We start from the raw sequence: 72,089 nt of genomic DNA on the forward strand, positions 1-72,089 counted from the left end.
CCGCTTGCTTCGTTCCGCAGCTAAAATGTCAATGGGTTTTATGCTGGCGATCACAGTGACTGCCTCTCGCGAGACAGTTCTGTAGCCACCGACAACAGCTAACAATAGAAGACGCTGGAATCGCAAAAGAATGTCCCTATAACATTGAAATTGTAAACGATGAGGCCAATCGGGCGCAGCGTACAACATTTTGGTCTCACAAACACCTTTATAAAGAATACGCAATATGCTTTGTAAGAGTACGACAACTCAACCCCCAATCGGGATAAATGACTCTACGGAAGCCGAAGAAGGAATCGATGGCCTTCTTCGCTACAAACTGGAGGTGCTCTTTGAATTGAAGCTTCTCATCAAGGATAATACCCAGATACTTCTGAACGGTAACATACCTAATCGGAAGGCCGTCCATCACAATTCGCGGATGACGGGTTGCGGCTAGATGACCCATCAAGAACATCATAGTGATTTTCTTTGCACTGTAAACCATCTTATGCGGAAGACTCCACAACCTTAATACCTTACATGCCTGTGTCGCTCTGAGCTCTATCTCAGCACCCGAATTGCCCTCGACAGCAGCAGCTCATCGTCGGCATAAACCACGATGCGACAGCCACTGGGCATTCGCAATCGCATGAGAGAATTGAACTGAACAACCCAGATGAGTGGACCAGGAACACTGCCGTGCAGACAACCTTTAGACAGGGTCTTTCCTACTACCAAACTGCCGTCACGAAGGACGGCAGTTTTGTCGCTGAAATAACTCAAGAGTGTCCTAATCTCATTTAGCGTGCACCTACGCTGCTGCAGTTGAAACAAGGCAGAAGGCTACCACAAGTTATTGAACGCCCGGGTATGTCCAAGAAGACACCGAGTACATATTTGCACTCGCTGGACAAAGCCAAATCCATGACCCTAAGAAGCGCGTCCTCTGTGCCCTTGCCGGGGCGGAAACCATACTGGTCGTCCATCAGCAGATAGTTAGAAGTTAACCTACTGTTAATGAGGAGGTACAAGACCTTCTTGAAAACCTTACTTACTACAGATAAGAGCGTCAGAGGAGGTAAGAAGAACTTACAGTGGGATCCTTGTCGTCACCTTTGAAGAGCAATTTCAACATACTACGATTTCAACACGCTGGGAAGTGCCTAGTAAAAAGCAACCTATTGAAAACTCTAGTCAGAAGACCAAGAATCACAGGCAATGTGCGTAAAAGTAGCTCCACTGAGATACCATCATATCCGGGAGCTTTATTTTTAGCCAGGCTACAAATTACTTCAGAAATTACTTCCGCCTCAGTAATTTCTGAAGACAAATTCTCAGAGCGGAAACCTACAACTTCCCTGCGGACACGTCGATGATACGAGGTCTCACCAACCTTGGTATCATCTGGAAGCAGATCCTCCATTAAATGAATCACACGATCTTTATCTATAACAACACCATCCTGGGTCGAGAGAGCTGATAGAAGAATGTCTTTGCCGCTTGTGATCAAGAACTCTATAGTCAACACCCCAAGGGTCTTTATTTCCCTGCTCTTGCACAAAAGAGCGTCAGGAATCACGTTTAGAAGACCTAACCTTATGAAAATACTCGGTCCTCTTCCAGCGATAATCCGCAATCAAGACTGCACGCGGATCAGGATCACCTGCACGTTGTGCGGCTCTCCTGAGCCGGCCTACGACCGCTTCATCGCGGTCAATTCCCGAGTCCAGCTACTCTCTTCCGACCCGTGCTTCTGAGAATGGAATACTCTGCGGCTTCAACCACCGCAGAAGAAAGGTTTTCTGCCAGTTTGTCTAACAGAACCTCGTCCAGACTTCGAGCAAAACCTTCAAGCCTGGCCGTAAGATATTTGAAAACTTTTGCCAATCCGCATGCCTTTACAGGAAGCGCCTATGCTGAACAGCAACATCATCCCTAAAGATATCGCGCAGCCCACCTACCCAATCAAAAATTATTAGCCGGTGATCGCTCTCGCAATCATCGACTATTGACCAATTAAGAATCCTATCGGGGATATCCTTAGCAATGGTAACATCAATATTGGTACCATGAAAGGCCCTCCGCAAACCGACTCCACCGACGAAGGTAGTCAATTCGCCGGCTACATTGAAAACATCACATTGATGCTGCCCGATGAAACCTTCGATCAATTCGCCGTTATCAACCTTGATCCCACTGTGCCAAAGAAGCGATTCGGCATTCGCATCAACTCCTATAAAAATAGGATACGCCGCTATTAACCTAACAATTCTATCCCATCTTTCCAAGTACTGTTCAGTGGGATCCCTGTACTGAAAGTACGAACTAACTACAACCAGGTCCAAACCATCCACGGCAAGCTTAACAACGACGTGATGCGTGTCAGAAGTCTGCCGTAAGAAAACACTATCTATAGACTTCCTGCACATTACGGCGGATTTGCTGTCACCAACGAAAAACTTATTCCAACTTATAAAAACCTGGCAGATCACCCCCAACCTCATACGGGTGTTGCAGAAGAAGCACATCGAGGCTCCGTTTCTCAACAACCTCTTTTATTTCGACTTGGACTGCAGAGGCTCACTGGGCATTAAGTTGATCGAACCTAATTATCAAGAGCGTTGAAATACATCTCAACAGCTCTTAAGTAGCAACCACACTCCTTAACCGAGTGCCTATGACATTTGCGCAACCTTTCACAGTTAACGCAAGACGGAGGCTCCTTCTTAAGCGGACAGTTGCCACGCTTGTGACCTTCCTCGCCACAATGCTCGCAGATCGACGCATATCTTAAACTTAAAACTTAATCAAGTAGTCCAGGTCGCTTCTGCCCTACTCAAACCAGTGGGGCAGAACCATCAGGTCTGTCCTTCGCTTTCCTGAAAGCCTCGACTGTTGACTTAGGTTTAACCCGGATGGACGTCCCTGTGTCTATATCGGAAATCTCGTCTTCAGAAGTCAAAGGCACAGGCTCCGGCTTCCTCTTCCGCCCAGACCTTTTCACTACCGTAAGTTCTTCCATCGCCGGAGATTCCTTAACCTGACTAGCCATGAACTAACTAAATCTCACTTTCTTCCTCCTACCACTGAAATGGGCAAGTCTGACGACTGCCTGCAGCGAGCACGGGCAGCTGGAGACCTAAAATATTCTCTTGTCTCTCTTTATACCTTTTAGCCGCTTTTGGATCAGTTATAAAACAACTTCGGATTACGGCCCTCGTTTTGAAAAGAACCCGAGTAGGACTAGCAGGGAATATTCTCTTACTCGTTACAGGAGCTTACGACCAAAGACGTTGCCACCTTTTCGCCGCGGTGAGGCGGGTACACGTTCACAGAAATCTGTGCCTTCTACACCGCAAATGAGGAGATGATGAGTCTGTGTATGATGCTAAACAACAACCGCAGTATGCAATTAACACGCCTTGAAACTATCGGTTACACACGCTACCGACAGTCAAAAACACTAAGAGCAAACCAAAAGACCACAAAACTCTCTGGAAACGCATCCAAGGGATCAGAGAATCAGCTTCGAAACAACCTCAATTTTGACTACTGTCAGACCCGTGCGACCGACGAAATCTTCACCTTCAACAACCCCAGCGGTCGTTACTTACGTGAGCGCCATAAAAGTTGAGGGTAACGATAAAATCCACTACCTGCTGATCAACGGAAAACTCTACGAGGTATTCAAGAAACAGTCGTGGATTTTAAACATAGCAAAGGGCAGTAAATAGGACACCAAGGACTACTAGACCTACTACTACTACTACTAGACCGTTTTGGAGATCACTGATCGGTTGAAGTTTCTCTCCCTTAGCGCGTTCAAGAGAGTGGACTCGATGTATCAGAGACCAAACGGAGAGAGGTGATAATCGAAGATCAAAAGTTGTACATGTATAACCTTCACACGCAACAGCTGATCGGAGGCTATCCTAGAAACGTATCTTCACACTTCAACATCGCTCAACCTTGTAAGATCAACGGGATCGTAAATACGTATACTGGAAAAACGTATCTCATCTATAACGAAGACTTTGTGGCGGAAATAGATGAATATTCTTTCATCGTGGTCGGAACAGATCTTGTTTCTAATCTGTTTCCTGGATTACCCGCAGACATAGATGGAGTGGTCCGTTTCAACAACGGGCTGCTTTATCTTTTCAGGAATGGAAACTACTACGAGTATAATGAATTCTTCCGAAAAGTGATCAGATTCGGAAAGAAGGAACACGAGCTTTTCCGTTTACTGTGTTACAGCAACACCATCCTAAAACAGTTCATTGATTTCATCACCAAGTTTCACGTTTTTCCTAAGGAGGGGGTAAAGTGATTTTATTATAAATTGGATGGACTGCATCGTTTTTGTTTACTCGATTTTTACAATAATGATGATGGAACAAAACTCGGAATTTGCCAAGCTGTTGAAAAAGCTTAAACTCGCTGCAAGTAATTTCAGTGAAAATTCGTTAGTACTATTGATGAGAAGCGACGGTATCGATCATACCAAGCACTGTCGACCGATCGACCATCCCGATAGTTCAGATATCAAGGAGAAATACACTCGTGAAATAATATAAAATTAATTTTAAAGATGAGAATTGCATTATGCATGAATAGGTTATATACATTAATTGTAATTGATGGTGGTGTTGTTGCGGCACTTGCTAGCGATACACTATGAAAGCATCTCGATCACTTTCTTCTATTTAAAGTATCAGCGGTTTAACGTTAACAAATATTCATTTTATCAATAAATATTATTTTTATAAAACTGACTTTATTTTCTTTTTCCTTAAGAAGATGGATGTGAGAGATGAAAAACACTACTTGAAGCATTTTTACCATTTTTATTCATTTTATATTATATACATTTACAATAATTACACTTGTATTACAATATATGCACTTTATATTATTATCGTTCTAATAGAAAAAAACAATTAAAATTTATTAAACTTATTTTCATATAAAATATCTAATTCCTGTTTTAAACTAACAACTTTCCTCCTTGTATGAAAATGATTAGATTTCCGTTTAAATTGGAATCGATCTTGAATACGGCTAAAAAATTGTATGTTTGGATCTTTTAATTTTTCATACACGATTTCACAAGATATTTTAATTTTAATTTATTTATTGTATTAGATAAATTTAAATATTGAACACGGGTAGCATAATATTTGTAATCATCGTTCGGTTCACGTTTATCTAAAATTACAAGACTATTGGTTTTTCTTTCGACAACTGCACATGGTAGCGTCATAGTTTTAAATTTGTTTACTTAACGTTTAACTGTCCCTTTGTAATATATGATTTAAATTTTGATGTACAAGTCGATTGTTTTCTTTTTCAAATTTTAATTTTTCTTCTTCATCTTGTTTTTTTACTCGTCATTTTTCTGCAATATTTTCATGCTCTTGTATTTTTAATTGTGGCTGAGCATTATTATTTTGATATTTCATAAACTCTTTGATGAAATAATCTTTTATAATTTTATTGCATCTAATATAAAAACTTGGAAATATCCAAGAAGATGTTGCTAGTATTAAATCGTCACACAGGTTCCTCTTCAATTACCACCGATAAATTTAAACATTATTCCACCGGATCGGATCCGAGCGGGTGAGAAATACTGTAATAACTCTTGAGATTGCTGGTTTCGATATTAATTTTTTAATTCTTTCCCTCCATCTTGACATAATCTTGTGGCATTAAAAAAACACGTATTCGTATCGATAATTAGCTTAAAATCACCGAAAATACCATACGAATAGCTATCTTTAATTTGTCCATAACACACATCGATTATACTCATTGTTATTAATCTAAAATGTACAAAAACTTTTAGCATCAATAAAATGTTAATTTTATATATAGATAATTTTCTATATAAACGTGTCGAAAATCCATGAACTTTGTAATCGAGCAAACGGTATAAATAAATATAAAAACTAGAGAATTATAGCTTAATACGATGTATAAAACTAAAAGATAAATCTGGCTGGATATGTGTTAACTGCTTGATGCTACTCAACAGAATGATAAATTTAATGAATACGTAGTATCTGAAAATAATCCCTTCCACTTTCAATACTTACATAAAATATGCGTCTTTTGATTGAGCTATTTCTTGAAACAAACTTTCCAATTCACCAGCGTATATGACTCAAGAGTTTTTTTGGTCGTTCTAACAACAGTTCAATACCATTCTTTCGTTCACATAATCTTAGTATCTTGACTTAATCTCTGATAAATTCACAAACACAATTGTATACGCAAAGATTATTACTACACTCAAACGGATGATAATTAGTAATGTGAGAAATGAAGTCTTCATCCAGAAAGGCGATGAAAGATTTGTAGCTGAAATGCGAACCCGCACGTTTCACGTTGATTACAATATTAGTGAACGGAGTCTGTTCCATACTTACCGAGTTGCAGTTTTTTAAATTTCTTGTTAAAAATGCTAATTCTCTGTGTTGATGGAATGTTTCTTTAGCTTCTTATATTTTAATCTGGAGCTTTTTAATTTTTTGTTTAAAAGACTTTTGTAGATTGTACAAACAAACCAGAGCTTATACACTTCAAGTACTTGTTCAATATCTTGCGTGCTTGAGCGGAAGAGTAATATCAAAATAAATGTCCCTGGTATCTCATCAAACTTCAGGATTATTTCACTTGAAAAAGTAGTAGTTAAAACCGCTGAAAATTCTTCTTTTCTTAATGACCACTTTGTATGAAAGGAGAAGTAGTCATAAGCATTCTTTAGAACTGCAACTTGACTACTGGCTAATATAAGTAAAAAAAGAGGGTTGCGATGCTTTCAACTGCCCGGTTTCAACCATGCATTTATTTTTATACACAGAATACAAGTCTCTTTAACCCATCGGGTTGATTTGGTGATGAACTCATCATCGTAAATCAACTGATTTCAAAGTTTAGAGTTCTAAGGTTCAAATCCTAGTAAAGGCATTCACTTTTATACGGATTTGAATACTTGATCGTGGATACCAGTGATCTTTGGTGGTTGGGTTTCAATTAACCACACATCTCAGAAATGGTCGACCTGAGACTGAACAAGATTACTCTTCATTTACATTCATACATTTCATCCTCTTTTAATACCTTACTGTGGTCCCGGAGGTTAAACAGAAAAACAGTCATTCTTCATTTTTTGATCGGAGTAATTTTTATGGTACTGGCTTATATTAATTTTTATATTTAAAAAGCTTTTGTTTTAATTCGTATTAAACTACCTATCTGTTCATTTATTTTATACAAGAAAATATACAGTTTTATATTAAGATAAATATACAGAAAAATATCTATTTACTAATATGCATAATCACACGTTTATTTACTTCTAATATATAATTAAATATTTATATTATAGCTTCCTCAAGAACAATTTAATATCAATATACAAAATAATTGTTTATTAGTGTTAAACGTAATCTCTATTCGTTCTTTTTAATATTATTATTTTTGCATGTATTACCACGCTAGGGCGCAGGGTAGCCTGTAGGTTTTTTAGGGTCTTCCTGATGATAGAAAGGCGGGGTGGATTTGCAAAGGAATAGTACTGCGATAGTTAGTACTACAGCACACAAACTGGTAATGTACGAGCAAATCCGTCGAGAATTTCGCGGCACTTACACACAACAGTTATCGACGTCATCAGGCACCAGATAACTTTCAAACCGGAAAACAAGACCGATCGAAAATAATAATTGTTTGAACTTTTTGGATACAAAAGTAATAATTAATTAAATAGTAAAATAGATAACAAAATAAAATTAGAAATACATCGTAAAGAAACATTAAATAACGCAATAATGAGTTACCATTCATTTCATCCATGGTCCCAAAAGATGGCTGTTTTTAATTAATTTTTATATAGAGCCATAAAATACCTCAAACGTGATAAAACTTCCTTAAAGAAAGAAATAGAAATTAAAAATATTGCTGTTGCTAACGGTTATAATGTCAGTACTATAAACAAATTATACAATAAAATTAATATAAATAACAATACAAAATTATTACCTGATATAAAGGATAAAATATACGTAAAAAAATTAATGTACACCTTTTTCAAAAAATTGAAAACAAATGCCTTAACACCTGCATATGCTACTAATAACAAAATAATTAATACATTTATTAATAATAATTTTAATAAAATATCATATAATAATGATTCCAAATTTGATAAACAGGAAGTATACAGTTTCGTTTGTGATGATTGCGACTTGGTATATGTGGGTATATGACCAATCGCAAATTTTCCACACCTGCTAAAGAGCATATAAATAGCATTAAAAATAATAAACCAAAAATAATAATAATCTAACTTTGCCAAACATATAATAGAATATTGTCATACATACAGTCATAATAATTTCATGAAAATAATCTTAGATATTTCTTATAAATATTATAATACTTCTATTTTGAAAAAATATCATATATACTGCAATAATAAAAAATTACTTAATGAACAAACATTTTTTGAAGACGATATATTATTTAAAAACGTACTAAATATAAATATAAAGAAGTAATAATATAATATAATAATTATATCTTTGATAACATGGTTCCTTTTGATTTCATTTTAATCCACCAGAGTATATGTATATTCCTTCAGTATACTAGCAGGACCGAACAGTCATGATTGTTTTAAAATTTTAACTATGATTTTTAAACTTTTGACTTGAATCATTAACTTTAGCTCCTGATGATGGCTTCCAAGTAAGCCGAAAGATCTAGGAACGTGCTAAGGTGGATTACATTATTTGTTAATTTATATATTTAACATATCAGCGGTATCATGTTTGAGAAATTAGAGCATATATCTGTTATACACGTCTTAACGTTTATTCATGTGTAATATATATATATATATATATATATATATATATATATAGATGTTATACATGAATATATTCCTGTACGAATGTAACAGTAAAATTATCCTGTGTTAATAAAGAAAAGATTATATTTGGCTTAATCGATCGGTTTGGATTTAAACGATATTTAAGTTCATATCCGTTCAGATGTTGGTAGCGGAATAGTAGCGTCTAGGTCTTCTATCAAGAAGCCACGGCTTTAAATCCGGTCAAGTACGGTATTTACCATAAATAAAAATCTTCATTTCATATTCACATGCAGAAGATTTGAGCTTATGCGGTGAATTATTCATTAACCAAAACAAAAATAAAGAATTTGAAGTTTTAAACTCTGATTCAAATCTCGAACGGAAATGTTATGTTTATTGAAATAATTTACCAGTACTTTTACAATCAAATACATATTGCAGGTTTTATATCTTCAATAAATATTTTTTTCTTTATATGGTATGACATTTCTGCCGTTTTTATTCCTTGTTGCATCAATAATTCTTTCATTCTTTTAAATTTAAAATTTAGAACTAGATATTCACCTATCGTTCTAGCCACAGCCGCTTTATTTGACGGACTATTACTGAAAAATTTCTTTCGTGCAATTCATTTATTTAAACAATACTTGTGTTGATCACCCATTATGAAGTTTTTATAACTCAACTAAAACACATCTGATTGCTTATAAGATAAACTGACAAATAACATAAAACTTTAGTCCATTTCGATTCACGAACCACTTTTTTTGAAGCTGCTTTCACGGCATTTTTCCCAGTACATTTTCTAAACTGCCATAAATACAAAAATATAAGTAAACTATACAATTATTTTAATAAAAATTAATTGTATTTTAATTAAATTAACTAGGACTATGATACCGGTGCACTATGTCGAATAGTAGCTGCAGTATTCAACTTTGGTTAGAACTAATCAGTTTTATTTTACGTTGTTTTATTTAAATATCAATTTAGAACTACATAGTAGTTTCACTGAATATGTTAATTACAATACAACGATAAAAATGAGGTTGATTATTCGTAATTTCTCTTTATCACGTTTCCCCTTCCAACACTTTCTTTGCAGTCAGATAACCTTGCCATTCGTGTTGGGACAACCGAGTTGTATGTTATGTCAGATTCTTAAAAGTTGACCAGTCACAACTACTGTGTTATTCGTTGATTTAATTTCTTCTTTTTTTTTTTAAATACGATACTCATGAAAGGTAAAAAAATACTGTGTGTCGGTTTAGTATGTGTAGATGTGGTGCAAGTCTGTCCTGCTTTTCCTTTAGAGGATACTGATCAAAGGTAATTTCTTTAAATTATGTATCTATATAAGATTTAAAAAAATTAAATAGTCATACTATTTTAATTGTTATTTTCTTTAACGTCATCCAATATTGACAGAGTAGAAATGAGTTTTTTAACTTCCATACATTAAAATTATGTACATACTGAATAAATTCGATGTAAATATACCTTAAAGATAATTTAGTTGGTAAAAAAGCTTTATACTGAATTCAGATTAATAGGAAAACCTGGAAGTCCGTACCCTACCCCTCCAAAGAGCCTAATTTTTAATTTGTGTGCGAGTCGTGATTGAAGTAAATCAAATTTTTTGTAAAATAATAATAATACCCCACAGGGGAAAAGAAAGCAGTGCAGAATATTCGCCTACAAAAACTGAAAACAGCCTATGGGAAAACCCACATCTACAACAAAAAATGCTTGTCTGTTACACACAAGAATCAGGCACTACAACAGTATTCAAGCCTGAAGCTTTGTGCGCCAGCGAAACCCTCACACTCCACAGAAAGCGGACTTATAATACATCTTGAAAGAAGAACGCAAAAGCTACTCTTTCTCGACCCAGAAAAAGCAGAAGACGACTACAGATTGAAATCGCTGAAAACAACCGAAAAATTATCCAATCTTGCAGCCGACATCCGAAGTAGATTACAATTTTACGGACATATCCACAGACTCCCAGCAACAAGGTTCACCCAGAAAATTCTGATCTACATAGAACGAATGAAAACCGTCCCTTGGATCCAACAAGTCAAAAAAGATCTAGAAAAAGCTCAGAAAAATTGACAGAAAATTTTACAGACGTTTAGAAAGACATTTTACAGACATTTAGAAATAGGAAGCACAGTCAGATAATGAAGTCCCGAAGAGACCAGGTACCAAGTGGACAGAAGAAAGAATGACAATACATGGAGAAAAAATGAGAGCCGCATGGAAACGCAAAAAATTGAATCATAATAGCTTTGCGAGACCCAACAGGATCCAGTTGCATATAATAATAATAATAATTAAACTATAAAATAGAGAAGGAAATTATTTATTTACTAGTTTTTTCTACCTAATTTTTTTAAATTATCCAGCGGGAAGAAGAGTTACATTTTTTAACTACATTGTATTTTTTCCAGCAACAATTAAACAAAAAAAAAATTGTTAAATGAAAAATATAAAAATAGCTTTAAAACTCATAAACAGAGTCCATAAAAAAAGAATTGATTCCGTAAAAATAAATCTTTTAATTATATTTCAAATAAATTTGTTAGAAGATATTTAGATTTTTAGGTAATTTACTGAAAATAAAAACTAAACAAATAAAGTCCTTGCTTTTTTAGCCAAATGTTGTGTTAAAAATAGTTTTTTGTCAGTTTGATGGAAGTAAATATTATATTTGTTTAGAAATATAATTTTTTTTTTTTTAAACAGCACATTCGTAAAATTAAACAGAAAATTCTACATACTTCTTAGTAGCTAAAATTAACAAAGTCCACTTTTACAATGAGAAAAGTCGTTCTGACTTTTCAAATAGGTCCCATGATCTGACGTATATAACGGGAGAATATTAAATAAGCACAATAAACATTTAACAATGATGTCTAGCTTACAGACTAATAAAAATGCTTCGGAGCAAACGATTGTTTGGTCTCTTTTAAAAACAAATGCATTTTATCAACTCACGAAAATCTATCATGAAACAAGATGCCCAAAAATGTTACACTTTTTAATAAACAGATATACTATTTTTATTACTTATTCTCTTTCGGGTAAACACAATTTACAACCAATTTACAATTATGAACTCCTTTCTTTTGGATGAAAAGGAATTAGTTTTTAGTTTGTGAAAAATGTAAAGCCTGACCGGGGGATTAGAACACAGATTCTTCGGAATGAAAGGCAAAGACGGTACCACTCCATCACGGAGATAGGCAATACTATTAATGAAAATACTATTAAAATAATATTTTGCTACATTTTGCAAGACGATATTTCAAAAGTGTACCTCACCGTAAAGCTGTAGGGTTAAGGAGTACGTGGATGTACAAAGGTGCTTCAAGTTGCGCGCATTGCGCCGAGGAAGGTCACAAGCGCGACGATTGTCCGCAGAAAGCCGAGAATTGCGCAGAAAGGCTGCGTAAAGAGTGCAATCATTCGGTCAACAGTAAAGTCTATGGCTTTTACTTACGTGCGGTGGAATTTACTTCAATTCTTTGGATAGTTAGTATCCTTCTTTGAAGCTTGATGTTTGTACGTAGTGTTAGGTGAATTTGTGTTGTGAGTCTCGGGGTTGTTTTTCGCAACGCCCATCTCATAGCTGGATGATCTACCAGGTCATGCGGGTTTTGAGTTTTCTGTCTCATACTGTGGTCCATTTCGTTCTTCGGTGCGGAGGGCTTTTGGTTTTAGGTTTATGCGACGGCAAATCGCTTCTTTGGCAACAGTTAGGTGATGACTGTGGGCACTTCTTGCAAGTCGTTGACCCTGGTTGCAGGGTCGCCTTCGCATCGGACTAGAATGGATCTTTGTTAGTAGCTGCGGTAGTCTCAGCCTTTGACTGAGTGCGTTGGTTTAATAGTTATGAGACCTGGCAGAGTTTTTAATCTCCTTACGGTTTCTACCGCTGCGACTTCACTGCGAATTTTGATTAGTTTACTCGTTACATTTTACTTGTTACAGTCTACATTATGTGTCTATCGTTGCACTACTGGCAATTGTTGAGATTACTTATTTACTTGTATACATGTGTACATATGTGTTTATTTTTATTTATTTGATTGCTTACTTTTATTGATAATTTATTTGTTTATTATTCAATTTTGTGAACTGCAAAGTGGATACAGATACATTCTTGTACTTAAGAACTTTAACAACTTTTCTTATTAACTTTAGTTATTTTATTGTTTATCCTTAAGAATTGATTTAATTATTATGGAAGTTCATTAAGAAAACTGTACCATGTGATTATGATTACTTAAGTAAAATTTACTCATGATTACACTATGGGAACTGATTGTAAAAAACCAGCTGTGGAACAAAAACAATTTTCATATATTAACAGAGTATTAAAATTGTAATGGGAACTAAAATGGAAACTACCCCTGTTGTTTTTTTTAATTTTGTAATTTTGTTTTTTTTTTAAATTGTAATGGGAACTACCCCTGTTTTTTTTAAATTTTTATAAAATAAATTATCAAGTTCATTCTCATCACCAAAGATGTAGAACTATTATATTATTATTCTTTTAAAATATGAAGATATTTCATGTTTTTTATTTGAGTATTTTGTGTTTATTTCTTCTACATTATTATAAACTTAGTTTAGTATTTTAAACTTTATTTCTATTACATTTAATTACTTTCATTTTGTTCTTGTTTATTTTCATGTGGTAGTTCTTGTGTAGGACTTCATCCATGCCAGTCATTTTTTCTTCTAAATCTTTTTTACTCTCGCTTAGAATTACTGTATAATCAGCACATTGTAGCATCGTTATCTTTTCACCTTGCACTGTTACTCCGGATCTAAACTGTTCTTTAACATCATATGAGAATGATGGTCTTTATTTACTTCCTCATCACAAAGATTTTTGTTACAAGTGGTATTCATTTAATTCTTTATAGTTCATTTTTTTCCTTCCATGGTTTTTAATAATCTTGTTTATTAATAATTATTTTATGAGGTTCATTCAAGATAAAATTTCAGGCAGTAACTTGAGAGAAGAGATTTTTAAGAGTCAATTGTTTAATTTTGATTATGAGATTGCTAATCATTAATAACTGTATGTAAATGTAAAAATGGAAATTCAATCTTACCAACAATTCGTCCTCATTCTCTTCTCAAGCACTTTCAGTTATTAACCTTCATTTTTCAAGTTGAGATCATTAGAATTAAAATACTTTATACTTTATTTTTTATTTATTTATACATAAACAATATACCAAATGTCCCATGATTAAAAAACTTAACATTAATAACTGATTATGAAAGTCCTTTACAATGACCTTTAAAATTCAATTAATTTTCCTGTAATTTCTTTAGTTAAAATTTTAGATTAGAGAGCACATAGCTTTTTTCATGCAGACCTACACCTAGATATGTGAAATTTCTTTTTATTTTCAAACATTTGGTTGGTTTGATGCAGCTCTCTGAGATTCCCTATCTAGTGCTAGTATTTTCATTTCGGTATACTTCCTACAACCTACATCCCTAACAACTTGTTTTACATATTCCAAACATTGCCTGTCTGCACAATTTTTCCCCTCTACCTGTCCATCCAATATCAAATTGACTATTCCAGGATGCCTTAAGATGGGGTCACAAGTCTGTCTCGTCTTTTAACTACATTTTTCAAACTTTTTCTTTCTTCATTAATTTGCCACAATACCTCTTCACTTGTCACTTTATCCACCAATCTGATTTTTAACATTCTCCTATAGCACCACATATCAAAAACTTCTAATCTTTTCTAATCAGGTATTCCGATCATCCAAGTTTAACTTCCATATAAAGCTATGCTCCAAACATATACTTTCAAAAATATTTTCCAGATATTTAAATTAATTTTTGTTGTAAGCAAATTATATTTCAGACTGAAAGCTCGTTTCGCCTATGTTATTCATCATTTTATATCGCTCCTGCTTCATCTATCTTTATTAATTCTACTTCAAAAATAACAGAATTCTTTTACCTTCGTAATATTTTCTCATCCTTTATGTATATCCAGTGGTCAACTACTTTATTTCTCTCATTTTGATCTTGTTTATTTTCATGCGGCAGTTCTTGCGTAGGACTTCATCCATGTCATTCATTTTCTCTTCTAAATTTCTTTTACTCTCAGCTAGAATTACTGTATAATCAGCACATCGTAGCATGTTTATATTTCACCCTGCACTGTTACTCTGGATCTAAATGTTCTTTAACATCATTAACAGCTAGATTGTTCTAAGTAAAGATTAAAAAGTAATTGCGATATGGAACATCCTTATCTGACTCCCTTTTTTATTACTGCTTCTTTCTTACACTCTTCGATTATTACTGTTGCAGTTTAGTTCCTGTAAATGTTAGCAATTGTTCCTCCACCTCTATACTTTAAATGTTTTAAAATGCTGAACATTTTATTACAGTCTATGTTATCAAATGCCTTTTTTAGGTCTATAAATGCCTGTATGTTGGTTTGTTTTTCTTTAATCTTCCTTCCACTATTAATGTGAGTGCTGAAATTGCTTCCCTTGTCTCTATAATTTTCCTGAAGCCAAATCTGTCTTCTTCTAATACTTCTTCCACCCTCCTTTGAATTCTTTTGTACAGAAGAATTCAGTTAAAATTTTTGATGTATGAGTAAAGGTAATTGCTCTGTATTATTTTCATTTATCTGTTCCGGCTTTGTTTGGTATCATAACAATAACACACTTTTTGAAGTCCAACAGAACTTTCCCTTTTTGTAAATATTATAAACAAGTTTATATAATTTATCTATTACTTCCTCACCTGCATTACGCAGTAGTTCTGCAGGTATCCCGTCTATTCCAGGAGCCTTTGTGAGATTCAAATCAAATGCTCTATTAAATTCAGATCTCAGTACTGTATATGCCTTTTCATCCTCTTCTTCCTCTAAAACACTAGTTTCCAATTCATTTCCTCTGTACAACTCTTCAATATACTCCACTCACCTATTGACCGTTTTTTTTGTTTTATAAATCGATGTGCAATCTTTATTTAACACATTATTACATTTTAATTTATGCACCATATAAGTTTCCTTAACTTTCGTGTGTTCCACTTTTGAACACTTTTCTTTAATCAACTCTTTTTTTACCAATTTGTACTTTCTGTTTATAGTATTTCTTAACTGTCGATAGGTCCTTTTACCTTCTTCATCACTAGCATTCTTATACTTTCAATACTCATCCATCAGCTGCAATATATCCTCTGATATTCAAGGTTTTCTACCAGTTCTCTTTGTTTTACCTAAGTTCACTTCTGCTGATTTAAGAATTTCCTTTTCAACATACTCCCATTCTTCTTCTATGTTTTCTGCCTTATCTTTTTTACTTAGACTTCTTGATTCCACCACTTGATCAGATTCCACTAATTCATCTGACACCTTTTCTTCAGGTTTTTAAACCCAAATCTACATTTCATTATCAATAACTTATGGTCACTATCAATGTTTGCTACTGGATATACTTTGCAGTCAACGAGTTGATTTCTAAATCTTTGCTTAACCATGATATAATTTAACTGGTACCTTGCAGTATTGCCTGGCTTTTTTCATATGTATATTCTTCTACTATGATTTTTAAACTGGGTGTTGGCAATTACTAAATTTTACTTCATGCAAAACTCAATAAGTCGGTCCCCTCTTTCATTTCTTTTGCCCAGCTCAAATTCACCCACAATATTTCCTTCCTTGCCTTTTCCAATCTCCAGCTATTATTAGATTTTCATTCCCTTTTATGTGTTTAATTGCTTTGTCAATTTCTTTGAGACACTCTAGCTCATCATCATCATCATCATCATGGGCACTTGCAGGCATGAAGGTATATAGACATTAACAATCATTGTCAACATAGTGTTTTGATTTTAAGTTTTAATTTTATCCTGATTACAATGATTCTATCGCTAAGTTTTTTGAAATAGTCTACTCATCCCTATCTTCATTACAAAACCTACACCTGCCTGCCCTTTATTTGACACTGAATTAATTATTCTAAAATCACCTGACCAAAAGTCGTTTTCCTCTTCCCACTGAACCCTGCTAATTCCTATTACATCTATACTTAACCTACCCTTTTCCCTCTTTAAATTTTTTCTAACCTACCAACTCGTAACATTTGATGCTCCGACTCATAGAATGTTTTTTCTTTTAATTTTCTGGTGACCATTTCTTAGTGGTCCACACCCGGAGATCCAAATGGGGGCATAGTTTACCTTCGGAATTACTTACCAAGGAAGGCGCCTCCATCTTTATTACATAAAAATGAAGAGAACTACATTTTTTTAGAAAAAAAAACAAAAGTAGTTTTCCATTATTTTCAGCTGTGCAGCAGTCAGATGATCAAGTGATGTTGATATGGCCGTTTAAGTCCTCCTGACTTATGCCCTTAACAACTATTGTAAGAGCTGCTGCCCTCTTTCAGGAATCTTTCCTAAGTCTGGCTCTCAACAGATACCTCTCTAATATGGTTGCACCTTCGGTCCAGCTTCTCTGTGTCACTGAGCACTCAAGCCCTCACCATTGGTAAGGTCTCTTGATTCATAGAGAGGGTAACTTAATATTTGACTACTGAGTTACAGTTGCTGTTATATAAACACCTCAAAAATTAACCATAAATGAAATTAGATTGAACGTGTAACAATTTATAATTATGCTACACTATTTTTTAATTATCTAATGATAATGCGAAGAATTAAAATTAGTTAACTATTAAAATAATGAAGTAGTCATAGTAATTCACATATGACACACACTGCTTTTCAGAGTATGCTCAATTAACGAGTAGACGCTACACACAATCATCAAATTTTAACTCACCACTGTGACTCATTGGATAAGCTCATTTGAAAAATACACCAATGTAAAATCAATGTAACCATAGGTTATGTCTACCATAAATTGAGTATGACTGACGAACGACTCAACCAATCTTCATTAAATTTTCACATGCTCAACTTCAGTTACAATACTACTGCATATCTAAAGTTCAATAAAATTGATCTAGTGATTTTGGAAATTTCCATTTCTTAAAGGAAATTAGATTTTAATTGAATGGTATTTTCTTACTCCTCATACCTCAAAACATAAAGAAAATTCATTTTCACCCCTCACTTACTATTTGGGGTTGAAAATGGATACCATACTTTTCTTCAAAAAGTTGAAAAAACCCTTCAGAATAACATAAGCTTCTTTTCCATTATATCACTTGTATACATTTACATTGTATACAATTAATTATTAGTAGTAATTGTATTTTATTTTTGGAGTATTTGTAATATATTTTATAAATAGACCCCAAGTTCAAGACTTGAAAAAAATTCATAAAAATAATTACTTGATATATATTACTTTCTGTTTAAAAATAATTAACTTCATATAATTTTGAGACTATATTTTATAATCTTTACTGAGTAATAAATAACAGTAAATTAGTATCTTTATTATATCATATTATATATATTATTAGCATATTTTCTGTACAAAAAATCTGTTGTGGTCATCATGTGACTTCCTTGTATGCCTATTAAATTACATGTGCACATTTTTTGCTGCACTTCATTTAAACTTATTTCATTTGAAAGTGGGATACGATCCTCCAATTCTTTAATAAAGTAGACAGTTACACAATTGCTAAAATATTAGGATAGAGTAAAAGTTTCTTTATTACTCGTATTATTAAATCAGTATTATTCGTGTTTCGTGAGTTGCTGTTTAGCAAAAGTTTCAGATTTCTTGTGTGTCGTATAAATAAAAGTTAATAATAATTAAGCAATTCTGTTTAGTGAACTTCTGTATACTGGATATAAATATTAATTTCAACCTAACGTGTAAAATATTGAGTTTTTATTATTTGATAATTGGGTGAATAATAAAAAATGAAAACGAAACAAGTACAGTAAAAATAAAGATAACATGAAGAAATATATCTCAAAAAACAACAAGAAGATGAATATGAAGGGGAAGAAAGTATTAAGACCAAGGAAAGAATAAAAATATTAAGAGGATGATGAATATAAAGAGAGAGAAAATTTTAAAACTAGAAAACATGTACACAAATTGAGATCAAAAGAATTATATCAAACCGAAGAGCGATTAAATGATTGACAACAAAAAGCAAATAAATGAAATGATGATCAACTCCGACTTGTGGAGAATATTGTCTGACAATATCAGAGAAGTAATAAACTAAAACATAAGAATTTTTTGCAATTTATTAAACGCTGGGCATGTATGCCTCAGTGTATATGTTGTTTTTGTGAGGGTCTATTTATCAGTCACTCTATAGTTAACTTAAATATAGATAAAATTAAACAGAAATTCCAGAATAATTAAATAAAATTAAACTAGAAAATTAAAAAATAATACAATTCTAAATTATAATTTTCAATTAATATTAAATAATCACATGTTTTACCAACTCTATTACATGTACACATATGCAATAATGCCTATTAAATTACATACACCCATTTTAAAAAGTGCATAAAATTTTATTTCACTAATAACTTCTGATATTTGTCATTTTTATTTTATTGTTTTTATATTTTTATTGTTTTTTTTGTCTTCAGTCATTTGACTGGTTTGATGCAGCTCTCCAATATTCCCTATCTAGTGCTAGTCGTTTCATTTCAGTATACCCTCTACATCCTACATCCCTAACAATTTGTTTTACATATTGTTATTATTGAATTATTATTTATTGTATTATTTTTTAAATCACAAGTTAATAATTATTAATAAATCAATATATTTAAATTAAAAAAAAGAAAGGTTAAAAAAAGAGATGAAGTCTGATTCAAACCGATGTGCCTTCCCTTTAAGATCAAAATATTTCATTAATTAAAATTTTAATTTTAATTTTAATTTTGATTGCAATCAAAAAGGAAGGTGCACAACTAGATGTTATTACAGTGCTAAATCCAAAATTTCAGCATTCTATGGCTAATCGTTTTTGAATTATGCAAGATACATATGCACATATGTACTTCCACATACTTTTTTACTTCCTTTACTTCGTACAAGGCAGTAAAAAAAAGCTAAAAAAAAAAGAAAATAGGTGATGATGAAATCTGAAGACAGAAATATATATGATCACAATACTTCCTTTACTTCATGCAAGGAAGTAAAAATGACACACTCCACAAAAAGAATTCTTGAAATCATAATCATTTGTAGGTGAGAGAAATGTTTGTATCTGCTGTTATTTATTTTTTAATATTATGTAAAATATTTACTTTTTAGGTGCATTGAACAACACTGGCAAAGAGGTGGGAATGCTTCAAATAACTGCACTGTTTTGTCTCGCCTAGATGCAGAGTGTGAATTTTTTGGTACAATTAGTGGTGGCCTTTTTTGTGGGTAAGTAGATTCAAAAAGCCCTGTTTCATATTTCTGTTCTGGCCTTTTTTTCTATTGATTTCTGGTTAAAAATAGTGCTAGTGCAATAATATGCAAATTAATCTAAACACAGATGTTATTTAATGAAATACTGTATATAACACTGAATTTCTTTTTAGAATGTGACATATCAGTTGGACTTATCTGCTGTGACTTAAATGGAGAATTAGCTGCAAGTGGAGAATTTACACAGTGTCTAATAGTGTCAGCTGTTAGACACTAACTTCTTGTAGCTGGTCAGAAAGCTCGTCACCTAGCTAAAAAGCAACCTTTACACTAGCAATGTGCACAAAAACAGGCTCTTGTGGGCCATAACACATTCTAACCAGACCAAAGAAGACTGGAAAATGTTGTTTTACAATGAGGCAAAACCACTTTGAGGCAAAACCACCATGAGACAAAGACATAGGTTAGAAAAGCATCAGATGAAAATACATCATAGGCTTATATCCAACAATCAATTAAACATCCCCACAAAAAAATGTTTTAGGCTTGTTTCACATTTGAAAGCCCTCTTCATTACTTCCAGTAGATGGTATGTTGAAAAGTGATATATATATAATATATATATATATATATATATACATATATATATATATATCAAGATTCTGATGGAAAGGGATGTAACACAGTTTCAAAACAAATTCCCATAAGGCAAAGGAGTGTTCCAACAAAATTTAACACCACACCAACCAAAAAATTGCAAAACTTTTCTGAAGAAAAAAATATTAAAGTGCTCCCGTGATCAGGCAGCTGCCTAGACTTAAACCCAATTGAAAACCTTTGGGTAATAGTCAAAAATGAATTGTACCATAAAAACTGGCCCCATTACAGCAATAATATCTGTGTGGTTTCATGATGAAGAAATAAAAAAAATGTGTATTATAACTTGTTGAATTCGATGTCAAATCATGTATATGAAGTGATTAAAAATAAAGGAAGGCGCATTAATCACTAGATATTCACAAATTGTACAGATATGATTTCTTTTTTTCTAAATAAAGTTACTTTCCATTAAATAACATCTATGTTCAGATTAATTTTCATGTTATTGCACTAGCACTACTTTCAATTAAAAATTAATGGAAAATAAAAAAAAATATAAACTTACGAAGATGTAAAGTTTAAAACTCAATTAACTTTTATATATCCCCAAAAAATTACATTCCTGAGAGGTTGGGCAGTCATTATTAGTATTTTCAAATACTATATTGTTAGCTATAAGTTAATATAATGTACATTGTTCTAAAAGAAAGCAATGTTATGTTAACATATAGACTTATGTAGTGATACACAAAATGGAAAAAAATCCAATTTTAGGAAATTTAAAAAAATTTTAAATCAATTTTAAACAAAATAAAGCTAGTGTCCAACTGTTAGTGCCACAACTTCAACGTTTCTACACAACTTGAAACAGAACAAAAACGTAGCATAATACCTGAAGAACAATGTCCTACACCAATTTAGGAAGTAAGATGTAGAATTGCCTTCTTGTCTTCTCTCAGCTATATTACTGGACAGATAGTAGATCTCCATTGGGGAAGACTTACTTTGTGATGACCCCAGTCGCCACACACCCCCTCCATCGCAGCCCCTGATGGGCTTTACCAGACGTTGTCCTTTAGACCCTCTAAAAGACTTGATAACACAACACAGTCATCAGTCCTGCTTCTATCAGGATGCCACTGATCCAAATGCCTCAGCAGACATTTCCATCAATGTATTTATACAACCTACTACAGTATTGCCTTCGTATGGCCTCTTCCAACCACGACAATCTACCATAACTTCATTACAGCAATAATAGCTTGCAAATTTTATGCATAAAAAATGAATTTTACCCAGTTACAAAAGTAGAATCCAATTTTTTTTATAAAGCGGGTTGTAGGGACTTCAAAGAAATGCAGAAAGAATCCAAAATAATGTTAATCATACCATAGTACACACATATACAAAGTGTAACACGGAATTCTCCCGGAACTTTCATAACCTATTATACTCGTCAAAGTAATGGAAAAGGTTCATAGAAACATATGTCCGAATGTGCTTCATTTGGAAATTACAGCTAGTGAAAAATTTCGCTCGGATTTCAGCTACAAAAGTGAAATGAGTTCGTGCTGAAATTTTTAGGACGTTAATTAAGAGGCAGAATTGGTGATATCTTATAGTTAGTTATAGACCTGAAAAAAAAGTAGGTCCGAGAAAAGTATCTGCAGTAGTTTTTGAGAAATCTGGGGGTAAAAACTAATAAAGTAATGTAAAAACCCCTATTTTTTATGTTTGACGTACAATAATTTTGTTAAATGGGTAATAAACACGTAACATTTTTAAACAAAACTTGTAGAGAATTTAATTCTGACAGTACGTCGTAAGATAAGTTGAATAAAACATAGAAAAAGTTACAAAAATTTTTTTTGTTTTAATTTAGAAATAGTACATTACTACATTTGTCTTAAAAGTACTTATTTAATGTAAAAAAAACAAATTATTTTTGGTGATGTGAAAAATTTGTAAAAACAGGTTTCCTGTTAAAAATGTAAAAAGGAATGAAATTACACAATTGTAAAATAGAAAAAAAATTTTTTATTAATGAAAGAAATCCAATAAATTGTACGAAAAATTATTATTACAAAGTTGGCAATAAAACAGCTAATAATGATGATTATTAACAACAGCTAACAATAATGATTAATACTATATTACTAATACTTAATATATATATCTAATACATACACTATATATACTTAATGTAGAATACTGTATTATTAGTGTTTAAATCATTCTGTAAGGTGCATTAAGTAAATCGGGTACAGTGAACTTTGTTGTCATTAGTGAAGGTTTTCTGTGAATTTTCGTTTGAACGTCATCGGTTTGCCATTGAAGTAATGCGGTACTTACTTACAAGAGAGGAATACGCTGATATGGTGTTGATTTTGAGTGTATGTAATGGTAGTGCTACAGCTGCTGTAGTAGAATATGAGATACGTTTTCCAAACCCCAGGATTCCACATCTCAAGGCAATTAACGAGACATTTTGCAATTTTCGGAAACAGGTTCACCGATTAATATCGTAGCAGCGACGAACAAAATGTCCAACACGACGCTGCTGAAATTATTATCGCTGCAGTCCAGGCGTCAGTACACGATGTCTTTCTAAGCGAATCGAGAGTCACATTCAATGGTTTGGAGAATACGTAAGCAACATAAGTTCAACATTATTATAAACAGCCAGTTCAACATCTACACTCAGGGGATTGAACATAACTTTTATTTATCATTATTATTCTCACAAGCATGAGTTTAATGAACACAGAAAGTTCCAGGAAGCAGAGCCCCCTGACTAGACGGGAAGGGCGAGTGACCTGCTAAATAACCCCTGATCGCGATGGAAAACAAAAGTAAAACATATGACGCGGGTGAAGCCATGAGGGAAATGTTAGCTCTCATATATGACATAAATAAGTTTTCTATTAAAAAATAGAAAACCAAATTTTCACCAATGAAAATTTTACATTGGAATGTATGGTCACATATACGACCGTGGAATTTTTTTGAAGGTCATACGGCTAACCATCAGAGAATGTGTTATATAGGTGCATGATTCTTTTCGCAGATATTTACAGTCACTGGTTTCTAAGTTGTGAGAAGAGGATTGGTATCTGTACTATCTTGAATCAGAAAATTGTATTAATCGGATACCTTATGTGATTAACTCCTAAACCATGAACTTCAAGAAGCTGGAAAAAATGAAATATAATCATAAAATGTCATGACTAAATTCAAGTATGTCGACGTGACATTTTTCGCTCTTTCTATTGGTGCTATCGAGAAAGGTAATTTCATTTGAAAAACCTCAATGATCTTCACATCCAAATGGGACCTCAAGGTCCCTGACGGATATCCCCCATCTAACCAAGTAACTTTTGTAAATTCATTTATATACTCTTTCCCATAGTTTGCGAGATAAATGGCTTGGAGTATAAATATTCCAGGAATATTGTATGACCTTCAAAACGTGTAACTCGTATAACACTTTCTCCGTATAACATTATCTCTGATGGTTACCCGTATGACCATCAAAAAAGGTCCAAGGTCATATGTGATACATGACTTAAATGTGAAATTTAAGTTCAAAGTTAAGTGGAAATAGTTCATTCCATTTGAAAAACTCGTGTTAACCTTGAAATAAGATCATGTTCAAGGTCACCATGAGGTGTCTCCCTTCAATCTGAGTAACCTTTGTTCAGGTCATTTTTTTACTGTGCGTATTTTACGAGAAAATCGCCTAGAGAGATTAAAATGAAAACATATATATATATATATATATATATATATATATATATATATATATAAGTGCATAAGAAATTTAATTTCACGAGAAAAATAATTTATCAGCTAAATTTTTAATTGTGATTGTTATTATTATTTTTTTGGCATAAGGAACAAAATATGTGACACAATAGAACTTTTCAATCTGAATCTAAATGAGGAAATAAATTTCTTCAACACCCTTCATTTTTTTTGTCATTCATAGGTAAATTTTGAAAGAAATGTAAGAATGTACTTGCATGCAGGGTACTTTTCAGATTATTTAAAATGTGAAAATGTTATTACTTAAAATTTGAGGGTGATGGAAAAATTCTGATTCCATTTTTGAATTCAACATAAAAATAATTTTTGAATTCAACATTTTTAATTAAATAATAAAATTTTAATTTACTAAAAACTGTATTATTAGTAAAAGCAATAGTAATCCGAAAGCAACAACTGTCCCTAATAACAATTCATCTTCTTTTTTTTGTTTTACTATGATTTGATATTTTTTGTTTTATTCATAATATTTTTTTCAGTTATGTAACAAATGATTTTGAAACACATAACATCCTGGTTGATAATTGCGTTTATCATGATGGTTGTGATTTTCCATTATCGATTGTGATTATAAACTCAGAAAATGGTTCAAGAACTATAATTCACTCAAACAAGAATCTACCTGAATTAACTGTGGAAGATTTTAAAAAACTTGATCTATCATGTTACTCCTGGCTACATTTTGAGGTAAATAACAAACTAACAAGATGTTATATCATTTTTTTTTTACGTCAGAAGTGAGAAAATTTGTCTCAACCAAATACCCAGTAGCCCGTACATACTGGGTGTGTGGGGTTCACCGCATGCACAGTGGGACCCACTAAAAGCCCACTCCCTCCAAACAACATGGTGATGGAACCACCTAATGAGGTTTTCATCACCATCATGCATTTTAATGAGCACAGCTGTGTAGCCTTCGAGCCACAGCTTCAGCCGTCCCCCGAGGGCACCCAGCAGCAACGATCTGGTTGAACCCTGTTCAGCCTTCCTGACTAATCCCACATGGGCCAAGAAACCACTCCCAGAGCTCAGCCAAATACCAAGGTATTTGACTTTCCTTAATAAGGCCACCTCCGTGCCTTCAAGCTCAACCGAAAATTGAGGGATCTGTCTCCTTCCTGCTATTGGGATCATAATTGTCTTGCGAGCCGAGATTTCCAGTCCCTTGTCCTTCATCCACTGGACGACACATTGCAGTATTGCAACGTGTTGACCAACTTTCAGGTTCACACAGTTTTTTTATATCCGTCTTCTGCTGCCACATGGTATCAGATAGATTATATCATGGTTAAGCAAAGATTTAGAAATCAACTGCAAAGTATACCCAAGAGCAGACAATGATAGCAACCATAATTTAGTGATAATGAAATGTAGATTGGGGTTAGAAACCTGAAGAAAAGAGGTCAGATGAATTAGTGGATTTTGATCAAGTAGTGGAACCAAAGGTTCTGAGTAAAAAAGATAAGGTAAAAAATATAGAAGAGGATTGGAAGAATGTTGAAAAGGAAATTCTTAAATCACCAGAAGCGAACTTAGGCAAAACAAAGAGAACTGGTAGAAAACCTTGGATATCAGAGGATATATTGCAGCTGATGGATGAGTATTGAAAGTAAAAGAATGGTGAATGATGAAGAAGGTAAAAGAACCTATCGACAGTTAAGAAATACTATAAACAGGAAGTACAAATTAGTAAAAGAAGAGTAGATTAAAGAAAAGTGTTCAGAAGTGGAATACAGGAAAGTTAAGGAGAATTATGTGGTGCATAAATTAAAATGTAATGTGTTAAATAAAGATGGTACCTGATTTATAGTACAAATAAAAGGGTTGATAGATGGGTGGAATATATTGAAGCGTTATACAGAGGAAATGAATTAGAAACTGGTGTTTTAGAGGAAGAAAAAGTATTTGAAGAAGAGGGAGCTAAAAAAGGCATTTGATAATGTAGACTGGAATAAAATGTTCAGCACTTTAAAAGATTTCAAGTGGAGTAGAGGAACAATTGCTAACATTTACAGGAACTAAACTTCAACATTAATAATCGAAGAGTGTAAGAAAGAAGCAGTAGTAAAAAAGGGAGTCAGATAAGGATGTTCCCTACCCCCATTACTTATTAATCTTTATATAGAACTAGCTATTAATGATGTTAAAGAACAGTTTAGATCTGGAATAACAGTGCAAGGTGAAAAGATAAAGATGCTAAGATTTGCTGATGATATAGTAATTCTAGCTTAGAATAAAAAAATATTTAGAAGAAACAATGAATGGCATGGATGAAATCCTATGCAAGAGCTACTGCATGAAAATAGACAACAAAGCGTAAATAATGAAATGTAGTATAAAAAATTTAGATGAACCACTGAATATAAAAATAGGACCAGAAAAGACTTTGAGATAGAAGAATTTTGTTATTTGGCAAGTAGAATTGCTAGTGATGGACGAAGCAAGAGCGATATAAAATGCCAAATAATAAAGGAGAAACAAGCTTTTGGTCAGAAATATAATTTGCTTACATCAAAAATTAATTTAAATATCAGGAAAGCATTTTTAAAAGTATATGTTTGGAGCATAGTTTTATATGGAAGTGAAACTTGGACGATCAGAGTACCTGAGAAGAAATGATTAGAAGCTTTTGAAATGTGGTTCTATAGGAGAATGTTAAAAATCAGATAGGTGGACAAATTGTCAAATGAAGAGGTACTGTGGGAAAGGCCACATCTTAAGGCATCCTGGAATAGTCAGTTTGATGTAGTCCTGGAATAGTCAGTTTCTACCTTATCTTTTTTACTCAGAACTCATGGTTCCACTATTTGATCAAAACCCACTAATTCATCTGACACCTTTTCTTCAGGTTTCTAACCCCAGTCTACATTTCATTATCACTAAATTATGGTTGCTGTCATTGTCTGCTCTTGGATATGCTTTGATGTTGATGTTTGTTGTTTGATGTTGAAACCTAATAGCATATACCTATTAGCAAACCTAAAGTACATTTTACAGTATGTCATGAACATCATCCCTAATCTGCTTAATAGTTTACATTCATTTAACTTTCCTGAAAGTTAGTACAGCGTAATGGACATCCAAAAGCATAGTGCCCATTCCAGCAATTATTATAATTTTTGGCAACCAGTTATAAGTTACATTCGAGTTCACATTTATGTAGCTTAGAATATATCAGTGTACTTACCAATCTATGATTGGGTACAGGTTGTACATTTAGTGCAACATAAATATCCATATTTTAACAAAGAATACTTGTCAAATAGTGATTAACACAAGTCACAGTACGTAGTTACAAACAAATTAAAAACATTTAAAAATTGAAAAATCATCAAAGCTTATCATAGGGTTTTATAAAGAATCATAAAACTTCTAAACTATCATAAAAAATGTTTGCACAAAAGTATGAATACAACACCAAATAATTGAAAAGATAAAAGTATTTTCTGTGACAAAATTAAAACCAACTTTTCACATTAATGTATTAGTCATTTTATCTTTCATATATGAAGTTAGTTAGAATTTTTTCAAAAGTCAATTATAATTCTATGTAATTATAATAAATATGCTAGTTTAACTAAAGCGTGACAAACCACACCTCTAGTACTTATGTACTCACTAAAGATAGTCTCATGCTAGATATTTTTATATCTTTACTATATTTATAATACTAGTAGTGGCACTAGTAATAATAACAGTAAATGCATATAATAAATCAAATTTTTAAAAATAGTCATTTTGTGATGAGTACAGAGATTAAAATAAAAAAATAATTATTGTTCATTTTTTATACATTCATTTACACACAATATTAGCTTTTAAATCTAAAACAAGAGGATATTTAAGTTACATTTACATTATTTCCAAAAGGTTACAATATTGTACTTAACCCACATTTAGAGACTTACTTTTTAGACAATTTTGAAGTATATCAAAATAGAATAAAAATGTGGAATAAAAATTTCAAGTAAATCATTACAACTATTGATAATACATATTTATTGCATTTATCTCTTGGAATGTAATTTAATCATTTCATTTTGTTTCAGACCACTTCCTGCACTGAACCATGTAATTTCATTTTATATAATGCTAAAACAGTAAATATATTTAAGGAAATAAGTATGTAATTATGAAATCACTATAAATAATTGTCCTAACGGAGAAAACCCTTGTAAACAACAAACTTTAATTTTTTGCTAAAGTTAGATGAAATATTTCATAAAGCCTTCCAGTTTTGTCCAAAAATAAATAAGAATTTTAGCAAGATCACAACTGCAGGGATGAGAATAAGTTTAATACTGTGCTTCACCGAGCTGTAATGTATTGCACTTTAATAGTACAGAGTAATTCAAGGGAATGGGAAATCAAATATTCTTATGAAAAAATTGAATTAAATAAATTTATTTATAACATTTAAATAGAAAAAAACATGACATTTATGAATACATACACAAAACCTTTTATTGAAGATCACATTTTGCAGGTGAACTCCAAATTTCATGATTTTACAAAACATTTTAACAGTTGCTGTTATGATCTTGGTTTTTAGTTCTTCTGTCATAGTAGGTCAACTACTATACACTTTCTTATAAAGTGATCCCCCAAGAAGAAATCACACACTGATAAATAAGAATAAGGAGAACAGAAGGCCATGGAATGTAAACATCTCTCAAAATTATGTGCTTACCAAACGACTGGCGTACAACACCCAATATTTGTTATGTATGATGATCCATCTTGCTGAAACCAAGTGTTGTCAATAATTTGTGGAAATATCTGTAGTTTCTGTGCAAGAAAGTCTTTCAGCATGGGGATATTATATCAATCTGATGTAACTGTAGTTGTGAGGCCTTCTTTGTTTTCAAAAAAATAAGGACCTATTATGCCACACAATGACACAATATACTGCACGGTAACCTTGTTGCTCTGTAGTGGGCGTTGTAGCGGTTCAGGATTCTTTTGTAACCAATAATGAAATTTTGTTTATTAACAGAAATGTTATTTTGGGGGCATTGTCTGTCATCCACAGTTGGTTAACAAAAGCATTTTCCTCATTTATCATCAAAATCATTCATCACAGAATTGATGGCGCTTTATGTGATCATTTGGTTTTAGTTCCTGGACGCTCTGCAACTTGTAATGATGGTAAAATCCTGTAACAGTATTGTTTGAATACTTGAACTATGCAGCTGTAAAGTCACTGCATGATAATGAATTGAATGATGTGAGTTTTTTATAACAACAGCTCGAAAATTTTCCATATTGTTTGATACAAACAGTCCGTACACCACCTGAAGATTTGTTTTTCATTAGTGAACCTACTTCCTCAAAATTACGTGTCCATATGTTAATTGTATGTGTGTTCATTCTAGTACATAGTCATATCCTAAATTAAACTGGTGGTAAAATTCTCTTCACGCAGCCTCCACATTTTCATTATTTTTATAAAAGCTGCATTATTTTTAAAATCACTCCATGAATCCATGAACTAAATGGGAAGATGACGAATAGAATGGAACGCAAAGATAACAGGATATATATGTATCTCCCTATTAATTGCAAAGTTTGAAAAAGTCCCTTGCTGCTGTGTGATTTCTATTATTGGGCAGCATTTGTTTATTTGGAGGTTATACACTAAGTATGACGTGAGCTGGCTTCTATTAATCAGTGTTCACTCTGGGCTACCAATGCAAATCTAAAAATTTCCTGTTTGCTGAATTGTTAAGTACTAAAAACAGGAAAGTTGTTGCAAAAACTCAATTATAATTTCTTACTCACAATTGCTTACTAATTTCATCATAAAAGTATAAGATAGGACCTATATATCTCCTGTTGCTAAAATTCTCAACTAACAACTTGCTCAACTTTTCCAAAGATATATGGAGTAAAAGTCCTTGAATACTGATGTGGAGAACAATATTCACTGCTCTGTATTAGCATATTGGTTCTTGTTTCTTCATGATATGAGTATTATGTACAGTTGAAAAGAATACATGAGAGAAGATTTAGGTTATTTGTGGAGAACAATAATTGAAACATAAACTTTTGAGGAAATCAATTAAAAATATCTTTCACTGGTAGTGTTGCCACTGGAAATACTTCAATAGTAATGACAAAAAAAACAAATCAAAATCAAATCTTAACTTAATGTTACATTTATCATTTCTGACACAATGAAAGTTGCAGTTCAGTGGTAAATTTATTAACTGAGTTTCGTCTGTTGCAGATGATTCAACTACTTCTACCAAAACCTTTATTTGATTATCAAGACAATATATTTCATGACAACATAGTAGCTCTACATCAGTCATTAAAATTGGCAAATGAATGATTTGTAGTATGTGTGAAAATGCCATGCCTGACCGCGATTCAAACCCAGGACTTCCAGATGAAAGGCTGAGACGCTACCAGTTGCATATCCATTTGCTTATCTCCTGATTAAATCACCCTTTTTCTAGACACCTAGTCTTTTTTTTAAGAACAGTTTTATCAGCTAGTACATTTGATTGAACTTAACACAGTTTTATATAATGTTACCAATCAGTGCACCAACTCCTTCCAGCAAAATTCACTTTAATTATAGCCTTCTTCTCCTCCTCATTCTTCATATAAGGAACTAATTGAACTACCATCTGCTATATCCTACCCCTATCCCTAACCCTATTATGTACACCCTATCTTGGAATGTGTGCAGCTTGTAACAACAAAATTTGATCACAAAAAAGTTTTTTAAGACTTCATTTTATGCTATTTTCCAGACTAAATAGAAGCATTATACTGCACTGATGGTTAGTCAAAAAGGGCACTTTGTTCTTTTATCTGCCCCAGTTTTCTAATGGCTGTAATAAATGTAAGCATTTGACTTGAGACACTAATTAGGGTTGCCTGCTCTGAATGATATTCATCACATGGTCACTATGGTGAACTTAATGAAGGTACCACTTGTAAAATTGTAACACATTTCATTGGGCTTAGCATTTTTATGTGCATCTGTGTATTTAGCAGATGAAAACTATTTCACTCATCATTTTTCTATGTAAGCCTTGTTTGGTATCCAATTGTTCTTGAGAAGCCAATGCTGATATTAAGTAACTGGTAACTCATTTCGGTCTTGTAATAATAATAATACTGTTAAGGTGATGACAAATATTAATAAAGAAAATATAGTTTATATTTTTTTGTATAAAAACTGATAGTGGTAAAAAAGTATTTTTTGTACTGTGAGTAGCAATTGTAAATGCAGATCTACAAATATACCTGGATCAGTTATGGATATACAAATATATAACTGATCTATATATATGTATATCATCCACCTATGTATATCCACCTGACTATGTTAAACCACAGTACTCTGGAAACACAGGAATGCAAATCCAACTAAAAGAAAGTGTTCTGTGGACTGAATTTGAACACAGGTCTGGCAGCATCACAAAACAGTTAATAGGCTAAATTCTATCAGAGGAAATTGTAACAAGTTGCTGATATTGTTACAGGGTCGAAATATTCAACAAGTTAAGTTGATGATGGAGTATGCTATATCATGGAGAATACAGCATAAAGGTCAATTCAAGATTTCAGTTGAAATTGAGAAGGCACGGTCTGAACAACAGATATTAGCTACTGCTGCTGATGTTGTTTTTGTAGGAAAAGACTATGCTTGTTTTAAAGGATACACATCAATGAAAGACACCATTAAAAAAGTTAAACCTATAACAAAGCCTGGGTAGGTGCTTAAAATATTACACACAGTTAAAATATTATTACCTCAAGAAATTTATTTTAGTTATATTATAAATGGTTACACACAGAACTCAGAACTGTTACATTTTATTTTATTCAGCCCTATGAAATAGAAAAGTAATACTATTTTATAACCAGAAACAACTGAAAACCATTATTTTTTTTATTATTATTATTTTCACACTGAAATTATTGTAAAATAAAAAGATTCAGTACTAGTCATAAAATTTGCTTCTCTCTTTATCCTTATTTTATTTCTCAGCTTCTGAGAAAAGAAGCAATCCACTTCTGTTTAATAAAGCTGATTGCAAATATACAATAACTATTAAGAACTATTCAGTAATTATTATTTTAAAGAACTAGTTTTCTAAATACCTTATAACACACATAAAAACATACGTAGCATAATAAAAAGAACACACACACAAAATTATAATTATAATACTAAAATATAATTATTCATATTATAATTATATAAACAGAATGCATCACGAAGTTTTCCCATGTTTTTCATAATCTATCTACTCGTAAAAATAATGGAAAAAGTTCATATAAACATTTGTCTTAAAATGCTTCGTTTGCGAGTTACGGCTAATGAAAGATTTCGCACAGATTTTAGCTACCCCGTTGAAATGAGGTCAACATATTAAAAAGGTCCGAATTTTTCTAACTTTTCTTTTATTCAATTTATCTTACACCATTTTTTCAGAATAAAAATTCTCTATAAGTTTTATTTAAACGATTTATATGTTTATTACCCATTTAACAAACTCAAAATAAAAAGCAGGGTGTTTTCCAAATTTATTAATCTTCACCCCCAGATTTCTCAAAAACTACTAAAGATACGGTCTGGGAACTATTTTATTTTATTTTTCAGGTCTACCACTACAAGAATTCAGTAAAAATCTGCCCCTTAATTAATGTCTTCAAAATTTCAGTACGAACTCATTTCATTGGGGTAGCTGAAATCCGAGCAAAATCTTTCAGTAGTTGTAACTCTCACTATTCTACTTTTTACAAGTAGAATAGGTTATGAAAATACCGGGAGAACTTCATGATACATTCCATATATAAGAAATAAGCATTTTATTCAGTAATATAAACAATTACATTCAGCTTAATCATATTGAACACAACCTAACCACTTTTGCCAATAACATGGTTAGTCTAAACCATTGGTTCTCAAACTTTTTCGCCCACCACCCACATTGAGAATCAAAACTTTTCTAGCGATCTCCCAAAATTTTTAAACTTACTATCTGTTAAAAATAATAATAGCAATTGCAATTATTGTTTTTAAACGTCGCATTTACTATTTCTGAGTTGAAACTTATGTTTTAAGTGAGAGCAATTGAAATGCATATTTAATTATATTTGGAAGTATTTTATTAAAATTGCTTTCATAAAAATTACAGTTGTACTTATAGTTATATAACAACAATAGCAGTAGTAACATATTCAATATAGCAATACAATAATTAAAACAAAGGCTTCAACTGAAAAATTACACTTATATTAATGTAAGGGTAATGTATGAAAATTAAAGGGTTTTGATCTAGCTTTGCTGACAAATTGTGAGGTGTTTAATGTTGCGTTGCAGTTTTTGAATTTTGTTCATTTTGTGTCGAGATATTGAAATCTTTAATGATTGAGGCTGTAACATGATCTTGCGTTAAGCTGTGAGCGGATGAAACATGTTGCAGTCTCAATCTTTAAAGATTTCAATTCCTCAGCACGAAATGAACAAAAACTGAAAACTGCAAACTACATTAAAGACCTCACAATTTGTCATTAAAGCTAGATCAACTAGATCAAACCCCTTTATTTTTCATATTTATTTGTATCAATACGTTGCTTAGATCAGGAGATATGCAGCATTAAAGACCAAAGTGGCCTTTTCTTTTTAAAGAGAAATATTTCGGTTCAGAAATATTGTAAAATTTCTTTTTATCTACAAAAAAGAAAATAAAGCTAAAGTCTTATGTTTTAAAATGATTTTAGTGCAGTTTACTGAAGAAGTTTCGCTTCCCCCAATGCGCTCGATCAAATACGAAGAAAAGCTTTAAAATTTTTAAAACTTTTTTCTCACTGATCTTTTATCTCTGGTCTTTTCATTGTAATTACACTATATTGCAGGATTTGCACTGTTTGTTTACTATCTTTAATAAATATTTATAATTGTGGGAATTTGCAGCAACAAAATAAAGAGTATAATTAATTTGTTTTGTAATTATCCAATTTTATAATTGTAAGTTATCAATAAAATGTACATGTTTGGCAATGTATAAATGTTTAATTTTAGTAAAAGATATACTTTCATAATAAACATAACTGACTTCAAAACTGTATTAAATTAGAAAATAATAATTTTTCAATTCCTCTTAAAATTTTACATTTTAAGACTCGGTACCAAATAAAAATAAAATTACCAATAGCCTTTAATACTTCATTTGTCCCTTAAATATCAAGACTTAAAAAAGTACTATTTTAAAGATTTCAGTAGATTTTTGAAATTAGTTTTTAAATTTTAATTTACACTTTTTTTCAATTTGGCAACGATTGAAAAAAATGCTGCCCATATGAAAAATTAGCTGCTCACAAAAAACAAGAAACCAACATCTTATTAAAAATAATAAGAAATAGGTGATTACAAGACCAGTTTAAAGTGAATTACCAACTAAAAACTTAATCTCTGGAATGTGGAATACATATTATTCTTTTACCCAAGTCTTTCTCAGTAATTTTCTTGAATTTTTGCAAGAATAACGTTCAATGTTAGAATGACATTGACAGTGCTGGCGCGTAGCTAAAATTAAGGGGGGGGGGGATGGGTGCTGCTCTAGAAAATTTTTTTCTCGGCCTTTTAAAGGCCATGGTTCTGTAAAATAAAAGAAACGAAAAAAATGAATCAAATAGAATAGCTGGAAGCAGGATAATAATCTAATTTTACACTTTATCATATTCAAGAATATGGTACACGCAAGTTAAAAAGAAAAACTACCTTCCACCAGCACGCCATGGTCGGCACTGCGGAAGCGACAGTGCTCTCTCCACTTTGCATCCTCGTGTGCAGCTTCCTATGTGCGCACGCGCACAACAGCCAAACACCAAATTGAGAAGCGCACAGTTCCATAAAAAGATTATTGTATCTTTTTTATAAACTGGGGGATGGCTACAACATTCAGCTTAAGGATTACAAATTGTACAAGTATAAAGAAAGAATTAAAGAAAAAAGCACTCGTTATATGAAATGTTATCGATAATATTAAGTGGAAATAGAGGATACTGTAGTTTCACAGTCCCTATACGCGAGCCGCCTCTGGACATTAGACTACAAACCTACATACTATTACACTACAATAATGTAAAATGCTCTTAAACAATGATGAAACAGCAATAAAAATATCTCCACATCATTTATGAAGACTGTTAATTTTGGTTTTAAAAACTTTTCCTCTAACTTACGTAAAAAACTCTTAAAATGGGACCACAAAAAGAATTTCCTCTGCAGAATAAGAAAATGGCGCAATTGAAAACTTCCTCTTTTTGTTATTAATTTTAACGTCCGCATAGGATCACTTTAGTTAGTTCATTATCCCAGTCACTTCGATGGGACTTTTTGGGTCTTGCGGTTCCCCAAGCACTTTTTCATAGGTTCCAATCTTTGTGCCCTTTCTAGTGTTGAAAATGTTCATCTTGTGAGTTTTTTCTTGAGCGTGAAATGAGTGTTTTTGTTCTGGATTTTCTTTTTTAATTTTATTTTATCTGTGAGTCTTCTGGTGTAAGGCCAATTTCCTTCAGATCCTCTCTTATTTCTCTGACTCATCTGCATCCTGTCTTGATGTTTTTCGAGTAGAGATTGTACTATACTAGCTGTTTCAGGAGTCTTGAATCTTGCATCCTAATGATATGTTAAAAGAATCCCTTACGCACGTTATCAGTGATTGGTTCTAACTCTTTGTACACGACTTTGCTGGGCACAATCCACCACTGCCTTTCTGGTATTTTTTTATGCAGGTTCTTCCAATTCTTCTTTCGAGTTTTTGGAGTCTTTTTTTTTTTTTTATTGTTCGTTCAGTTGGAAGAGTGTTGCTGCTGCATAAGTGGCTTTCCAATTTTATGACTGTGTTGTAGTGTCTTATTTTTGCGTTTATTTATGCTCATTTTTTATCGTAAGTGTACCAGGTAATTTTTGAGCTTTAGTTAGTTTGTTTCTTCTTATCTGTATCGAAATTATTTCGTTTCGGTTGTTTTTTATTATTTCTCCGAGGTATTTAAATTGGGTTACTATTTTGATTTTATTACCGTTTATGTTAACTTCTGTTAATCGTGTTTGTTTTTGGATCATAATTTCTGTCTTTTTGAATAATACTTTGAGGCCAATTTTATTTGCAATGTTTTGAAGTCTTAATAACTATGATTTACTTTCGTTGATGTTATTTGCTAGCAGTGCCAAGTTGTGGGCGAAATCAACACAGTTCATTTTGATTTTTCGGTTTATTTTACTTTTCGGGGCATTTTTTGAGCCATTTCCTCATTACCATATAGAGAACGCAGTTGAATAATAGCGGTGAGAGCCCATCGCCTTCGCACAGTGCTGTTTTCATTTCAAATGATTCTGAGAGCTCGCCTCTGAATTTTACATTCGACTTATTATTTGTAAGGGCCAGATTTTTCGTGTTTATTATGTAAGTCCGAGGTGTCTTAACATTTTTAGTAGGGAGGGATTCTCTGTGGATGCTGTCAGAAACTTTCTTGAAATTTACAAATGTTATCACTATGTCTCTATTTCTTTTCTTGTTGTAATCCATTAATAGCTTGAGACTCATGATCTGATCTGGACAGCTCATCCAGGGTCTGAAACCTCCCTGGTATTCTCCTAGTTCTTTCTCAAGTTGTGAACCGATCCTGTTGACGATGATTCTTGAAAGAATTTTGTATATTGAATCTAGGAGTAAGATTCCCCTGTAATTGTTAGGGTCTGTTTTGACCCCTTTTTTGTGTAGCAGATAGACGAGAGCTGTCGTCCAGGGTACTGATAGTTCTTTGATCCAAATATTCACAAGCAGTTGAAGGACAATTTTTTCTGATTTCCCTGCATGTTTCCAGATCTCTACAAAAGTTTAATTTTCTTCTGCTGCTTTGTAATTTTTCATGTCAACCAGTTCTTGGTAGACTTCTTTTGTTGTGGAAGGGTTGATGTTTTCTGATGGTGTTGTTATTGGGATGTTGGTGTTGAAGTTTAGGAGTTCTGTCGGTTGAAATATTTACCTAGGACTTCTTTGTTGTCTTTATTGTTATGGGCTAGTTTACCATTTTCATTCTTTATTAGTAGGGTTGCGGGTTTGTATTTTTGAAGCTGAATTTTGAAGGTTTTATAGTAGTCTCCTGACTGTGTTTTATTGAATTCTTCTTCTATTGACTTCAGCTTGTCTTATGGTGTTGTCTTTTTATTCTCTTTAGGGTTTGAGTGGTTTCTTTTGTTTGTTTTACTAGATTTTGGAAGAATGTTTCTGATTTTTGGGATTGGTGAAATAGCCATGTTTGATGTCTTTTCTCTACTGTTTCGTCACAATTGCTATCCCACCATTGATGTTTTTTACAGATTTTATTGGGTTTAATTCTTCTGCGATTTGTTTATGGTTACTGTAGATCTCAAAACTTTTCTCTTTCTTTACGTTTTTTGAAGAGTTATTTTTATTATTAATGGGTGCACAGGCGTTTATTATATTGTAGATTTTAGTAGATGCTTTTAGGATGAGTGTTAAGATTCTTGGGGATTGAGACTTGAATTCTTGTATGGAGTTTATTATTTTGAAGCTGACTAAAAAGCCTGTTCCAAACTGTGGGAGATTTTTCATCACTCTCTTCCCAGTTATACCTTTGTAGACCCTATATCCTTGAGATATATAGCATCCTGGTCAATGTTTCTTATTTCCTGCAGACCCATGATGAAAATTTTGTTTTGGTCCATTTGGCCAGTTGTTATTTTTTGTTTACAGTCTGCATGAGCGAGTTCACATTGTACGTGCAAATGTAGGTGATTTGCTTTAGTTTGATTTTTGACTGTATTTTTCTTGTTCGTGTGTGTAGTGTTGGGACATTCCAATGCTTCCAATTGCATGTTATCTTCTACGTGGCAGCCCACCGTGCCTGAATGCTGCCTTCTCTGAATTTTAATGTTGCTTGGTTCAGTTTATGGAGTATTGCTTAAAAAACCTTTCATGATTGTCAAGGGGTGACTGTTGGTGGAACTAGGTCTCGAGTTACAATTCTATATGTTATCTTGTTAATTAATTTACAAGAGATATTTCTAAATAAAGACCGCTGGGAAATTTCTCTTCTTAAGTTGGCGAAGCTGTGTCGTTCATGATCACGCTAGCAATATACACACTGCATTGTTATCTGAAAGTTGTTGCGTTGTAGTATCCTTGATTACGTGTGAGTTATTACGTTATAAAATGAATACGAAAATCGATTTTGCCGCCAACTGTGAAATACGTGTAGTCATACGTTTTTTAAACCATCAAAACGTTAAGCCGGTTGAAATTTATAGGCAGTTGGTTGCTGTGTACGGTGATAATGTAATGAATGAAAGAAACTTCCGAAAATGGTGTGAAAGGTTTGGAAATAACTGTATTAATGTGCATGATGAAGAACGTTCGGGGAAGCCCTCGATAATCACTGAGAACTTGCTGAAACGTTTCGAAGATGAAATCAGAAAAAATCGTCGTTCAACGATTTCCGACCTGGCCCTTCTTTTTCTTGATGTTTCAAGAGCTATTATTGGTCGCATTTTTCATTACCATTTAGGCTTCAGAAAGGTTTGTGCACGTTGGGTGCCACACGTCTTAACGGAACGTCACAAAAAAAAAACTGGATGGGATCTGTTTTGAAATTTTTGAATGCGGTACACAGAAAAAGGTGATGAGTTCCTTAATTCATTGTTATCGGCGATGAAATATGGATTTCGTATTACACGCCAGAGAGAAAATGGCGTCAAGTGAATGGCGTCATCCTCAATCACCAACCAGACCAACAAAGGTCAAGTCACAAACATTTGGACTCAAATTGATGGCCACAGTCTTTTGGGATCGGTTTGGCATACTGCTGATTGATTTTATGCCACGTGGAACGACTATAAATGCAGAAGCCTACTGCGAAACTCTACCTATGTTACAGCGCGCCATTCAAAATAGGCGACGTGGACAGCTGACCGACTGCGTTCACGTCACGATAATGCACGTCAACATGTTGCGGGTCCAACACGAGATTTACTGAGAACATTTGGATGGAAAATTTATGATCACCCACCATAGTCCGGACTTAGCTCCTTATGATTACCATTAGTTTGGGAAATTGAAAGAATTTTGAGTGGTAAGCAATTCGCGGGTGACTATGAACTGAAAAATGCTTTTAATCAGTGGCTAAATGGACTGGCGGCAGAAGAATACAACGAGGGTATATTGAAGCTGGAGTACCGCTAAAATAAATGTCATAATTCATGTGGTGATTACATAGAGAAGTAGTATATGGTATGTAGTTTAAGAGAAATAAAAAATATTTATAAAGTTTTCAGAATAATTTTTTTTACAATGAAATGGTCTTTATTTTAGAGATAACCTCTTGTATAATTTAATCAATTCCTCTGAATGTTAACTAGATCTGTTCTTTACAAACTTTAGATGACGTATACACTCTATATGATCCATTTAATATTACAAATTCATTGAAGAAAAGCTCTCTGTTTCTATATAAATAATGATTTCTCACAAAAATATGATATATTTATTTTAAATTTGATGTTTTGCAGGGCAATGATAATTAGTGCATGGGGAGAGTCTGGAGCAACTGGATTCTCAGATGAGGAGGACTTTGTTTTTACTCCAGCAAACATACAACAGAAGACTGTAGACACATTAGGTGCTGGAGATACATTTTGTGCTGCTGTTATATTTAGCCTTAATGAAGGTTTGTCAACAAATGTTTACTTTATTGTACATTTATTTTTATTTTTAGACACACTAGAAAACAATTAACAGATAAAATTCATGATATTAACATTTGAGATATTTTTTTTTTTATTTGAATTAACATTTGGGGTTTTATGAATAAACAAAACTGAAATAATTAAAATAGTTTTTTTTATGTATGTAGATTGTTTTAGTTTTAGGTAAACAGAGTAAAGCCCAAGATAAAGTTGAGCTCTGGGTCTGAAAAGAGTATTTCATAGAAACTTGTAAAGAGATATTTGCATTCAAATACTACAAAAATAATATTATGCATATAACACATCAAAGAGAGATAGTTCTTGTTACTTTTAATATATTCTGAATCTTTCTTCTGTTAGCCATGATTGCTTTAGAGCTAGATTGCTCTAAGTAACCATGCCCTGATTACTTAGAGCTACATTACTTATAGCTTGTTCTAAGTAATATAGCTTGATTACTACATAATAATCATAGTATTTGCACCAGCTGATTAATGTCATAGTTGTATTATACTTGAAGACCAGGTGTTTTATAGCTGTTTCACAACTATCAAAATAAGTTCACACACACACACACACACACACACACACATTCCTACTTTTTTGTTTGTTTAACCTCAACCACCGTTAGGTATTGCTTCAGAGGATGAGATGAATGATTTGTAGCATGTGTGAAAATGGCATGCCTGACCGGGATTCGAACCTGGGATCTCCAGATGAAAGGCCGACATGCTACCACTCATGCCACTTAAAAAGCATTGTCATCACTGCTATTTATAATCACCTTGTAGTTGGATTCTATATGAACTGCTCACATATACTTTGTTTCATTTACATCGAGATACAAAATAGGAAAAATATTTTCATGCACCAGTATAATCAAAAATAGTTTAAACTTTTATAAAAATTAAATTAAAAAATATTTTATTCAGCAAGCTATCGTAATACCAAACAATTTTTAATATGTGTGTGTGTGTGTGTGTGTGTGTGTGTGTGTGTGTGTGTGTGTGTGTGTGTGTGTGTGTGTGTGTGTGTGTGTGTGTGTGTGTGTGTGTGTGTGTGTGTGTGTGTGTGTGTGTGTGTGTGTGTGTGTGTGTGTGTGTGTGTGTGTGTGTGTGTGTGTGTGTGTGTGTGTGTGTGTGTGTGTGTGTGTGTGTGTGTGTGTGTGTGTGTGTGTGTGTGTGTGTGTGTGTGTGTGTGTGTGTGTGTGATATTAATCACTAGAAAATTACTTTTAAGAAGCTTTTTCTAATTAAACATTTATTGTTCATTAAAAAAAAATTAAAATATTTCTCACCTTATAAAATGTTGTTTTATCCTAGAGAATCTGAACAGACAGCAGGTAGAAGATATCTCTCATATAGATTAATAATATTGTTAATACAATTTGTTATGTTATTAACAATAAGAATTGCTTTAAATTGTGAAATTCTGATAAGGATCTTCAAGAAAATTCACAGCAAATTATGGATTATCTGATCATTAAACTCAATTGTTGGACAATTTTTTTAGTTGGCACTAAAAATTATTTTTTTTTACACTGTCAGCTGCTTTGGGTCATTAAAGAAAGGATTGGTCAGAATATTCATCATAAGATACAATGATATTTTCATAAATATTTTTCAGTGTAATTTCATTTCAAGTATAGACAGCTGTTGAAAAGAATCTAACAAATGAGAATTGCATTTTTTAATAAATTCTAAAGAAGTCACAGAAACTTTGAACTATCATGCCCTCTTACAAACATATTACACCTTACTACGTAAACATATATAAAATATAATGGTACTCAAATTCTGCCAGAAAAGAGACTCAGATGAAAAGTGTAATCTACTAGAGAAATTTGTTAATCTGAATGCAGTTTGATTTTTATAATTCTTTACATTATTTAAAGTGTTTTAGATTATTTTTGCCCATAGTCATTTGAAATAAATTTTTAGATCACCCCAAATATAAGATTATTATTATTAAATATTAAATTTTTACAAACAATATTAAAAACTAACCGTATTCTTATTTCAGTAACATTTACAGAAAGACAAATTTTTCAATTGAACCCTTTTGTAATTTGGGATGGATAATGCCTATTCTCAGTTATTTTTTGCAAGGATTCCATAATTATCTTTTAACATCAGAAAATTTGCATCTTTATTTATTTATTCTATTTTTTATCTTTCTCTTCATCACCTTTATTTAATAAGTAACTAAATATATCAGTAAACAACTTACAACCTGGTTCTTTACTTTAAAGATTCTACCATGAATTTCTCTCTGTAAAGGTTTATTTACAGAATATTTTTGAAGTATTTCAAATAACCAACTCATCAGGGAAAAGGTTGTTTCAGAAAGGGAAAACAATTGCCTTTGTACTTAGGTTCATGAATATGATACAGAAAGCATTTGTTTCAGAGCATTATCATGATAACTAAAATTAAAATTATGATTGAACATGTTTTGCTATAAATTGCTGTGATTTTTTTGTAATTTTGTTCTATTATCATTGATTTTTTTTTAATTCTAATAAATGCTATATTTACTTTAACTCTGCTCAGATACTCAATTCTTAAATTCAAAGTCAAATCTAAAATAAATCAGTACTACAATGAATTAATTTTGTGCCAGTTCTCTCCAAAAATACAATTACCTTTTTCATCACTTTGGCCAATTATAATATTTTCAATAGAAATAGGAAAAGATAATTTATAAATTGGGTACACATTTTACCAAGATGAAAATTATTAAAAAACTATTACAATGTTCAGTATGAATGAAAGTAGCCATAATCAAATATAGAATCACAAAACCAAAGACCAAGGCTATGAAACCATGAGAGTAAGAGATTACAACATTGTAGTAAATAATTTAATAGTGATAAACCAACCAAATGGTAAGTCCAGCCTGTATAGCTCACAAGTACTAATATTACAGTATGTTAAGCTCTAAGTGAACACCATGAGAAACAGAAAGGATTACAAACACCAGATCAGATTTTTGAAAAACATAATTTTTATTATGAAATATTAGACAATCTCATAAAAATTACCACATGTTTAATTTAGCTTTAGTAAAGCTTCATTTTTTTACTACAGTGGAAACTACAAAATGTATTTAGAAAATTTTTCTACAGAAGCATTTACTAATGTAAATATATCTCACTTTTTCAATTGAATAAATTCATAACTGACTCAAAAATTGGAAAATTATCTTCGACCTTCTTTGATATGATATACAGTACAGAGATGTTGAATCATTAGACTTTACAGGAATTTTAACTTCAAACAAGAACTTATTTAGTTAGTTGTTTCGTACCACACAAAAAAAAATGAATTTTTAATAAAAATCTATTTTATGATGACTTCATTATTAATCACCCCAGTTAACAGAATTTATCTGTTGTTCGCAGAAAGAAAATAAGAACGAGGAAGTATAAGAATGGAACTTTGCATTGTATTACTAACAGAGGATATTTTATTTTGCCCACTTTTATTATTTTTACAATTTTATAAATTGTCATGGGGCCCTAAGAATCTTAAATCTGATAAATTTATTCTCCTTCACCCATTCCTTAACATACAAGTTGCCAGTATTTCAGGGGTCAGAGATGTCCTTTGTGATCTATCGAAACCTCTTGGTGTTGCACATAATATTTCTGATGGTCATAAACTTACCACAATCCAGTCTCTCAAACCCTGCTGTTCACTAGATCTCTTGTCAAGTACATGCCGCTTATTCAAGTTTGTAACCTAATTTCATCCATCCATCTCACTCTCATTATGTCTACTGTTATTTTATCAATCTTCACCTCCAGGTTCTGTTTTGTTCAACTATTCTGCATTCTTATTATATATGCATACCATCACAGACCACTCTGGTAACAAATCCTTTCTCCCAGATTTGTTCTTTGTCCATCTCTTCTGCTTATTTCATAATTATATCATTATTTTTCCTAATTTACATTTGTTAAACTTCTTTTTGGCTAATATTAATTGGTTCTTGCAGCTCTGTAATACATGTTTCCTCTGCATAAGTCAATTGGTATGTAATGTATATTGAATAGACACAACGTTGTTCCTTAAGTAAGGAATCATCTTCATTAGGTTTCTGATTGCATTGTAAAACTAGTTCACTTTATCCTATTTAACTCTAGTTTGCATAAATTATCTGAGCATATAGTCACCTAGGTAGTTGAATAACTTCATCTATTTCTGCAAGTTAGACTTTTTGCTTTTACCATTTCTTGACTAACAATTACCGATTTCTTCTGAGTTATTAAAAATATTATTTTTATGTACATCTTTTTTAAATTTTTTCCATATTCAGTGTTAACATGATTTATATAGAAACTGTCATCTTCTTCTTCTATCAGTAGATTTTTATATTAAGTTTTGGCATATTTTTTCAGTTAAACATTAAAAGCTGAAGTTGTTGAAAGATTTGTGAGCACACTTTTTATTATCCAAGACAGAAATGATGATGAGTATAGACACCAATGAGGAGATTCTTTAGAAAGTAAAACTGTGATATAGAAACCATCAAACTAGTAATTAATTAAAACTAATATTGAGTACAATTTGTTAATAGTTAACTGTTCATTTACATTCCCATTAACTTAAATTTTTATTTTAAATCACTAGATCATATGATTAAACTTTTTTCAAGCAAATTTACAAAACTAGCTACTGTCTAAAAATATAGAAATATGATTCCTCAAAGTTTTAGAAGTATTATGTATTCTTTCATTAATTGTGTTGCAGGTGGAATTTTTGTAACATGGTGATAGTTAAGAAACTATTTAATATGTACCTGAATATTCACATTTAATGAGTGTTGCACAATTCATTTAATAAGTTTATTTTTAAATGTCACATGTCAAAAATTCTCATATTGTTAGACCATGTTTAATTAGTTAGTGATTTTTATTTGTGTAATTTGCATTTACACATTGCTGTGTATGCATGTATGTCCTGCTTCTAAGAAGTAATGTTTAAAATCCTAATTCTTGTGTGTATTATACATGTACATGCTCTTTGTACTGGTGGTTGAATGTATTCAATCAAATAAGTCTAGTATTTTATACAAACAAAAAATAACAGTTTTATTCTGGTCACTAAATAATATAGATATGCTATACCCATGTTCCCTTAACCAAGTTGGGTAATCATTAATCAGAGATGAATTATAATTCATTTCAATTTAACAATTAATTAATACTAGACCAATTAACCAATTTAGAAAATTCATTAATATGAACTCAATTCAAAGAATATTACTTTTCAATATGTCTAAATATTTTTTTATAAAGTTCCTGAATTATAAATTAAAATATAAAAATCGAATTAAAACAATAAATACATTTACTTCCTAAATACAAATATCTGTGCTTTTAGAAGATGCAAGCTGTTATATAACTTTTTCATCAGTGGTGTTGCAGGTCTTGCTGTTGATAATGGTGCCTATCTCCATAATGGTTAAAAATGTTCGTTCAGTGTTAACTTAGTCAAACATGTTGTTGGACTGTATACTGAAGAACTTACCATTTCAAGATGGAATCACCAACAACAGTACCACCAGCAACTTCAATGAAAAGGGAGCTATGTAATAGATTCAGAAGATCTTATCAACGCACTGTTCTCCACTGTTGATTATAGTACTTAAAAATACAGGTGAAACCAGTAAGACTAATGTTCAGTTTTAAGGAAACCTCTTACAGAAGTTTTCAGTTAAACCTATACTATTGAACGGATATTATGAGCGTTTTAAACTGCAGGGCCATGTGACAAGACTATTGAATCAACAGAAGTACAAAGTATCATAACAAAAGTTGTAATGTTAAAAGGATCCTCACAACAGAATTTGAATTCTAATTTAAACCTTATGTCTGAAATAAGTTTTCAAGTTCTTTTAACAGCATGATAACATTAAGTTTATTAAAAACTACAAAAGACTCACTTTCATATTGATTCCTTAAATTTATATTTCAAATCAGTGATTAAGTCATTCAGTATTTTAAATATGTTTAAGGATTATTTTGATTTATATTTAAATTCTATTAAATAAATCACCTATTACAGAATATTGGCTTCCTGCATCCTCAGTCATGATTTGAAAGTATTTTCATGACAAATTTCAGATAAGATCAAGATCAAGATTTAAGATTATCTCAGTATTCTGTACTAGATGGTTTATTTAATAGAATTTAAATATTATTTAACAGTACAGAGGAATAATGTGGATCAGAAAAATATGATTTAATATTTATTGTTAACAATTCAGGTTACATTTTAGTTTCTCTGAATATTATTCCTTACAAAATAGCTAATCTTCAATTATTTTAATCTTTCATTCCACTCTCCTTTGTATGTCAATTCTTACATGTTCTTTAAATTAACCTTACATTTTTTGGTAAGTGAATTTATTTTAATCAGTATTAGCCTAAAGTACAAGTTTTTATTTCAGGATATTCATTGAAAGATAGTGTGTGGTTTGGATGTCAAATCGCCGGGGCAAAAGTTGGAATACCTGGTTACACATTCTTAAAACAAGTTAGTGATAAATATGTGAAAGAATTGCTATTAAGATCAAAGGCTGAAAAAGATGAAAAGAATCATTCACCATGAACAAAAGAATGAAAACTATGCAACTATCCTATGAATAAGTTCATCAGATTTCTTAATTAATAGCTATGTTAATTAAATTTTATATGAATCTACAAATATAAGTGTTCCCTGCATCTTCTACTTACATTTTATTTGTCATTTTAATTATTTACCAAAATACTTAGATAATAAAAATATTTTCATTCATATACAATTCAAATATTTTCTTTGCTTATGTATTTCTTCCAAAACCTGTATTTTTTTTAAAGTTAAGAATGTTTTCAATTACATGATTTGGTATTAGTAAGTGAAAACTGTTGATATCACTTAAAAATTTTATTTCTTGAACTTTTTAAATCAATATTATTAGGCTACTCATAATATACTGGAAGTTAATCATTAACTAAGTTAAACCATGTTTCTCAATATTATAATACCTATATCTTCTACATTGTAAAAGAGAATTCTACACTTGAATGGACATTCTCATAGGTATGCATTATAGATAGATTAAATTCTTATACATAGTGAAATAATAACATCATTTTTTCATAATTATTATTACTCTTTATTTTATTCACACAATTGTAATAGGCTGATGCCCAATAGTTACTGTGATAAATGATAATATATTTTATAGTGGGTGAAAATTATTGTCATTATTTTTTTCATTCTTTCTTTCTCCCCTCTCAAATTTTTAAATTATTTTTAATATTGGGCTTAAGATGAATGTTATTAAACCCAATAACTAGAACTATTAGTTAGGTCTATTAATTAAAAACAGTCGATAAACCTAAGAAAGAAATTTCTCTTATTTACTATTGTTTATACATTATATATACACATAGTTTGTTTTAGACACTACTCTGGGCTTGGAACAAAGTATTCTCATTATTATTTAACTGACCTTTAGGAACACAAAGAATGGTACTAAAAAAATTATTAGGCTTATCAAAAAATGACCTTTACAACCCTGACTAACAGAAAGAATTTCAGTGACCTCCAAGATCTAATAATTTTTAAGAGCTCTTATATTTAGTTTTTAAATTATTTACGTATATTATACTTGACTGGAGTATTTTTTGTCAAAATATTGCATTTATTTTTTTCAAAGAATTGTATCAAACACATAAGATTCTTTGAATTTACAGTAATTTCTTACATTCTTAATTCAAATGTAACGAGCACCTCCAAGCTAGTCTAGTGGTTAACTTGTTGTCACAAATCAGTTATTTATCAGCTGATTTTCGAAGTCGAAGGTTCTGAGATTCAAATTCAATTAAAAGTTAGTTACTTTTATACGGATTTGAATATTAGACAGCAGATACCGGTGTACTTTGGCATTGGAATTCAATTAACCACACATCTCAGAAGTAGTTGCTCTGAGTCTGAACAAGACTACACACCATACATATTATCCTCATCTCACTGGGCTGTAGGGAGTTACTTATTGTTCACTCGTTGAACAGATTGCAATGTACACACTAGGAAAATTATTTAAAAATATATATAATAAGCACTTTATGTTTTTATTACACATATCCTAGACACATAACCCATTTTTAAAACAATGCATTTATTGAGATAAAATTAATTTAATTGTATGATATAATAAACTAAAAAAAGAAAATATTAGATTTAAGTAATTTTCCTCACACAACTCACAACAGATGATAAAGATAATTTTTTTATTTTCTTTAAATGAGAAATTCATTTCTTCATGTCTGATGAAACTTCCTTATGAATTTCTGCACTAATGATGAAATTAAATAAATCTATCAATCGACATTTATGTAGACAGGAGTTAGCCCTTTACCCTCAAAAACTAAATGAAGACATGAAAGTAAACAGGCATATGAAACATCCTCCCTCACTTCATTACTTACCTGGTTTTTTTTTATAAATAAAAACTTATAACTCAAGAACAGTTCAAGGAACCTTAATAATGTTTGGCACATATCTACATATACAAAGATGAAGACATTTGTTTACATAAAATTTTTAGAGTACTTGAATATCAATTTACAATAGAGTATAAATGGAAAACTTTCACTGACTCACCTGTTCCTAATTGCATTATTTTCTGGATTGCTAAATACTTGAAAGAGTCAAATTCCTTGTGACAAATTGAAATTAAATTGTAACATAAATGAAAGTCTAAGAACTTTAAAGTGAAAGCTGCAGGGAAAAGTTCTACAATATGATTTTTCAAAGAGAAAGCAAAGTAAAGATATGAAAAACTTATATATAAAATACATATACAATAAACATAGAGAATCACAACAATAACAGCTAAGTTTGAACAGGAACAAATTAAACAATCTTAGTAAAATTAAGCAAATTGTATGACGTTAACTTTGAAGCATTCCGTACTATGGGTAATAGTCACAAAGAAAATACAGCTAATAGTAGAAGAAAGTCATACATAATAAAAGGGATGTTGAATTCAACAACATATTTATAACACAGAATAAAAATGCATACACAAAGTCAAGGTTAGGATTATAAGGCTCTCTCCTACACTTAACCTATTTATAACACTGTGAAAGGAGTATGAGATGGACAGATTAAATGAGGATTACATGTCTTGTCACAATCATTATTATTCAAATGTCTGTGAATAATCCAAAAGAAGGGTGAAAAAGAATAAACATAGATTTCTTAATTCCCATGGATATTTTTAGCATATTGAAGAAGTAAACATTTGACACAGATGTCACTGGCTATGAGTTTTATGAAAACATACTACATGATTTCCCTTTAAAACACCCTGAAGTGGATTAAACTGGAAAAAGAGGTTATAAATTTCAGTTTATAATTAGAAACATTAAACAAAAGTCATCGTGTGAAGGACAATAATACCTTAATATCAGATAGAAAGTCATATGTTACATTAATTGATCAAATTTCAAACTGACTTGTCTACAGAGATTGCATATTGATTTACAATCTATAGAATATTTTCTATAGCTCAAAAGGACAAAGAAATAGTTTAAAAATTCATTAGTTGGGAGAGTAAAGAATTGAATCTTTATTTTGATATTACATTTATCAAAACCCAGTCAACTGTTTTTAAGAAAATAAAAAAATACCATTTCAGAATGTACTGAGATTGGATTGAGATTACAAAAATTCCTCACTTTCCTGATAACTTATACTGCAAGATTAAACTCATTTAATAAGAAGACACCATAATCACAGAGGAATCTTTCTAATTGCAGTCTTCACTATAGAAATTTCAACACTTCCATTTTTGCAAAAAATTCAGGATTTAATCCAGACAGATCCATTTCTAGTCTACGTTATTGATTTAAAAATATAAGCGTTCTCAATGATAGGCTGGTCCATACCTTATAATAAAATGTTTTTAAGAATTTACTTCAAAATTCTTTCAGGCACTTTTGTCACCATTAGTACTGTGAGGCCTGAAAACACTTTGAAATAAGTTCTTGAAAACATTTTATTGTAAAACTGTGTGCAGTTATCATTAAAAACTTTATACTTTACATTAAAGTCATTACTTACCATCAAAAACAAAAACATGTCATATTATTTTTGTCTAATAAGCTAATTTTTTCATGTCTCTGGGTGCATATTATCATTTAAAAAATGTACTCTTAGCTCTTCATGACTGAAAAACTTAAGTTTGTAATTAGAGAAGAAACTGGAATTACTACATTACATCTGAAGAATAAAAAAAAAATTTTTTTCACTACTATTAAATTAAATAGAAAAATTGATCACTTTTTCAAAAGTGCTCATACATTTTCATATCAAACTGAAACCTAATTCATGATCTAAGATAGTTTTTACTATATATAAAAAAGTAAGTAAAAAACTTTAAAGTTTTCTTTTGTAAAGAAAAACGATATTATAATTTCTGCAGTATTACTTTTCTTTTTATTGTACTTTACTTTACTTTACTTTTCTTTTTATTGTACTTCAGATGAGAGCATGAATAGGCATAATAAATAATAATGAAAAATGAATATAACAGTATAAATATATAATAAATATTAAAATAATTAATTGGTATAATAAATAATGATGACAGATGATCATTTAAAAACAAAAAAATATGCTTTCATAAATAAACCATCCTGTGAAAATTTATCATCTATTAAGAAATTCAGAAAATGTTAGATGATGAGTAATTGTACCATTATCATTAATGGGACTACAATTCATGTGATTTCCATTAATGTACAATGTGAGGAGCATATTTCCACACTTTTATCCAGACTTAAAGTTAATTGTTATAATATAAGCAGTTAGGACGAAATGATTCCGGAACCGATTTAAACTTTCTCCATACTTAAAATCTCAATTAAAAAAAAATCAGTTTGCGCCTCCACGTTGGTTCGTCTGGATAACCAGTTAGAAACGTGGAGATTTCTACTGGTGAACTAAATCGGAATCACCTCTCTGGATCACATCCAGAGTTGTAACTCGGGAATTTATTCCCACCCAAGGCTGACTTGCCTTTGAAAGTCAAATATGGAAGGTCTTTTAAGAAAAAATCCACCGTCTGGTAAATACCAGAGAAGGCTGCACTCGGACCCGGTGTGCAGCTGCTTAAAAGATAACAATGAATCGGAGCATTTGGAAACACCCAAAAACAACACAACTTCAAAATTGAGGATAAGACACAAGCAAATAAACTACATTGCCACTCACAACATTAATTCTTCAACTCAACCCGGCAAACTAAAAACTCTAACAGACATAATGGACAAACAAAATATCCTAATCGCAGGACTTCAAGAAATGAGAAACACCGATCGAGAGCCGTTTGAATCTCAGGGTTACAGAATTTACAAAGGAATCCCCGGGAAACGTGTGATGAAGAATTGCCCACAGTTCGGAACAGGATTTGCAATCAATCTTAAAATAATTGACTCAGTCGTAGAATTTAAGTCTTACTCCCCCAGGATTTCAACCTTAACCCTAAAATCAGCCAATAAATTCTACACCATAATAAATGTCCATGTTCCCACCAATGACAAAAACAATCTTAAAAAAGATAGAGAAGAGATGGACAAATTCTGGGAACTTCTTGACCAAACTGCAAACAACATAAATAAGACCCACACGAAGATTTTAATAGGGGACTTTAATGCCCAACTTGGTAAAGAACGAAGATATCGTGATATTATCGGAAAATGGCCTGCCCAAAAGAAAACTAACAAGAACGGCCAAAGACTTGTCGAATTTTGCAGAAACCATAATATGATCTCAAAATCCACCTATTTTATGAGAAAACCAAACAAATTGAAGACTTGGAAACACCCAGATTGGAAAAAAGGAGAATGGCAACTGGATCATGTTTGCATGGACCGGAATTATCACAAGGAGATTTATAATGTAAAAGTCTTGAGAGGAACAGATACTGGATCGGACCATTACTTAATTAAAGTTAAAATAAAATTCACCCCGCATAAAAAGAAAAAATCCCAACCTAAAACCAAAAGAGCTTATGATCCACATAAATTAATAAACAATGCCATCTTTGAAGAAACAACAAAAAAAATCAAATTAACTAATAATTTAAAAGAACTGACATCCCAACTGAAAGAAATAGCTGAAGAACTAGCCCCTATAAACCCAAGAAAAAAACACCAGTGGTGGAATGAAGAATGTGACAAAGCAGTCAAAGACCGACACCGGGCTTGGATCAACCACCAAACCCAGAAAACTGAAGAATCTAACCATGAATTCACCAAACAAAGGAAAATAACTCAGAAAATTATAAGAGGAACCAAACGACAAGCCCAAAAAAACTTGATTCAGCAAATAGAAGAAAGTTCCAAGAAAACTAATTTCCGAGACTATTATAAAATTTTTGGTCAGGCTCTTCAAAGATATGAACCACCCACCCTTATGCTGAGAGGAAAAAAAGGAAATATGGCCCACACCAATAAAGAAAATGCTGAAATTTTGGCAGAAACCTTCAATAGACTCCTCAACTGTGACAACCCCCCAGAGCTTTTTGAGATTGACACTGAAACTCCAGTTAAAACTTCACCAGTAAATATCAACCCGCCAACAATTCAAGAAGTTCTCGCAGCCTTAAATGAAATAAAAAACTACAAAGCAAGCGGAGAAGACCAGCTTTTCGCAGAACTCTGGAAACACTCATCAGTTTATTCAGTCAAAACTTCCCTACATCTATGCCTCGTGAAAATATGGAACGAAGAAAAACTTCCAGAACACTGGACCACAGCCCTCATCCATCCATTACATAAAAAAGGGGATAAAACTAATCCGGAAAACTACAGAGGCATATCTCTCCTGGATTGCACATACAAAATCCTGTCGAGAATCATATACAACCGATGCAAAGACCAACTTGAACTGGAACTTGGGGAATACCAAGGGGGATTTAGGCCATGGAGAGGTTGCCCGGAGCAAATAATATCCCTAAAACTTATGATGGACTTATATAAAAGACAGAAAAAACAACTAATAATCACCTTCGTCGACTTTAAAAGGGCCTATGATTGTATACACCGACCATCCATGCTGAATATTCTGAGAAACCTGGGCCTTCACCCTAAACTCGTAAACATGATAAAATTAACTTTAACCAATACCCAGTCCAGAGTGAAATTCAGAGGTGAACTCTCTCAACCCTTCTACATAAAAACTGGATTGAGGCAAGGAGACGGCCTCTCACCACTCCTTTTTAACTGCGCCCTCGAATTTGTCATGAGAAAATGGTATGAAATAAATCCCAAAAATATAAAAATGGGTACTAAGAAAAACTCCATCACATTAAATTGCCTAGGATTTGCAGATGACCTCGCTCTTTTAGCAAATAATATTCAAGAAGCCAAAACACAAATCATGAGCCTTCAAAACCTAGCACAAAAGATAGGGCTTCATATCTCTTTCGAAAAAACTGAACTAATGGCCATAGATCCTCTGGTAATAGAGCACATTACGGTAAACAATCAGAAAATTAAAATAGTAAAACAATTTAAATATCTAGGGGAAATAATAACTTATAATTTAAATGAAAAAGTGACATGGCAAAACAGGACAAATAAAATGATTAAATCCCAAAAATTAACTTGGTCAACATATAACAAAAAATGCCTTTCTGCTAAAACAAAACTTAAACATTATAAAACTGTAGTACAGCCAGAAGTCACCTATGGAAGCGAGACCGTTTTCAAAATCACTCAGAAAAACCGAATTGAAAAAATTCTGAAAATAGAGAGGAGAATTGTCAGAACGTGTATCAATAAAAAACACCAAAAAGAAGGCCAATGGTGGATTGTGCCAAATGAGGTGGTGTATCGAGAAATAGAGCCTGTTACTGATACTATGCGGAAAAAAAGAATCTCTTTCTTGAGTCATCTCATAAGGACACCGCAAACAAGACTGTCAAGAAATATCATTGAAAAGCTCTGGTTCCAAAAGCTAGAAGTAGGATGGATCAAAGAAATTAGAGAAGATATGAAAGGATTGGGAATTTCCCTGACTGACCTACAGAATAAAACTGGAAAAATTACAAAGCTAAAAGATAAAAGCATTAGATTTAAACAAAAGACAGACAAACGACAAAATACAACGAAGAGGGTGTTTACGGATGAAGAAAAGAAAGCAAGATCTGAACGGATGAAGAAATACTGGGCAGCTCGAAAGAGTAAAATAACACGCTTTTCTCAGAAAAGATCCAACTAAAATTGACTTAAGTGGTCCCATGTTGGCCGTAAAAGCATAATAATAATAATAAGCAGTTAATGTTTTATTTTTTATTTTTTGAATTGATCACAATTTTCTCATTCTGTGAAGTATCTTCTGACACAAACATATTGATAATATCTGTGAAAAGGGTAATTCACAAATTTTAACACTAAGATTGATATGCTGACACCCAAGATGTTGATATCAGACCATAAATGGTCTAATATTTTGAAAAAAATTTATTTTATATTTTTCACTTCATCCAATGAATTGGATCTTAATGTTCTTAAAATGGATACTATTAATAATAGTAGTATCAGAAAATCTGCTGAAGAAAGTGCTGCTCTAAAAGGCCTTTCTAATATATAATTTATTTACTGATTTGACCAGGGAACAAATTTATTCATAAAATTTATGTGATTGAAAAAGTACCATTAGATTTGTAAATGTAATTAATTGTTACCTTTCCAAAGAAAGCAGGAACAGACACAGATGATTTAATTACATACAAACACTTCATTTATAGAAAAGACTAACCAGTATAGTTTACACATTGCTATAACATCACTTGGGAGTTATATAAGAGTTTGAGAAGCTACTTAATTATGTGGAATGAAATAAGGAATTTAAAATTTTAAGGAGTTAACATGTAGAAAGAATTATTTTTTTGTGCAGATAGATCCAAAAGTTGCAAACATCAAAATTAAAGTGTCTATAAATAGTAGTATAGTTGAAAAAGTTATATCAGCTACTGCAAGATAGCACTATGAGTATTAACAACAGCAAACCTAGACGCCATTGTGATGTGATAATCACATGACTCTTGCAGTAGTGTTTTGTTTATTACTTGGTATACACATCAATTTCCCAAGAGCAACGAGTTTGTTGAACATTATTTTTCCAGTCATTCTTATACGTCTGTTGTAGACAAATTTCGTGGGAAATATTTGGATGTGGCAGTGCCAATTTGACCATAACGAGATTAATCACCCATTTTAGAGAATGCAGGTCAGTTGTAGACAAGAAGAGAACCAGGAGCCCGCCCATTTTGACTGATGCTAAACTGGCTGAGGTTAAGAATGTGATGCAGTGTTTGCCTTCAAAAAGCTTGAGGAGACTATCAGTGCACTCTCAGATTTCATATGGAAGTGGTCAGAGGGTGATGAAGAGGTTACACTTTCATGCATATCATGTTCACAATGTGCAAGAATTGAAGAAGCTGGATAAAAAAAAGAATGTAGCGTACTGTACATGGTTTCAGTCATTTGTTGACAACCATGGGAATTGTAGATCTTGACCATGTTTTCTTCACTGATGAGACATGACTTCATCTTAGTGGCTATGTGAACAGTCAGAACACTAGAATTTGGTCAACTGAAAATCCACATGTGTTACATGGATACCCTTTACACTCTCAGAAAATGGAAGTGTGATGTGTTATACAATATGATCAAATAGTGGGCCCCATTTTCTTTGAAACTACAGTGAACAGTGTTGTGTGCCAAGACATCATTACACAATTCACTGCACTTCTTGAAGATGATGAATGTGATTGAGGGTTCCACATCTAATGAAACCGTGCATTTCTTGTGCAAGTTTTGGTGAGTGTATCATCTCTAAAGGATTAGGGATTATTCTCGTTATGGCTTCATGTTCACCCAATCTGATGTTCTGTGATTTCTTCCTGTGGGGTTATCTTAAAGGAAAGATCTATAAAAACATTCCACACACACTGGAGGAACTAAAGATGACCATAACAATGCAGATTAACATTAGTATACAAGTGCCACAAAGTGGCCTCATACACTGTAAAATGAGTTTGTACATGCATTATTGAATAGTGGAGCCATTTTGAGCATATGTTGTGAAAATAAATAAATCTTTAAGTATTATTATTCAATGTCTTATTTTTTTATTACTTTGATGTGCATGACTCTTGGATCTCTCTTTACTTGAACCAAATGTACCTTTAGGATTTTAAAGATACTGTGAAACAGTCAAGAGGAAAAGGATCTGTTAAAGATTTAATATTGACTAAAAGGAAAAATACACGCAATGAAAAAAAAAAGACTAAAATCATTTCATATTTTATGAGTAAAGTAGAAGAAATTCAAATGCATTCAGGGTTTCAGCTTAATAAGGGGAAATCTTCACTGCTTTAGAACTCTTTAATTCCCAAACTTTACAGTGAATACAAAAGTGCTATCAATACTTTCCTACCACAAAAATTTTTACAGTAACAATTTTTTAACAGCTACTTCGTGAAGTGTTGTATTAGATAGAAAATAAATATGCCAAGGTAATGTGTTAATCATTCGGATAACTTATTTTATGTGTGAGAACTTTGTGTTAAATATCAGCAATGCATTTAACTCCACTAGTTAAAAGATTTTATGAACTATGTTTTGGCTGCAAAGCAGGAGATCAAGATAAGAACTAGTCCCCTAATATCTGCTGTTCAGCCTGTGTGAAACATCTTACAGATGGGGTAAGGGTTTGTGGTATATGAGGTTTGCCATTCACATGTGTGACACAAACCTGAGATCATTCATCAGACTCTTTCTCCTGTATTGAAAGTAATTATTAAGAACAAACCCATAATATATATACCCAACAAATAAGTATAAACAGTAAATACAAATAGACAGTAAAGTATTCAAATGTTCCATCTTCTGTGAGGCAGGTACTTAACATTGAGCACTTATTTATATCAGATCCTCCAAGACATCTAACTCTAGAAAATGAATCGAAAGATAATGCAGCTACCAATGGTTAAAAAGAGATGCAGTATCATCCAAGTTTTTGACGCAAGTAACTTTTCATAAAAACCTCATCTGATACTTCAAGAAGAATTAAATGATCTTTTTTGGGATTTGTGTTCTCCAAAAAACAATCCAAGCTTTTGGTTTCCAGACTATAAGGCTGAAATCTCTTTTAGAATGTTCTAAAGTATATATCTTTTGTAACCTGAAGCATTTCTACTCTGAAGAAAATGAATTAGTGTACTGAAACAATATCAGTGCATAGTGGATGTACTTTGTCAAACATGGAGATTGTTCATTAATTCTGCAAAAACGAGTTTGAAGACTGTCCTCTAGAACAGTGAGAATAAATTTCCTAACATCCTATTAGCTTAAACAACTTGAAGGAAGCATAGAAAAACATTAATATAATATCCGTTCTGTAAAAATGTTCCTATATATAATAATAAATGTTAATATATTTTATTTTTAATAAAGTATATAATATATTATATTATTTAATATTGTTGTGTATTCGCGGCTCAATCAGAAATTGAGGGATTGGCAATTGAGAATATTTATATAATTAGAATTTATTGGTTTAAAAAGATAAGTAAAACGAGTCAAATCAATAATAATGACAATAGTAATAATAATAGTATGACAATCATAAAACAAATAATAAAAAGAAAGTATAGTAATTACAACCACAATAACAGTAATAATAATAATCCCCTGGATTAATCCCCCCCACGACCGTGCAATAACAACTATACTTACGTCCGGGGCGGGAAACCATATGGCACTTCGGCACCTACACTTATATCGGCCAACGGGGAAATGTTCTTGCTCCAGAGCTCCCTATGGAGTACGGAACTGGCGGTTCCAAGCTGTACGAGTTGGTTGCGATTGTGCTTCTCGGTTTCGATGTTTGCAGCAAGGGTGGGAAGCATGACCGTGATTTATTTGGCGACGTTGGGCAAAGTGCGGGCGGGGAGCGCCCATCCCTCTTCTCGGTTGTGGAGCCGGGTTGAGGGTGGGCTGCTGTGATCTTGCTCTGCCGAACTCTTGCGCCGTCCAGCGTGAGTCAGTCGCTTCGGCTCTTGGCAGGGATTGTTCCGTGAGTAAGGGTGTCGGAGCCCTTACTGCTACGTGCGAGCCCTAGGATGTCGGTATCGTGGGTCAGACAGTACCTGATTCCCCTGCCAGGGTTAAATTTATGGGAGGCGGCGGACTGGTGGAACCCAGGCAGGATCTATGATCTGGGGCATGCACAACCGTCTCTCCACTCGCACCTTGTGACATGTTGTCTGGCGGAAATATACGCTACGGATTACTCATCATCCATAACATCCGTGGCAGAGGGTCCACGTAAAACCCTCGTTCTGGAGAGCCTCTGTCTTCGCAAGCGAAGAGGAGAAGGGGTGTCGAACCTAGCGATAAAGTAGAGTTTTTAGTTTTAGAAAAGAAGGATAGAACCAAGTTTAGACCTAAGAATGGAGTAGCTATTCCAAAATTTCTAGTTACCAAGAAAAAGGAAGATGATTTTTCTAATATAAACCCCTTCGTGATAGATCGAGGCATCACGGAAGCTGCTGGAGGCTGGAAGCTGCCGGAAGCTGTGGACCGATAAAAGATGAAAGGAAGACTGCAGGTGGACTCTTCGTTGAAACGGTCAACGATTTACAACCTCAAGGTTGTTAAAGGCGAAGAAGATTGGACTATTAGACAAATCTATTAGAAACTATTAGGACTAACAGAAATCACCACACAGAACCTTAAATACGTCAACGGGTGTAGTTGTGTGCAGGGACTTTTTGAACTGCATCGAAGAGGAGTTGTCGATGAACTCAGTGAACAGGGTGTTATAACTTGTCGTCGATTGAATACCCGGCGCAGTGGAGAAGTGCAACCCTCTGCGTCGCACTTATTGACATTCAGCAAGCCAAAAAGCCCAGAAAAGATAAAGGCTGGCTTTCACAGACTAGACGTCCGTCCGTTTGTCGCAACACCATTGCGATGCTTTGGATGTCAACGGTATGGACACACAGCGGCACGTTGCACTGGAAAATAGATCTGTGTTTGTGGTGTAACGCTCCAACTGACGACCCATGCAGGAATCCACCTGTCTGAGTTAATCATTCAGCGAGATCTAAAAGTTGTCCAATATAAAAAGAGTAGCAATCCAAGATATTAAGGCCACTTAAAATGTGAGTTACGTAGAAGCAAAGAAATTGTAAAAAAATAGATCGCTGAAGACAATGTCATATACAAAAGCTCTGTCATCTCCTGCAGCTTCCTTCAATGCAAATGATATGATTGCGGAACTGGCTCCAGAGTTAGCAAGTATGGTTGAACGTATCGTCGTTAACAAACTTAGAAATCATCCAACCAGAGAGGATAGCTTAAAACAAGAGAAGAAAACATCAGCTGTTAAGGAAAAGAGTTCGTCTCCTTTGAGAAATGAACCACTGAAGATGAAGGACAGTGAATGCAATCAAGAAAAAAAGTCGAAATTACTAAAATCCCCATGCAAGGAAGTGACAAGATAGATGTGAAAATCTTAGTAAAGGAATATTTAGAGAAAACAAAAAGGGAGCCCCAAAATCTCGGAGGCTTTTAACAGAGACGACAAGGACTTTGGGCACCCAACATGTTCTAACGGTGAGTGCATCCAGTTTGGATAGTGATGTACTTCTCACCGCGCTACAGGAGCCGGTATCGTCTGATGCTGGCATTAGGAGATCCACCGGGGGAACTGAAGGATCGATCTCAGAGTCTCGATATTTCAGAATTTGACATCGAAGCCTTCAGAAAAATGGCGAAAAGGAATTAAAAAGGGTGACCTAAGGGAAAACCTAGGCGATAGGAATTAAGATGAAGCTCGTTTTATATGCGTTGACAAAGTTTAACGAATGGACAAATATTTTAATTTTTGCGTGACATTATTTTAATTGTTATATGAATATCATAATGTTGTTGTGTATTTCTTGTTGTTTTATTATAAGGGTTCTGTGTGATGTTAAATAGCAAAGGCCCTTTACATCCTTGTCATATTGTATTTCATAGAGACTTTTCAATGTGCGGTTTAATTTTCATTACACCGAATTTTTGTTTTGGTAGTTTTGACCAAATTTCGTAAGAAATGGCTAAAAGGATTTTAAAGTAACAAGAGCCTTTACCGCTTCTCAGTCTCTGACCCCGTACTTCAAATTTGCGTTGGCATTACCGGCTGTGATTTCTGGCAAGAGCAGTGTTCCTACGTTCTCATCGTCAGGGCTGACAACGATCAGTGGCTGTGTCAGTCAACCTGCTTTACTGTGGAGTTTAGGCAACACAGTTGAGTAGTGTGTTTTAGTAGTGCCACTGTCGGCTAAATAAGGGCGTTTCCTTTGTTATTGCATCGTGTCCCCGTTCTTAGGTTTGTGAGGCCAATAATCTTTTCGATCATCTGGCAGGTTAGGGAAGTGATTTCGCTTCGACCTCGCCGGTGGTCTGCTCTAGGAGCTTTTAGCTTTTGACGTTTCGAACGGGACTAGGTGAGAACAGGTGGCCTTGCTTGGGATAGATCACTGCTGGACGGTCCTTTTTGTGATAGATTCTATCACCTAGTAACAGTTCAGACTGTTACTGTAGTGCCTGGGGGTACAGTCCGTGCTTTTGTAGACGTTATGGAGCGATCCGTGGGAGATTGATTGGAGGACCTTGTTGGCATAGCCAAGGATCTGGTTGCCGGCGACCCCTTCTTGCTGAGAAGATCACTCGGAAGGTCTCTGCCGAGACCGCAATCCTCGGAGAAGGAAGTCTCCATAACGGCAGTGCTGCGTCCACGTGCATTGGCGGATTACACTAAAAATCCTGCAGACACCTCTGCTACGAGAAGGCTGCGGTCGGAACTGTGCAGGTAGTGGGCGGCAGTGAAGGGCGCACAAAGGTCGAAGGGCAACTTCCCACGCAGTCGGTGAAAGCAGAATCCGGTGATGTCGAGATCGGCCCGGTGCGGGAGATTCCCCTAGTGAAGCCTGCTGTGAGGCAGGTGAGCTCCGGATCCGACTGTATCGGGCGGATCGACGAGATGCGGTCTGAATGGACCAAAGTCTCCTCAAAGAAAGAGTCGCGGATTGCACTGGAGTTTCGGCAGATGGTCGATTTCTTTGTAAGTGAGTGTATATTGATGGCTGCAGATCTGGCATTAAAATGCGAGGGGTTCCAAGGCGCCAACCTTGCCCTGAACTCAGTCTTTTGCTGTCAGGGAAAGTCGACCAGGTTGTAGAGGGAGTTCGGAGTTCTTTTTTCTCCCCGATGGAGAAGTACATCCGCCTTGTAGCGTGACTGGTCGCTACACCACCCCCTCCGTTTCTAGTTATGAGTGACTTAATCGGAGGACATCTTCTTACCTTCAAACTGATCATATTTCACAGTCATCAGTCCGGCCTCGGGAGATGCCACCGATGCAGATACCCCAAGAGACATCCACATCGGTAAATTCCACCCTCGTCAACTTTGCCTTCAAAGAAGACATCAGACACCTAACTCTACTACGTAGCCCTCGGCAACTAAGCTAAAAGCATACACGCGGAAGATTAACGACCCCGCGCCTATCTCTACAAATTTTACCATCACCTAAACCGAATGTACCCACAAACAATTGCAAATAATATTTATGCTACGACAGCATATTAATCCAGCCAAAATTCAATGCCACGACAGAATACCATAATTAAATTAGTGATTGGATTGCTACCAGCGAGAATAAATGTCCCAGAGGACCTCAGGTCTGATCCGTTCAGGAGCTGTGTATAACCTCTAGTCTCCCACTTCAGCTCCAACTTTTCGGACCGCTTGGATTTATAGCTAGGTTGATCACAACCAACCATTTACTTATTTTTCCCTTAATAAGTGTGCACTCCAATTCAACAAATAGCCATGCTAAAGTTAAATCATACCCGGGAGAGTGAAAACACATTCCCAAGCATGACCCCGATTGTACTTGAACTACTCTAATTGCGATAACAGCTAAAAATCGTCACTTCACCGGATCAGACCCAAACCTCAAGCCTCGCCTGCGCCGTACCTCCGAACTTGGGCTCCGCTTCGTTACGGAATCCATATCGCAGCAGTACGGAGTGAGTCCCAGAAACATTGGGAGTCGTCACAGTCCCGGTATTGCTCGCTGATCAGCACCAAGTCGGCCACCCTATTCTTGGCTAGCTGTAGCAGCAAGCCATTGGCTAGCCGGCTCCTTTTAAGGTTGGCCTGTAGAACGTAGAACATTCTAACGAAGCCTTCTCTTCGCTTGCTCCAGGGCTTTCTGGAAGATCTGACACTCCCTTGTTCCGGGTACGTGGGCCAGCTGTGGGGCGCTCACACTTTTTTCTCGGCAGAGTATGCACCGTGGGAGGGCGGAACACTCCTTAACCTTGTGCTCCCTTATCCCGCACTTCTGGCAGAGCCGGCTCCTGTCAGGCCCCTTACATCCACGAGCCAGATACCCGTACCCATGGCACCTGAAACACCGAGACCTGTGCCCTAGGTCTAATCTGGTAGTACACCCAGCCAATCCTTATTTTGGATTGACTGAGTAGTCTGGAAGCAGCCTTCTCTCCAATCTGTATATTGCTACTCTCTGCCCCCTGGCATTAGCATTGGTAACGCTAACTCGGCAGTTTTACATTCTCCGAGATCTATTCCCAGTGGTGCTTCCACATCCTCCTTCTCTGTGATTGCCATCTAGATCTCGGATCTTCAGAGCCTCCCGCGGTTCCAGCTTGTGGACTACGACTCCTTCTCCGAGTACAGCCTTCAAGGCAGCACTGAAGGTCTGTTTGTCCTTCAGTGCTGATAGTGTTCCCGAATTCAATCAGAACATCTCCCGCTTTATTTTTTCATGCCTGCCTCGGTCTCCTCCAGTTTTTTCCGCTAACTCTGCCTCAGTCTCCTCCAGTTTCACCCCCTTCCAGATTTGACTGAGAGTTTCGGCATAAGTTTTCCTTGGTCTTTTTTATGAGGATTGCTGTTTTACGATTCTTCCTCTTTTTCTTATTTTTCCTTTTGCTGCTGCCTCTGAACGGTCTTTGTTGCTCCTTAGCAAACTCTTTATCTTCAGAGCTCTGGCCCTTCTTTTTTCCACTAGTGTCCACGGTTGCACTTTTGGATGATTTGGGAGTGAAAGGGTGTCCGATTGAGTCTCGTTCGTGGATGGTAGGGGTTCCTTCTTACCATCAGAATTCCTTTTCTTCTTCTTCTTTTTCTCTGTCATGGGCTCTTCCAGGCTGGTAGATATCGCATTTTCCAACGGCTTTGCAGTGCTCGTGGAAGCATCCACAGCCACTCTCGTGCGTTTAATTCTTTTCTTACCCTCGAAATCTTCTTACTTCTCGAAGTAGAAAGCTCAGCAAGTTCATTCTTTATCTCTATGGACACGCTTTTTTGTCTGCCTGTAAAAGTGACCATGTTCTTAATAATTCCCTTGCAACTTTGCAGATGTTCGGCAACGCCTCCTTCCAAGGTGTTTCCAGAAGAAAAATTCATGTCTTGGCTGTTCACCATCGTACCCAAGATATTATTATAAAAGTTTAATTTAGTTACTTTTAACGTCACCGTAATCGCGCCAAACTTAGTTCACTAGAAATTTGCTTCCTCACTGACCTCCTTGCAGAATACTCTCGCGGACTGATTCGCAGAACTCACATCGCAGATTTCATATCGCAAACTCACATTTGCAGACTCTCATCTCGCAGACTTACATCACAAACTCATCTCGCAGACTCCCTCATGGAACTTATTTTTAACTGGTCTTCCACGGAGTATTTATACTCCTAGACCCTTTACCTGCCGGACTGGACCCAATTCGATGCGTGAGAACGATCGACCGAGCCCTTTCGTTCCCATACATTCCTAACCTTGGTCCGGTAACTCTTCTCACGGAACAAACATCTGTTTAGTGTATCAGTTGGTAATATTACAAAAGACGATTGTTAAACAGACCTATTACCATTACTAAAAGGATTTCTTCTAGGCCCTTTCTGGATTCCTCCCATTATTATATTTTCTACTACTATTTCTTAATTGGTAGGAATCCGTTACTAAGGTCCGTTATATCGGTCTAGTTACACTGCTCCCCTCTTTAAAGCTGTTCGTCCCGAACAACTCACTGATACGGCGCCAAGTGTTCCAGATGAACCATCATCTTCTTTTTCTTGAACAGCGCTGATTCCTATAAACCACGTCGTTGACTCTGTTCAGTGCGGCGTAAGGTCCCTCCCAAATGGTCTGGCGTTTCTGAAATCTTCCCGTTGTCTTTCTGACATAATCTCCTTCCCGAAACCCGGACGACTTTGCCCGGAGGTCGTACCTTGCACCTGCTTTGACTTCATCTTCCTGACCGTGTTCTACGCAGCGAGCTGTTTGTTTCTTCCTTTTCGGCGCCTTCTCTTCCAAACTTCTAGGAACTGCCCAGACAGCAGGCTCCTTCCCGTTCGGCTCCTGCCGCTGCACAACTTTTCTTCTTAGTACAACTTTCGCTGCCTGGCCCTGAAGTGCAGTAATCAGGAAAGCAGTCTTCTCCGGTTCCATCCAACCATTCTGAATGGATGCCGCCACGAACTGCTGCTTGAAGACAACCCAAGCAAGATGTACTCTTGTCAAACTTGGGTGGTTTCACCGTAGTGGGACATCCCATCGAAGCGTCTAGTCCTTGGTCCTATGAACTGTTAGCACAAGATTCCCCGGCACTACGATCTACTTCCGTTGCCCGTGTGATATCTCTATAGCTAATATCTCCAATGTTATTTACATTAGTCTCTAATTTACTATTAACTAATTATTCGACTTTACCTACCCTATTCTCTACTAGGCTACCACCTCGTACTAGGATTTGCAACCTCCTACGAGGCTACCACCGTATTGGGAAAGGCTCCTCCAGTCGATTTAGTGGTAAAAGTTTGAGCAGCCATGTGGAAATTGCGGAGAGGCCGAGGCATTTGGAATGCGGTTTCGAGTCGGGCCAGTACCGGAGCGGAACGGTGATCACAATGCACCAGTTCTAAATTCCGTTCAGTTGCCCATCTTCCGCCTGCGGAAGAAGTTTCAGGGCCTCGCGATGGAAGCTGAAATGGGATACCACGACAAAGGGAATATCCTTGTACAAGTTTATACGGGATTTGGCGGATGGTAAGCCTCAAGTTTGTTTTTAAGGGAACCATGTTAATTTGAATTTTTATCTGTTTCGGTTCCGCCTGGCAGCTGATGAACTGTGAGTCTGCGGGGAGGTCCAGTCAAATGAACACCTGTTTCACTGCCCTGCTCTTGGGGGGACCAGAGACCGGGCCATCCTGGAACTTATAGGTCAGGGGGAAAATTAGTCACTCACAAGCGGCGAGTCAATGTGGGGAGAGCCGCATTGTCGGACCGTGTTGGAGTTTCTAGACGGGGTTGCTTTATTCAACCATCATCCGCAGTTTGCCTAAGGGAAAGACTCTTACCGCATTGCCGTGGGAAGCTAACCCTATGTATGGCTGACAATCAGCCAGTTATTATGACTCCAAGCGCTATAAAATGGTGGAGAGGTACATGCTGGAATTCAGCGACCTAGGCGTGGCAGCGAATTGCTGCCTTGACGAAATAAATTTTATTATGGATGTCATATATATTTTTAGTAGTTTACAGGATGCACCTACCCATTTTAGCAAATATATGACAACTGAGCGGTTGGGACACGTAAGCCAGTGGTGTATGTCACCGCGCTTAGTCACGCTGTTAAGTAAGCTCTAGGAGCTATGTTAGATTACTGGTCGCTAAAATGTTCGAGGCTCAGTAGCCGTTTGTGGCACAGACATTCGGTCTTATGTTTCAGGGCGACTGAATCGGGTGGTGGCAGGAGAAATGCCAAGCAAACCAAAACAAAACCCTATTAGAGTCCCTAAACACATCTAAATCAGACTTAGCACTTCCCATCTTTTCTAAATTCTAAACTAAGACTACGGGATTTATCCTCAATGAGACATACGATTACATATTTCCTCTGTTAGTTTATTCATATTCTCTATCATATTCTTTTCAATTCTATTCATATTTTCCCCCATCTGAATTATGAAAGCCATAATGTCCTCCTTAGTAGCATCCTTCTTATTACTAGCAAAATAATATAAAAAAAAATAAATAGAAAAACCTTAGATCTAACATACACAGCTTACTTCCTGGTATTGAAAATTTAATATACATCAATCTTCAAAATAACTCACGAATAAATCGAACAATAAGTAACAAATAAAAAATAAAAATAAAATTTTGACCCAAATAAACCTTAAATTAACATAAATCATAAACAAAAAAAAACTGTTAAAATTTTATAACTCTCAATATCCCACTTCTGACACCACTGTCGCGTGTTCGCGGCCCTATCAGGATATTGAGGGATTGACAATTGAGGATGTTTATACAGTTACAATTTATTGGTTTAAAAACATAAAATCAGACAAAACAATAATAGTGTTAATAGTAGTAATAATAGTACGACAATCATAAAACAAATAATTTAAAAAAATTATAGTAATCACAGCCACAATAATAGTAACAGGCAATAAAAAAATCCCACAATAATAACTACAATAATGGCAGAAACGTAAACAATAATAATATTAACAAACAAATATCATAATGTCAATAATAATAATTATAAAAAAACAGATATTACATACAAAACAGAATTTAAAGTATTCGTCAGGATTTATTAACAGGTAAATAAATAATGAAAACAAGAATTCAGTCCCATTGACAAAAGACATTAGCATGACCGCTAGTCTTAATACTTTTAACCAATAGTCCTGAGTAAACAACAATAGTACGATAGATAAGACAAGTATAAAGGTATTTTACTACAAATACCTTTGCTATTCACAAACAAAACTACCCTAACAGTTTATGAATGACATTTAATATATTATCTCTTTCACTTATAGTCTTACAGTAACTCACCGAATCATTCCTTGTTTTCATGACTGGAATTATTTATAACATCACGTCGAACTTAGTTCACTAGAAATTTGCTTCCTTACTGACCTCCTCGCAGAATACTCTTGCTGACTGACGTCTCGCGGACTGATTTGCAGAACTCACATCGCAAACTCTCATCTCACAAACTCTCCTCAGAGAACTGATTTTCCCCAGAGTATTTATACTCCTAGTCTCTTCAGCAGGTGTTCTATTGATATAAAACAGGCGAATTGGGATTTGACCCAATTCGAAGCGTGAGAACGATCAACTGAGTCCTTTCGTTCCCATACGTTCCTAATCTTGGTCTGGTAACTCTTGTCATGGAATGAACATTTGTTTAGTTTGTGAGTGAGCAATATTATAACAGACGATTGTTAAACAACCTGTTACCTTTATTAAAAGGTGTCTTCTAGCTCCTCTCTGGATTCCTCCCATTATCATATTTTCTATTACGTTCTTCTTAATTGATATAAATCCGTTATTCAGGTTTACTATACCGATCTTGTTACAATATTAATATAATTTATCATTAATTAATATTCTGTTGAAAAAAATTCAGTCTTTCAAATATATTTGGACTATATGTTGTAATTTAAAAATTATTGTATCGTCTATGTGTTTCTTCTCAGCTATACTAAAATTTATTGTTTCTTGTGTGAATGGAATAGCAGGGACAAAAAAATGGTTCATCAAGAAGAATGACACAAGTATGAATCTCTTTCATCTGAACAGAAAAATGTTATAGATCTCTCACTACCTTCTTCTGATATGATTCTTCTACTTTTACTGCAAATAAATTTAGGTCTTTTTTTAAAGATTTTGATAAGGTATTGTTGCGTGGGTGCGGTTTATATTATTATAGTTTATTGATTTAAAATGCAAAAATTACAACCAAGCAAAGTAATTATAATAACAATGGTGATAAATACAACAACAATAATAATAAAACAGTCAATCAACAGTAATTACAACAGTCAATACAGTAATTACAACCACAATAATAGTCAGGATAATAGTAATAAACGTTAATAACATGACATCAAACAAAACGTAATCAAAACAGTAAGCATAACATAAAAACAGAGAAAAATACATAACGTAATTAACAAAGATAACAATCAAAATTATTACATGTAAATAACAACACATCAAATAATGATAGTATGTCAATAATAAGTGATAAATACAGATTACACATAAGAGAGTTTAAAATAAATAATCGTTCGGAATTTATTTCAGGTATATAAACAGAAAACTAGTATTCAGACCCATTAACAAAGAAACCGCTAGTTTTAACCCTTTTTAACCACTAGTCTTACATTAACAAACACTCTTATAAAATTCACTTGCAAATCCCTTTTGTTATCTATCTTAACAGTTTATGAATGAAGTCTATTGCATTATTTCTTTCGGATATATATTTATAGTTTTACTGTAACTCACCGATAGTACTTTCTTCGTTACTGAATTACTCGTGGCGTTACCTTAAGCGTATCGAACTGGATACTCTCCTCACTAGACTGACGTTTCGCACCATCGTCTCACAGACTCACACCTGTGACTCTCCACACTGGACCGTTGTCGTACATCTTGCAGAATTCACAGCCTCTCCTCTTAGAACTGCCCTTGCGAGACCGACGTCGTAATGCCTCGCAGACTGGTTTACAGATTTCCGCCGAACTGAATTTTTAGCTGGTCTTACTGGGCTATTTATACTATTAGCCTCTTTACCTGTAGGATCGGACATAAGTCGAAGCATGAGAAGAGTCGACCAAGGCTTTGTTCCCATAAATTCTAAGTCAGGTCTCTTCTCACTGTACAACAGATGTTCATTGTGTGTTAAGGGGTAGTATAACAAAAGACGATTGTAAAATGGACCTATTCTTTACATTATCCCTTTTTGGATTCTTCAATTAATTACATTTTCTATTCCTTTTGTAATGATTTGTAAGAATCCGTTATTCAGGTCCGCTATACCGGTCTTGTTACAGTATGAATAAAAATAATGCTGAGTTTCATTATTTGATGGAAGAATATTCTCTTGTTATTGATGTTATAATCAAGGAAGGAATTTTTTAATTTTTTTGCCTCAAGAAAAGTCTGAAAATTTGAATATCAATTAAGCAAAGTTGAAAAATCAACATGGGGTTTTCAAAAGTGTTCTGAAAAATGTTAGGAAATCATTAAGCCATGAAATTGAGGATGTCTATAGTAATACAAAGATACAGAGTGTAATATATCTCTTAAAATTTGTTTCTTGGGCTCCCAACTGGATTTTTTCTTTGACAATCTTGGTGATGAATATGAGAGCATTTCCACCAAGATATCATTGCTATGAAATAAGGTACCAGGGTTAGTGTAGTGCAAGAGTGCTTGCTGACTACTGCTGAACACCAAGAAGCATGTTCCAGCTGCCCAATACGGAAGGAAAAAATCTAATGTGGAACAACATGACCAGTGGTGGCTCATAACTAAAATTAATGGGAGTGCTGCTCCAAAAAAGTTTTTCTGGACCTTTTCAAGGTCATGGTTAAAATTTTCTGTAAAATAAAAGAGTTGAAAAAAAATGAATCAAATAGAATAGCTGGAACCAGGATAATAATTTAATTCTACACTTTATCACATTCAACTTAATAAACTTAATAATAACTTAATAAAATGCCCACTTAAAAACACTATAGTCCAACAGTGCTTAATTAAAATTTTTGGATACACAGAAACAAATACATAATTATGTTTTGCTAAATACCTTCTTCTCTTTCGCCCTTACAGCGTGTTTTTGGACAGATTTGGCAGTCAAAGAGCCCTTGCTTTCCGTCATCTTTTGATCACTACAGAAAAAACAACTAAACCTGTTTCATATTCTTTTCACCAACTAAACTAGAAAAGGGAGCGAACAAGTAACGTTTCATACACATGCGGAGTAAAAAACAACCTACCTTCCACCAGCATGCCAGGGTCAGCACTGTGGGAGCAACAGTGCTCTCTCTCCCTTGCAGTCTTGCGTACAGCTTCCTATGTGTGCATGCACACAACAAACAAACCCATGGTTCTGGAACTGTGAAGTGCACAGTTCCATACAAAACTTTTTATATCTTTTATATAAACTGTGGGGGATGGCTACTGACATTAAGCTTAAGGATATTGTACCAGTATAAAGAAAGGGTTAAAGAAAAAAGGACTCATTGTATTAAATATTATCAATAGTATCAAGTGGAAATAGGGGGTGATGCAGTTCCACAGTGCCTGTACGCGAGCTGCTACTGCACATGACTTACTTGTACGCCTATTAAATTACATATACACATTTTTTACCTATACACTTCTTTTAAATTTATTTCATTTGAGAGTGAGGTACGATCCTCCAATTCTTTAATAAAGGTGACAACTATACATTTGCATTGTGGTGGACACCATATTGCATCACATTTTTTTGTGGTGTTCGTATCAGCATTTTATATTAGTTTATTTATTAATTTTGTTTCATGTCGCTCAACTAGTTAAGTGGAGTAACTGAGAACATGTCGGATCCATAAACATGCACACATCAGTTCAAATCCAACTTCATATACATATATTTTTTTAACTTTTTTTAAAATTTAAATATGATTTATTAATAATTAACCTCTGTAAAAAATGTTTGAATTAAAATGAAAAGTACATAAAATTTCATTTCACTAATAACTTCTGATTTTTTTCATATTTTTTCAATCAGAGGTTATTAATTATTAATAAATCAAAAAAAAGGAGATGAAGTCTGATTTGAACTGATGTGCCTTCCCCTTCTAAGATCCAAATATTTCATTAATTAAAATTTTATTTGGCTATAACTCTGGAAACAATGAAAATAAGTACCACTTAACAATATATCTTGAAAATCTCTCAATGGAGGGTTTATTACTGCAGTTAAGAAACAGTCAAAAATCCAAATTTTTGGATTTTGGACTTTTTTGGAAACTTTTGGTCTAGTCGATTGCAATCAAAAGGGGAGGTGCAAAATTAGGTTTAACAACAGTCCTAAATCCTAAATTTCAACATCCTACAGCTAACAGTTTTTGAGTTATGCAAGATATGTATATACATCACAGAGAAATAACTCAAAATGGATTCAGGGATGGTCAAAATGGATATTTCCATTGAAATCTGAAAACTGAAATTCTTAGTGATTACAATACTTACTTTACTTCGTACACAGAAGTAAAAACCATCACATTTTAGATAAAATGAGTAACATCATAAAATATGTATCTAAATAAACACATTTCTTTCATATTTAACCTGAATGTCATTAATTAACCTTGAATGATAGATAAATATTCCTTATAGATTTGAATTCTGAGAAATTTCTATTAGGATCAGATGTTTTTTCTCTTAAGCTGAAGAAAGTTTTAAGTTTTTTCACTAGTGCAGAACTTAAAGACCACTGCAGATATTCTATTCTTCCCTGCATATATAGATATATATATCTCTGAATGTAAAATGTAACTATTGTTTATTCACATTTTTAGTTTCTGAGCCCGCAAGAAAGATAGTAACCAGTTTTGATGGTGAGGTAACAACTACTTACCTTGTTCCCTAAAACAGTGAGCAATAGATCTGAACCAATGTTTCTTCTTCTGATTTATTCCCAAGCAACAGCACTTGCACTACAGGAAATCCTCAAAAT

General features: G+C 33.7%; 1 protein-coding gene across 2 annotated transcripts; it reads left to right on the plus strand.

Moving 5' to 3' along the window:
• Positions 1-9,977: 9,977 nt before the first annotated feature.
• On the plus strand, positions 9,978-47,211 carry LOC142334315 (ketohexokinase-like). Of its 2 annotated transcripts, XM_075382259.1 has the most exons (6): positions 9,978-10,192; positions 20,139-20,255; positions 25,145-25,352; positions 32,165-32,394; positions 40,225-40,382; positions 46,858-47,211. In XM_075382259.1, exons 1-6 carry the CDS (start codon positions 10,101-10,103, stop codon positions 47,016-47,018), a joined length of 966 nt encoding a protein of 321 aa, XP_075238374.1. In that variant the 5' UTR covers positions 9,978-10,100; the 3' UTR covers positions 47,019-47,211. The 2 variants fall into 2 exon arrangements, with proteins under 2 accessions (XP_075238374.1, XP_075238382.1); XM_075382267.1 differs by lacking the exon at positions 20,139-20,255.
• Positions 47,212-72,089: the final 24,878 nt, after the last annotated feature.

The sequence above is a fragment of the Lycorma delicatula genome, chromosome 1 (assembly GCF_047948215.1).
Source record: "Lycorma delicatula isolate Av1 chromosome 1, ASM4794821v1, whole genome shotgun sequence".
NCBI lineage: Eukaryota > Metazoa > Arthropoda > Insecta > Hemiptera > Fulgoridae > Lycorma > Lycorma delicatula.

Excerpts from the sequence above, each read along its gene's own strand:
- LOC142334315 (XM_075382259.1), top strand. The coding sequence starts at position 10,101 with ATGAAAGGTAAAAAAATACTGTGTGTCGGTTTAGTATGTGTAGATGTG. Across the intron at positions 32,395-40,224 it reads AAACCTATAACAAAGCCTGG|GGCAATGATAATTAGTGCAT; the intron begins GTAGGTGCTTAA and ends GATGTTTTGCAG. Across the intron at positions 40,383-46,857 it reads TATATTTAGCCTTAATGAAG|GATATTCATTGAAAGATAGT; the intron begins GTTTGTCAACAA and ends TTTTTATTTCAG.